Source organism: Semicossyphus pulcher, unplaced genomic scaffold, assembly GCF_022749685.1.
Source record: "Semicossyphus pulcher isolate SPU_LCO1_2020_fin unplaced genomic scaffold, fSemPul1.0.p SCAF_25, whole genome shotgun sequence".
NCBI classification, from domain to species: Eukaryota; Metazoa; Chordata; class Actinopteri; order Labriformes; family Labridae; genus Semicossyphus; species Semicossyphus pulcher.
The window spans coordinates 5601716-5672030 of NW_027211699.1; the positions used below are offsets into that span (position 1 = coordinate 5601716).

At 42.7% G+C, this 70315-nt stretch overlaps 4 protein-coding genes, 1 long non-coding RNA gene, 2 other non-coding genes and 1 pseudogene across 8 annotated transcripts; 4 read left to right on the top strand and 4 right to left on the bottom strand.

Moving 5' to 3' along the window:
• Positions 1–525: 525 nt before the first annotated feature.
• On the bottom strand, positions 526–9238 carry LOC138604282 (sphingosine kinase 1). The gene is made up of 5 exons (XM_069676173.1): positions 9118–9238; positions 5199–5293; positions 3180–3295; positions 1300–1606; positions 526–1101 (listed from the first exon to the last, which is right to left on the bottom strand). Exons 1-5 carry the CDS (start codon positions 9227–9229, stop codon positions 694–696), a joined length of 1038 nt encoding a protein of 345 aa, XP_069532274.1. The 5' UTR covers positions 9230–9238; the 3' UTR covers positions 526–693.
• Positions 9239–21900: 12662 nt separating this feature from the next.
• Positions 21901–23460, top strand: LOC138604160 (uncharacterized). Its single transcript, XR_011309277.1, has 5 exons — positions 21901–22004; positions 22368–22442; positions 22624–22687; positions 22879–22936; positions 23120–23460. It is a non-coding gene; the product is annotated as an uncharacterized lncRNA (long non-coding RNA).
• LOC138604508 (small nucleolar RNA SNORD49) lies at positions 22729–22802 on the top strand. Its single transcript, XR_011309294.1, has one exon. It is a non-coding gene; the product is annotated as a small nucleolar RNA SNORD49 (small nucleolar RNA).
• Positions 22965–23034, top strand: LOC138604507 (small nucleolar RNA R38). The gene has a single exon (XR_011309293.1). It is a non-coding gene; the product is annotated as a small nucleolar RNA R38 (small nucleolar RNA).
• Positions 23213–35702, bottom strand: LOC138604159 (fas-binding factor 1 homolog). Its single transcript, XM_069676022.1, has 30 exons — positions 35571–35702; positions 34516–34546; positions 34356–34403; positions 34202–34247; positions 34045–34114; positions 33904–33954; positions 33650–33788; positions 33483–33566; positions 33343–33390; positions 32115–32258; positions 31895–32027; positions 31599–31756; positions 31421–31514; positions 30854–31342; positions 30708–30773; positions 30541–30611; positions 29376–29572; positions 29162–29290; positions 28983–29083; positions 28678–28884; positions 28335–28442; positions 26376–26515; positions 26158–26276; positions 25565–25687; positions 25290–25466; positions 24564–24740; positions 24348–24485; positions 24161–24260; positions 23938–24068; positions 23213–23317 (listed from the first exon to the last, which is right to left on the bottom strand). The coding sequence occupies exons 1-30, from the start codon at positions 35571–35573 to the stop codon at positions 23258–23260; spliced, it is 3582 nt and encodes a 1193-aa protein (XP_069532123.1). The 5' UTR covers positions 35574–35702; the 3' UTR covers positions 23213–23257.
• A 5881-nt stretch (positions 35703–41583) lies between these two features.
• LOC138604261 (cytoglobin-1-like) lies at positions 41584–49472 on the bottom strand. Its single transcript, XM_069676149.1, has 3 exons — positions 49133–49472; positions 43742–43973; positions 41584–42247 (listed from the first exon to the last, which is right to left on the bottom strand). Exons 1-3 carry the CDS (start codon positions 49273–49275, stop codon positions 42083–42085), a joined length of 540 nt encoding a protein of 179 aa, XP_069532250.1. The 5' UTR covers positions 49276–49472; the 3' UTR covers positions 41584–42082.
• A 2774-nt stretch (positions 49473–52246) lies between these two features.
• On the top strand, positions 52247–62462 carry prpsap2 (phosphoribosyl pyrophosphate synthetase-associated protein 2). 2 transcript variants are annotated; one of them, XM_069675926.1, is made up of 11 exons: positions 52247–52631; positions 53027–53079; positions 53672–53738; positions 53822–53994; positions 54091–54206; positions 54304–54359; positions 54491–54636; positions 55479–55520; positions 58482–58552; positions 59083–59229; positions 60083–62462. In XM_069675926.1, the coding sequence occupies exons 1-11, from the start codon at positions 52549–52551 to the stop codon at positions 60239–60241; spliced, it is 1113 nt and encodes a 370-aa protein (XP_069532027.1). In that variant the 5' UTR covers positions 52247–52548; the 3' UTR covers positions 60242–62462. The 2 variants fall into 2 exon arrangements, with proteins under 2 accessions (XP_069532027.1, XP_069532028.1); XM_069675927.1 differs by lacking the exon at positions 55479–55520.
• A 2161-nt stretch (positions 62463–64623) lies between these two features.
• Positions 64624–66427, bottom strand: LOC138604157 (ras-related protein Rap-1b pseudogene; annotated as a pseudogene).
• Between the last annotated feature and the right edge of the window lie 3888 nt (positions 66428–70315).

The window sequence follows — 70315 nt, forward strand, 5'->3', positions numbered from 1 at the left end:
CCGACTACATCTGGGATTGTTCGATTTTTTTTTTTTTATATAAGCTATGCAAAGATTAAAGATTTTTCCACATCAAATCCCCGGGAGGATTTATATCTCCTCAGTAAGAAAGCTCCTCCACATCAGGCTGAGGGGGAGGCGGGCGCTGTCAGAGCGGGTGCCCGGGAGGGAGATTGTCGGCCGGGTGAAGTACAGTGGGACAAGGGGCGTGGCTACTTCAGGAGCCTCCCAGGACGGGGGGAAAATGTGCTTCTCTTCACGTGCGACATGCTTACGAGGTCAGACAGCAGAGTGCACGATGCACTCTTCAGCCACTGCACCGTGCCGCCGTGTGCCGAACCTCCGCATGCACAGTCGCACACATACACACAAACATGCATAAAGATCCCTCTATCTAAAGCACACACACACACACACACACACAGACACACAATCCCTCCCTATTTCTCTAAGCTGGGACCAGCCAGCAGCAAGGACGACCATCCATGGATTTGACCCTGAATCTAACAATGAGAGAAAGCGGGGGGGCATAAAAATAGGACGACTTGTTTGTGTAGAAAAATAGAGGAATTTCCAGAGGCTGATAAAATGTCTTTGGCACTTCTGAAAACACAGCATACACACAGACATTGACACTGAGTATAAAAGGCCAAACTAGAAAGCTCTACAGAGAAAGATTATGATAATCCAAGTTTATCCACATATGAGTCTGGCCAGGCCGGGGTGGATTTGCGCCTGAACAGGCCCGTATTCAACCATCTCGCCGTCCACAGTAATCATGCCTTGTGGAGAGATGGGCTCCAAACGCAGGGCCTTCACTCGCTCATACACCAGGTGGGGGCAGCCGCACGCCAAGTGGGCACCCTTCTCCATGGCGAGGAAAAGGCGCAGGAGGGCGGGACGGGAGATCCCTGCTGTCACATAGTAGAGATGAATCACCCCGTCGTCTGCCATTGCACCGGGGGCCGTCCAAAGGTCCTCAGCCAAGTGCGACTGGTAAATAGCCAGCACCAAGACAAAGTCCTCCTCCTTGACCACTGTCCAGCTCTCAGGGACCGGCTGATCCAGGCCGGGGAGCAGAGAGTCCACAGGTTCTCTGGTCTTGCCATCAATCTGAGCCTCTGGTCTCTTGGTGGTGATTGCGTTGTTGGAGGAGTTGGTGATGGTGTTGTGGTTGGAGTTTGTGCTAATGTGGTTGTGGAGAGAGTTCTGGTTTGGAGAGGTGTTGGGGAAGAGTCGACAGGGAAGGGAGGAGCAGAGTGAGGGCTGCTGAAGTGCTGAGGAGGGAGGATGGTTAACCTTGATGCTCCCTTTTGGAGGTTTAGGCGCCTCCCTCACAGGCAGGTACGCCAACCTGCCCTGATAGACTCTGAGGGTGGCCAGGCGCACCAGGGTGCCCATCAGGAAGCGGATTGCTCCAACGTGGCGGTACTTCTCGCTCTCGATGTCGACGTCGGCGACGAAGCCCCAGGCCAGGGAGAGGAAGGAGAAGAGGCGCTGCCGAGAGGCTAAGTGGATCGACACCAGGTCCATGGTGCCGACCAGACCTTTACACAGCATGAAACCACAGCTCAGGAGGAGCTCCTCATTCCACGCTGGAGACGACCTGAGAAGTTACACACAGTCACATTACACCCAAATATAGCATGAAACAACATCACATATCCTGGGTAATATCTGACTCACAAAAAATTTGAAGAATCTACACTGACACTAGCTAGCTGCTCTGTCAGGCTGTACTTTGAGCTAAATGCTAACGTCTGTGTGCTAACATTCCTACAATCCATGCTAACATGTTCATGTTGAGCAGGTACAATGTGCACTTTTTCCCTTAGCCTGCTAACATCTGCTAATCAGCACTAAAAGTAAAGTACAGGTGAGGCTGACGGGATGTTATTGGTGTCGAAGGTATTCAGTCATAAAACACAAATTAAAAATGTTGACCTGAAGGTGGCGCTACCTGGAGAGTCAGAGGATTGCCAAAATTTTTACAAACCATCCCGAGATGGAGATTAATGTCTGAACCAGTTCATTAGCAGTTCACACTATAGCTGACGAGACATGTCAGTCTCCACTACGGATGTCAACTTCTCTAAATGGCTTTGGCCATATTAGCGTTACATGTTAGCATGGCTAACGTAAACCTGTTCTTCATCTAGAAGTTATTCTTCTGTACAGCACTTTGGTCCTCTGTGGTTGTTTTAAAGTACTTTACAAATAAAGTTGGATTGGAATTTAGCAAGAGTAAGCTAGTGTTAGCGAGTATTGAAACGTAAAAAAATGCCAAACCCACTCCCCCAAAGACCAAACACGCACTGCCTTCTGACGACAAGTAAAGGACGAGTCATGACAGAGTGGTAGAGAGGAGAGTAAGCGCAACACTGACATTACTAACAATGTAATACTACCTGTTACTGCTGTGCAACTAGCTAGCTAGCTTTAGCTCGCCAGGTACATAGCTAGACAGGAAGTACAGCATTTTGTACAAATTAAGTTACTGGACAGACTGTACCGATGTATTGCAGGTCTGTTAGGTCCACAGAAACCAGATGTGTTGCTGCACAGATGTAAAAGGAATTTCAACAAATTTAAAAGTTTAAAATAAATTGCCTTCCCTGCTTTAACTTTGTGTTTGGCTCAGATTTGGTTTGTGAGGGTTGTGAGTGCAGCTCACCTTCTATAACTAATTACACATGTTCGTATAACTCTGTTATAACTTAATACAACTGTCTGTGGGGGGATCTCACGATTACTCTATGAACGAACAAGAGCTTATCCTGTTGCTGCCTGCAGCTCGTCCGAGAACGAGGGTAAAAACTATAATTCCTTTTTTAATGGATTTCTTTTATGCTGCGCCCACAGCCGTCCAGCAGATGGAGATAATACCTTGTTCATGGCTCTGCTGGTTCCGCAGCTGCACTGTGGACAATAATCACTCATAATGTGTGAGTTTCTAAACCCATTACATCATTCCTTTGAGAGTTATCAGCAGCCTGAAATGACCTCTGCCGCACAGCGAGGCCGCTCCAGTCTGCTCCGCTGTCCCTCCTGAGGACTGATGTGCCCAGTCAGCCTTTGCCATAATTACACCGAAAGAAGATAAACAGTTCATTTTTAGGTGCTCTTCCTGTCTACTGTTGGTCCATGCATTTAAATGACTCATTAATAGACTGACTCACTGTGAATAGTGGTGGACAGAGGCTGCCAGGGCGTTGCCTGAGCCACCTGGAAGAATACCCAGAGGGGTCTGGATGGCCTCTTGCCAGTCCTCGCGCTCCATCAGACCGTTTATCACCTGAGCAAAGAAGAACAAACACAGAAACTTAATCAGGTCAGCGTCCTGAGAGAAAGTAGTCCCTGCGTAGGGCTACGAGTGATTAAAAAGCTGTGAAAGATGTGAAACCACCCTGACTTTCATTCACAATTCATCACACATTTAAATATTTGCCCATCGTGATTTAAAGGTTAGAAAGAGTCTAAAGAACAAAAATAAGACTCATTGACGTTTAGGTGCTAGAAACACAGGCCCGGGGCTTTTTTGTTTTTTGTATGAGCACAAATTAAATTTTTACAGGCCTACGCTGAAAAGTGATAAAAATAGAAACATGGGTAAGAGGGTTTACATCATTTCCATCAGCGCTTGTTCCATTTATGCAACATTAAAAAGGCAAACTACAAACAAATTACAAAAAGAAAATCACGTTATTTGTTTGTCTTTCATACTTAAATATTAGTGCAACATGATTTTTTTTTTTTACACCACATTAAAATCACATCAGAGCACTGAACACAGAGGGAAGAGGTGTGATGAACTTCAGTGTTGTCCAGCAGAGAGCATCACACACCTGCGTCGAGCAGAGTTATTCGTTTTCACAAGGAGGTGCGAGGGAGAGAAGAGGGAGACGCATCAGCGTTACCAAAAGAAGAAGTCAGATCAAATGTCCAGTCACAGTTTGAAAGTAGAGCCGAGGGGACTTTTAGTTACATCTGTGATTGCCGTCAGTTGATTTTAGAAGCTACATAACTGTCCGATAAAAAGTGTAATAAGTTATATTTCAGGATTAAAACGAGAGTGTGTAATGTTTAGGGGACTTGTGTACCGACCACAGACTGTATAATTTATGGATGTAGCCACCGTGACGTCAACATTTATTTATTCTAATAAGGACATTAAGGTGTCCCTTGTTTCAAATGCCGTCGAGATTACAGACACATTAAAACACAAACAATAGATCAATAAATATCAATTGAAACATTTACAATTCGACACAGTGGCTAGAAATCAAAGTCCTTAACTCTGCAAGAGAGGGAACAACTTGACCGTATTTGGATGAGAGGGTGGTGCTGGAGAGGAGCGAGGGGTTGGCAAATGCCAAGTGATCAAAGCTAAACAGTCGGCGTCTGCGGCTGATCCATTAGCTCGTGAATGAGCTAGTTTAACTTCATGTTTCCCACAGAGGAGATTCTGTTTGTGGCAGTGACTGACTGCTGGTGTTTATTTATCAGACTAAAGAAGTAGCGGACTCGCTGCTTGCTCCCCCGGGCAGTCGATAACTATACCCCTTTCCCACCGAAATTAGCGCAGGTTTTTCATACCCGGGAAACCCGCTTATAGATACAGATTGTCTCTGTTCCCATTGCCAGTGAAGTATACTCCTGTCGGTCTCTTTTCTGCTGTGTCACCGTCTGACGTCACAAACGCGCCGAAACAGGGTTAGTAAACAGTGAAGATGTTACGGTGGTTTGGTCTTTATTGTATCTATCACTCATTCAGTCTGTGGATCAAACTTGGCGCCGACATATCTAGAACGATGTTCGAGCGCTGCTTGGACGGGGACGGGTTGAATTTGTAGCTGAGATGACAACCGGTCGCAGAACTTACGGAGCATAGCATCGCACCGGAAAGGGGGCGGGGATTAGCGTGTTGAAACGGATTTTGTGTTCCCATCATTGCTGATCGGAGCCGAGGCGATAATTACCCAGGTCTACTGCAGAGTCATGTGACCCGGGTCTGAATGCTGATTTTTGACCAGTGGGAAAGCGGCTTTAGTAGATAGTTCAAAGTGACATCGTCCAATCAGTCTACTATTATAAGACAATCAGTGCAGCGCACATGAAAAGGAACACACCTATAACCATCTGAAAGTATTTCACTTCATTTCTTCTTCTGTATTTAATTTAAATCCCTGTAAACGCACCTCAAACAGCAGCCCGTCTCCAGACATGATCACCAGGGCGTCCCACTGCGACAGGTCCAACTTCTTCACCACCTCCCGAGCGTGGTTCTGGTGCTCTGAAGGACAGAAAATTGAAAGAAGATGAAAGACAAGGCGACAGAGAAAGTTTGTAACCAACATGGCAAAATAAAAACAAAGGGCACGGGCAGATTTGTGGACAGCCTCGGGGGCAGGATCAGGGAGATTAGGGCAGAAGAGAGATTCAATTTCCCCATCACATTAGCCCATCCTGCGGCCACTCAACAGCTCCCGCAGCTCAAACATCTGGGACAAACAAATGCATGTGCGTTAAGCGCGTGTGTTGGTTAATGCACCGGTGGAGTTTTATTGGCAGCGTCCTTGAGTGGGTCTCTCTGCATGGGGTCTCTGTGGGCTCATACTGCGAGCATTAAAGCAGTCCTGCCAGTCCAGACTCCCCAGTGTGCTGTTTGTTTGTGTGTGTGTGGAAGAAACAGCTTTAAAGCGTGCGTATTGATGCGCTGCCATCATGGAGGAAATATTTCCCGCTTCAGCTAAAGTATTGATCAAGCACAGATCCCGACTAAACCTCCCCTGCACTTCCACTCTGCTCAACCTCCACCTGTCCCTCTCCTCTCTGTCTCTCCCTGCGGTGCTCCCCGTGTTGTTGTGCTGCTGTTTGTTTTGCTTGTGTGCCGGGGAGGCTCGAGGCGGTGATGCAGCGCCGTGTTGACGGACAGAGGCAGAGGGAGAGAGAGACGGCACTGCACGGCTGACTCAGCACTTTTAACCTTGGCCTGATGCTTCACTTCCCAGCCACTTCCTTATTTAAGGGGTCACTGCCAAGCGGAAACACACACACACACACACACACACACACACACACACACGCAGCCTTAAAACCTGAAGATGGGACGAGTTGAGGTTCATCCAGTTGTGGATTTGTTGATTCGTCTGTGAGCTGGGCGGGTATTTAGAGTCTGTTACGGCAGAAATCTTTGGTAAATTCCACTTGTTTCGCTTTCTTGTTTCGCCTTCCTCTGAGGTTAACCAGGGTAAGGATAAAGCTCGGTACACTGGATGCTTCATTCAGTATGTAAAAGGTACACACTGACACAAGAGGCGCATCCATTGGTACTTGTCCTTCCTCAGGCAAAGGCTGTGTGATACATCATCAAGGAGCTGTGTTAGGTAAATGAATTGTGCCAGTTAATCCTGACCGGCTCCCGAATCTGACCACATGTTCTCTCCCTCTCTCTGTTCTGCTCCGTTCGTCTTCGGCCTGCTTCAGCGTCAGTAATCACTCTGTCTTTTTTCATCAGCATCCAGCTGCCGGCCTTTCTTTAAGCCCCAGGAGTCTGCCTGCTCTTTTTTTTAATAAACATACGCACACATTCTCCCTTTTTTCTCTGCCTTTGCGATGAGATTTGAGCTGGATCAGAGGTTCAGCTGACGCACAGAGACGGCTTATATCACCCGTCAAATTGAGGGTGCGTTCAAACGCGGTTGGGGTCGGATTTGAGGTCGAGCTCAAAAGACTCTCTGTGCAGGTTTTCCTTGTTAGCATTCAGAAGGAAGTCACTTAGAGTTCAGAGCCTCTCATGCCAACACACAACACCGTTAAAGGTCACAAAAGGCCACCAGCAGCTCAAACTGAATGTGGAGGAGCTGCAGAGATTTAATGTGGATCAGAGAGTGCACGGGCTTGAATGCTAAACACGTGGCCGTGACCTGCTATTAACATGCGTCATTTAGTGTTTCTGTGAACTTCTCTGGTGTGTCTTTTAATATGTGTCTCTTGTTATTCCCAGCATTTGCAAATGTAGTGTGTGCTGTAGAGGAGCATTAGTTCTACGTTACGTCAACACTCCTGTCCATATTCACTGGCTCCCTCTCTCTCACTCGTCCGTGTACCGTAACACTTTAATCTGTAAACTCATTCTGCCTTTGTTAGGGACGAGCGGCTATGCGAGACGGGCCTTTCATTATTTTTGTACAAAACTCTTGGACAGCAAAAATGGAAAACTATTAACATGTCGATTTTAAACAGGAAAGAAGGTGCCGCACTGAGAGAGAGACGGGGAGCGAGGGAGAGACGTCAAATAATGTGACGTTAAATAATGTGACGTTAAATAATGACTGAGGAGCGTTACGCAGACATGTAGGTCTGTGAAGATGTCTCAGCACACCAGTATGTGCTTTGTTTGTTGGTTAAAGTGATAATCTTGGAGATTTTCATGTAAATAAATGTCTGTTAAGTCTCTATCTATCGCTGAATGAGGTAACACAATGGTGATTGAGCCTGTGGCCCACTGATGAAAGCCTTTGCATTTGCAGTATTACAGACTGGGTGTCTGTGGCGACTTTCACAGAAACAAATCACAAGCAGCGTCCAGTTAGTGACGCGTTTTCCATCAGCCAGCAGTGGTTGGTCTGCCAGAGAGGGTAGGCGGAGTTAAGCGGCTGCTTTTCCGCTCTCTGCAAGTGTTGTGAGTAAACAGTAATCTACTATGGCTGAACAAACAAAGAAAAGATGGATGACTACAGATACAACTTCAACAAGAAGTGAAAATCCAAAGAAAAAGAAACAAACTCGACGCTCAGATGAAGCAAACAGTCTGAAAAGGAAAGCGACCGCCAGCCAGGAAAATCAAGAGTTACAACCGGAGCCAACCGTGGACGCCACACATGCAGCACTGTCTGGATATCTGGGACGTGTCCACTCGGTCCGCAGAGTCCCTTTCCACCTTTAAGAAGAAGCTAAAGAGCTCTTTATGAACACATATGCACTTAGTGATATTGATGCTATTGATAATGAGGACACCGAGGATGTAGTTTATGCTGACTAGGATTTTCATGATGATGATGATGATGATGATGACTAAACTGATCTTGTTGATGTTGCTGATGATGATGATTATATAAAAAAAAAAAAAAAACGTCCTATAGGCTACACTGCCTGTTGGCACTAGTATCCGATCGCACTTGAAGCTGTTTGTTGGCACTTTCTGACTCGTCTGCTAAATGAAATTGTAACATTGTAACATTGTTAGTGTGCTCCTGCAATTACTGTTTATCGCCAAAGAGAACGAATCTTCGAGATTACCACTTTAATGCATACGGTATACCGTTTCCGCCTGAGAGACGGAGATAACGTTGGTTATCATCATTTTTATCAAACTTTATTAATATCCATAAAGCAAACATTAGCAGCAAAGTCCTTCCTGTCTGTCCTGTCACTCACTGTGGTGTAAATATCTTTATCCTTCATCCTGATCCACTGATGGCTTTGAGATGCTGTGCTCGCGTGCTGTGGTTCCACACGCGCATATTAGGCCTAGTGCTGATTGTTTACCTTACCGTCTTTTTTTAAACGTCTTTTTCTGACATGGGTTCAGCTTTACTTTTCCCCTCGCTCTCTTGGGATCACTGGAGAAGTGTCTCACGGCTGCTTCTCCTGATTTTTGCTCTGCAAAACCTGAAACCTGACAGCATTCGGGTGCAAAGGTTTTCTCCGTGCCGCCCGCAGCGACTGAGTTTGACGTGTGGCATTTGAGTGAAGGGAAAAAACCGCGCTTGTATACGGGCTTCTAATTGAGACCGGCGTTTTTTTGTCAAACTTGGCAACACCCGGCGAGTAAAACAGACTCGGCTTAAACTGTCTGCATCACCTACTTTTTGTATCTGTTGAATCTTTTTATAGGATAATAAAGGTGATCAAGGCTAACGCATGTTAAGTCCAGGTGTAAACAGGGCCGGTATAAGAGATAAAGCAGCAGGATGGCTCGCTCTTAGCATTACCGACCCACGCTGGTGTTGAAGGATTAATCCCCTCAACCCTATTCCATGTCAGGGTGACCTTAAGAGGAGCTCCAGCTGGATGCAGGGATAATAAAGGTGTATGCGTATAAATACTACTGACCTGTGATGACAAGCGTGTAAGGAACAGAGGCCTCTGTGAGCATGCCCTGTACGTGGCCCGTGAAGAGCTGCAGAGCCTGTCCGCGGCCGCTGTGAGGGTTCACCAGGATCATGACTCTGCACGGCCGGCACACCTCCGCGTACACCACACCTGAGACGGAGAGAGAGAGAGAGGTGGATGAGAGTGAAGGCGAGGACGGGGATGAAGCAGGAAGACCGGAGCAGGTCGTCTTATGCATGAACAAATATCTCAAAGAATGTATAAGGACAGGCTCGTCCCACGGGGGAGGAAAGAGCATGAAACAGTGAAGTCATAGGCCGTGACAGCATTCGGATAGACAGTGCTTAATGTTAATGTGACGTGCTGCTTTCTTCTGAGAGGGAGAGCTTACATGCTTCTTAGTCAGGATCAAACTGATTATTAATAGCAATTCTATTAAATTATATTAATCCCCGCAAGGAAATCCTCCTGTTGCTTGTGTGGCTCAGTGGAAGACAGAGTAATGGATTGATTAGACGCTCAAGGTTACTTGAAATCAAACTGAAGATATAAAGAGGGTCAAGTTCTTTATATGTCTGTTTTAGGAATAGTTTGTCATGTTGGGGATTATTAAACAGCTTCACCGCTTCTGTCCAAAGGTAACAAATCCACCTTTCAGCACCTCTTAATCCCACTATTTAGCATTTAATTACAATTAATCCTTCTTGTTTAATCCAGGAACAGCTGCCAGGCTAAAAAGTGGAGGCACCAGGAGGTAAGTTACCAACAGGTCTGGCACATGACCAGGTATATAACATGTTAAAGTTAGCATCCATGTGCTGGACACAGGCTCAATGCTTCCTAGAAGAGCAAATACATATCCAGCTAATTCTATGGGGGAAAGGGAAAGAGGCATATGAATGTTTTAACATGTATAAGTGGTTGAGTAAATGAGGTTGATGTTAAAGTTAGCATCAATGTGCTGGACAGAGGCTATCCCCTTGTTTCTCGCCTTTATGCTAGGCTAATCTAATGCTATCAGTGCAGGTGCATATTTACTATTAAAACACAAGGGTGATAAAAATCTTCTCATCTAACTCTTCCCTAAATATGTAGCTGTTGCTTTAAGGGGGAGAGAGAGAATAGCAGCTAGAAAAACCTGCTAAACGGTTGTAATGTAATTTTTGGAACACCACATTATCTCATTGCCTTTATAGCTTTAACACAGTATTATTTGTTTCACCTTATGAAATCCCCATTTATTCTGAATCCAATATTTATTTGTGACAATCCGCTTTAGCTAATTAATTCACAATATTCACACAGCGGCCATTTTTCTCTGACCTCACGCTCAGGGTGGGAAGCTCAAATGCTGTTGTAATGCCGTTTTAGTTTGCAAATGATTTAACCAAAAAATTCTCATTCCACAACTTTGGGAATAATGAGTAACAAAAAACACAACTGACAGTAAAAATTGGGTGATATTTCGAGGTAAAACATCACATTTTATAACTTATTAGCCACTGACAGCTTGCATTCAATCTGTTCCTAGCTAACCATTCTGTAAGCAATATTGTTAGCCAGCCCAGTATCGTTAGCTAGCAAACATTAGCGTTGACACCGATCCTATTGCATTGTGTTACACTATTAAACAGCATTGTTAGCTAAAAAGTGGTTGAATACTAATGTTAACTGTTCTCTAGAGGAAGCTAGCAGTACTGTTAGCTAGCTAACGTTACCATTAGCTAGGAATTTACACCTTTCCTATTGCATTGTGTTACACTATTAAACAGCAATGTTAGCTAAGAAGTGGTTAGATGCTAACGTTAGCTGTTCTCTAGAGGTAGCTAGCAGTACTGTTAGCTAGCTAACGTTACCATTAGCTAGGAATTTACACCTTTCCTATTGCATTGTGTTACACTATTAAACAGCATTGTTAGCTAAGAAGTGGTTAGATGCTAACGTTAGCTGTTCTCTAGAGGTAGCTAGCAGTACTGTTAGCTAGCTAACGTTACCATTAGCTAGGAATTTACACCTTTCCTATTGCATTGTGTTACACTATTAAACAGCATTGTTAGCTAAGAAGTGGTTAGATGCTAACATTAGCTGTTCTCTAGCGGAAGCTAGCAGTACTGTTAGCTAGCTAACATTACCGTTAGCTAGGAATTGACGCTTTTCCTATTGCATTGTGTTCCACCATTAAACAGCATTGCTAGCTAAGAAGTGGTTAAATGCTAACATTAGCTGTTCTCTAGAGGAAGGTAGCAGTACTGTTAGCTAGCAAACATTACCGCTAGCTAGGAATTGACTTCTTTCCTATTGCATTGTGTTCCACTATTATACAGCATTGTTAGCTAAGAAGTTGTTAAATGCTAACATTAGCTGTTCTCTAGAGGAAGCTAGCAGTACTGTTAGCTAGCCAACATTACCGCTAGCAAGGAGCTGCGGTAATGTGAAAAGAAAGCGATCTGTCAAATTCCCTATATTTATACAACTTGAAAACAGGAACACAACAGTTCAACATGAGCTCCACGTCAGAGGAAAATGGCAACCATATATAGTCTTTTGTAATACTGGAAGGCACTAAAAGGGTTAGGAGCAGTGAATTTGGAGTTGGACAGAAGCTTCCTCTAGAGGTGTTTTTTTCAGCAGATGCCCTTGACCTTTAAAGCAGACACAGACTCACCAGAGACCAGAGAGGACAGAAACTTGAAGATCTGTTTCCACCTCAGTTATTTGGCCGCTGGCGATGCTGACTTTTGGTAACAGGGTGACGAAACTACCAGAAGCACAAACTGTCTTGAATGCAACAAGACGGACAGAGTAAGAGACCTTGTTTTGCCTCAACAACAGCCTCTGTCTTGATATTTTGAAGCCTCTTTTCTTCAGCACTTTTCCTCTGCCTCATGTGGCCTGTGATGACAGGGCTCAGCAGAGGTATGGAAATATCCCAGAGAAAGAGGTGCGAACCCAGCCGGAAGCGTGAAGTGAGAGTGTGAAAACGCACAGGCACATGCCAAACTCTGCCTCTATTCACCCACGCACACACAGGTTACCATTGTATGTGAGGGCACAATGTGGCTTTCAGACACAAAGGGTCCTCTCACACTTCCAGAATATAGTGGAAACCAGCTTTCCGTACCCTTCATGGACCCGCAGTGACCCTCAGAAAGGTCAAACCAAAACAAACGAAGATCATCCTCGCCCAACTTTAACTGTGAAACTCATGACGCCTGAAGCTTAAATACTGTAGAGAAATGTTTGTCCGGCAACATAATTCTCCAGAGCTCTAAATCACTGCTCTCATCTCTGATTTTTGTCTGGATTTAAGCTGAATAATGAAGTGAAGAGAAATTATAATTCAGTGTGACTAGCTTTGGAGCCGTGCTGCTTTAATCTGAGCCTGCACTGAAATCACTTGTCATGCAACATGTTTATTATAAAGCTTAAAATAATGCAGAGGGTGGGAAATCTGTTCCAGTAGGTCCTCCTTCCATTAAACCATCTATCTATACCACTGATCCTGTTCGCGGAGGGTCTGGAGCCGATCCCAGCTGTCATTGGGCGAGAGGATTGCCAGTCAATCATAGGGCTGACACATAGAGACAGACCACCTTTTATGCTCACATTTACCATACATTTCGGTGTTTAAGACGCGCTTTTATTAGCATTTTTTTCATCTAAAAAGTGGGCTGTGTCCTATATCCCAGTGCGACCAATGTACCAGTATAAAGTGCAGTGAGAGGTATGTTATCGTGTTATGGTATTTTACCCAGACCATGCCGCTATAATCGAGCTAAAGCTGTCGGTTGTTGTCACTGTTTCGGGGTCCAAGCCGCTACACCCTCTCGCTACGCTACAACGTGCTGTTTTGTGTTTTCCTCGCTGTTGTAAGCGAGGAAAACGACCTTGGTTGTTGGTAATGCTTCGTCATGGACCCTCACAACAATCCATGTGACTGTAGGCTGCCAGCTACCAGTAGCTACTGCACTGGTAGCTAACAGGATGGCAAACTCGACATGTTGAAAACAGATGGTAGGCTGTAATTTGTGAGTTTAAAATGAAAATAATAGTGTTGATATAATTTGCATACCAGTTTTTATTAATTAATAGCTATAGAAAACCCTCTTTTCACCGGGAAAAACAGATTGCATTTTATATTCCGGTGCGACTTATATTCCAGATTTTACGGTACACCTACGGGCAATTTTAGAGCCACCAACGAGCATGACTGCTAGTTCCAACTAGGAACCTTCTAGCTGTGAGGCGACGGCGCTAACTACTGCACCACCAGGGTGTACCTCGCCTCTCGCCCAATGACAGCTGGGATAGGCTCCACCCCCGCGGCGACCCTGAGCATGATAAGCGGTATAGATAAAGGATAGATGGATCGTTAGCTCTGGATTGTTGGTCAGACAACACAAGAAACTTAAAGGCATCTTCTCAGTTACTGAATGATGTTGGTCAGTGATGTAAATAATAGTTGTAACACTAATGTAATGAGGATGAGTGAGTTTTTAATGTTCATCACTTCTAACGGAGAACTTCCACTCTGACTCGGGTTGTATTATATAAGTTTCATGGAGACGCTCTGACCCATTTATTCGATGGGGGATGGTGGATTATGAAACTTTGATTACATGCAATCAGTTGCTACTTTTAGTTACGTCTATCAACACAAACTGACAGCAAGAGGCTGCATAGGCTTTAGTTAGGCGCACTTTATAAAGGCGATCGATATGATTCATTTTGTTCACGACTTTTATCCTAAAATCTGCTCGTATTTTTTCCGTTTTATCAAGTGAACTATCGAATCGTCTTTGCAGTTTTCAACCAGAAGGATTTGTAAAGGCAGCTCAATGCTACGCTGATTAATTCATGACTGATTTGCCGTTATATTTCTATGCACTGCCCCCAACCTCTGTCTTTTAAATTATTTTTTTTCCAGACATTCCTCCAGAGCTGTGTCTGTGAAAATGTGTGTGACAGGCAGACAGATGCAGACTGTGTGTGTGTGTGTGTGTGTGTGTGTGTGTGTGTGTGTAACCCATCTGTGATGTGAATTCAGATACCTGCTGGCAGATCCTGCCCATCACACCGGCGAGCAAACTTTAAACCGCAGTGTGTGTATTTCACAGTTACAAGTGGATACACACACACACACACCACACACACACACACACACACACACACACACACACACACAGGGAGACAGGCGACAGGAGGCAGACTTGAGTGTGACGATGTGTCTGTGATCTGACAGAGGAGAGCTACCAACTTGTTTCCTCAGGTGTATCACTGCGCTGACTGTTAATCAGTTTTAAAAGAAGATGCAGTGTACCTTCAGTGTCTCCACAGGGGTGTCAGATTGCGGGGAAAGGCGGCCGAGTATTAAAGATGTTACAATAGCATTTGCAACGTGTCTGATAACAATCCATACCAGTAATTTACCCCTCAGGATGTGATATGATCGCTATAAAGTTTGTACTGCCCCGCTCAGAGAATGTGTCACAGAGAACTTATATTTATTTGGTGGTTTGACAGTCAGTAATAACTGAGAAAAATGTAAATAAATTCAGGAATAAATAACGATTCTTTTGTCTGCTTCAGAGCGTCGGAGAAACACTGATGAAGGTGCTTTAGGGCCGTTTTCAACCTCAATTTCAGAGCGCTTCTCGTCGGCGCTTACTGTTGCTATGTTACGAGAGTTGTCTGACGCACTTCCTGCTTCCCTGACCGTTAAGTCTGTTTTAAATCGCTCTGTGTGCTTAACATTTGCTTTCATTCTATTTAATTTTACAAAGAAAACATAAAAAAGATGGAGTCGTGTCCTGGCATCAGCAGCATCTCTACACCTGGAAATTCTACCCTCGAAAAAACGAAAGGATTAGCTTGTCCTCCGCCACTGCTGTTGACAAAGTTGATATCAGTAGCCCCGCCCCTTCTTGATTTTGATTGGTCGGTGAGGGAGAAGTGACACTGATGAGCATGGCGGTGTTCCAGAGGTTGGACTATTTTCAACAGAGAGCGCTGTGAGAGCAGCGACAGGATGCTGAAAACGCTGAGCTGAATTTGGTTTGTACAGAAAAAAAAGCGCTGCCAGCGCAGAAAACGCAGTTAGTGGACACAGGCCCTTATTCAGTGTTTTACCTCCTGACCTGAACTCCGCAATCAGTTCCTCCTTGCAGCTCTAAAAAAGTAGTTACCGTGGCAGCCTGGATACCTCCATAGAGGCAGTACAACACAGCTTATTGTGTAGGCTACTGTTTTAAATTACAGTATCAGACAGGGGCATAGATTGGAGTACTCAGCGACACCTGATCCTGCGTTTTAGGCAGAATCAAAGGCATTTCTACTGGCACTGGCTCCCAAAGAACTCCGCTGAGTATACAGGGCTATGAGGTTATTAAGGCCCCAAAAAGATACAAGAACTATAAGCCATAGATGCTGGGAGAATTTCTGCTATGCCTCTCTCTCTCAAGAAACAAATATTCACTGAAAGCAGTCTGGTTCAGAAGTTGCTCCATATCCAGACTGGACTGACGTGTCTGCAAACTAGCTGAATACCAAGGCTGGGGGGGGGGGGGGTGGAGGGTGTTTGCTGGAGAGGAGAGAAGGAGTCACAAAGAGTAAAAAAACACTACTGAGGCGTCACCAGGCTGGCAGGAGGGGGAGACGGCTGTTGACAGGCCATCACAGGCGCGTGTCACCGAGCAGAAGACAAAGACTCCCGAGAGACCGAGATGCTGGTCGGGGTGAGAGGTCGTCTGGTGACTCATTTTAGCTCCCCTTCACTGAGGAAGCTAGCAAAGCCTTGGGGAAGGGGGGATCACACACTGACAGACACACACCTGACCCTGCACAGACCGCAGCGCTTCCTTCATTTCCCACAAAACTGTGTTACGCAGTCGCTGCAAGTATCATGGTCACATCTGCACGGGGATAGCTTGCAGGGATTTGCAAATGTTACGGGTGCACGGGGTCACACTTACAAGATAGAATCAAAGCAACCTAAACACACGACACAGCGCTCTAAATTTTATCACACATCTTTCTCGCAGGGATGTAGATTTTCTAAAATCCACATGTGTACGTGTTGAATCTGTTCAATTGAAGCTGTTTGAAAAGCATAAAAGGATACAGCCTGTAGCGAAGAAGGCAGCTGCTGGTAGAAAAGTCAAAGTGAGTAACCATCATCTCATTCCTCTGCATGCAATCACACTGTGGATCTAAGCAGAACGCAGCAGACCATTAGCGTGTGCAGGACCGTATCATAGTGTATGCACTTCATTATTTACGCCTCATTCATTCCAATGAAACCGGCAGGGAAAATAAAAGATCTCAACAGACTTCAACACCCAAACTAAATGACAGTAAATTACCTCATTGTAAACTTTCAGATAACAGTGTGTCGCATTCTGACTTAATAGCAATGTGATGCAATTGCACTTTTAATCCAACCTCTCCATCTGCAAAGCCAGATGAGATGCCACGCAATTAACTTTGGGGGTAAATACTCTATAAGGGATTAGCGACTCACACTGACTTTCAAACACCCTCTATGAAGCTGCAATTGGGTTTGCATCTATTACCACAACATTACTCATTTAAATCCCATAATATATTCTGTTAAACACTGTATTATTGGCTGGCCTGGATGTGGAATGCTAAAACGGGCTTATAAATTAATGATACTTCATCGTCATCACTGAGACGCTGCGTTCAAACGGAGTGTAGAGGCAGAAACAAAATGTGAAAGCTAGTTCATTAGCATGTATGATCTGAACCCCCCCAAGCTGGAGCTCTTTGATGAGTCCGGTAAGAGGACAGTGACATGTGTGTGTGTAGAGAGGGGGGGTTAGCGCTCAGGTTACCATCTGCCAGGCCTGAAACCCAAACTCCTGCTGGCTGCAGACTAGAGGGAGGCTGTGGATCTTCTTCTTTATTCACCTCGTGGTGTTTGCAGTATACACCTGGAGACTGCTAACAAGAGGACAACCTCATATCTTTCCCCGCTAGGCTAACACAAACCGCCAACATTCCAAATTAGTCACCGTCAAGTCAAATATCCGCCTCTTCAAACCTGCGCTCAGGAGTGCCTGTTTTATATTTTAAACCTATTGAATATTTCTATGCAAGGGAAAAGGGGTATTACTAGAGTTGTTCTAATACAGATACCAGTGTCGATACGGCCTCTGATACTGCCTAAAATGGGGTATACGGTACATGCGAGTATGCAAGTCAATGCATCGATACTGTAAAAATTTGCAACAAAAATGTCCCCTGTTTTCAGTTAGATTAACTTGTGGCAATAACAAACGACAACATGTGTTGCTAGCAGCAAGTGTAATGTAACTAGCAAAATGTCAGCAATCAGCAATTATGTTTAAAAAAAGTGGTATCGGTACATCTCTAGTGTAGTGTAGACTGTTACCAGGAGGATAACCGATTATCTTAGCCTCCTATGCTAACACGAACCTCCATCTTTAGCAAACCAACATTCCAAGCTAGTACCGATACCGATACCAGTGTAGATATCGGCCTCCGATAATGCCTGAAATAAGGTATCTGCAGGTTTACCAGTTTTAATACCATGACCAATTAGCCACCAAAAATCAACTGGTTTCAGGTAAATTTTCGGCCTCCGATATCACAAAAATGTCACCTGGTTTCAGTTAAATTAACTTCTGACAATAACAAACAACAACATACATTGTTAGCAGCAAGTGTAATGTAAGTCAAAGCTAGCAAAACGTCAGCAATCAGTGTTTTCCACCAATATTATGTTGTATCGGTACCTCTTGTGTAGTGTAGACTGCTACCAGGAGGATAACCTCATTTCTTAGCTTGCTATGCTAACACGTACCTCCATCTTCAGCAACAAACATTCCAAATGAGTCACTGTCAAGTCAAATATCCGCCGTCTCTCAAACCTGCGCTCAGGACTGCATGCATGCCTGCTTTATATTTTAAACATATTGAATATTTCTAAATAAGGGAATGAGTATTAATAGAGTTGTTCTAATACCGATACCAGTATTGATATCGGCCTCCGATATCAGTGTTTTCCATCAATATTATGTCCAAAAAATGGTATCGGTACATGTCTCGATATGCTAACACAAACCTTCATCTTTAGCAACCAACATTCCAAATTATTACTGATACCGATACCAGTGTAGATATCGGCCTCTGATAATGCCTGAAATCAGGTTTTGGTGAGTATACCAGTCAATGCACCGATATAATACCATAACCAATTAGCCTTAAATAATAAACTGGTTTCAGGTTATCGTGTAACAATAACAACATAACTAACATAAATTGCGAGCTGACAGTGTGATGTTAGTCAAAGCTAGCAAAATGTAAGCAATCAGTGTTTTCCACCTATATTACATATATTTTGTCACACTAGTACCTGAGGGGTACTCAGTACTGACCAATAAGCAAGTCTAGGTATCGGAAAGGAAAAACTGGTGTCAGTACATTTTAGTGTAGTGGAGAAAGCTACCAGTAGCACAACCTATTTTCTTACCTCGCTATGCTAACACAAGAACACACTTGGCAAACCAACATTCCAAATTAGTCACTGTCAAGTCAAATATCCGCTTCCTTTCTCTCAGATTTGCTCTGGCTCCCGAGGACTGCATGCATGCCTGCTTTATATTTTAAACATGTTGAATATTTTTTGTCTTTCTGTCTAGGTTTATTTTGGGTATTTCCCCCCCTGAATTCTTTATCTTTGTCGGACAGAAGGGACACTTATAACACAGAGGACATTACAACTGACTTGGCAGAAGTGGTGAAGTCTGTCTGTCTTGTCTCATTGTTGAGATTAGGAGTCTTTTTTTGTCTTTGGTTGTTGGTGTTGGAAGTGTATATTTTATATATAAGAAATCAAGATAAAACATTTTAAGAGTTTTATGAGGGAGAAGGATATTATTGGAGATGTTCAGACACCGATAACAGTATCGATATCAACCTCTGATAATGCCTAGAATGCTCTATCAAGGATCGGGTACCTGGTATCGGCATATATGCCAATCAATACACAGATCTGATCATTTAAGGAGGGTTTGGAGGGGTACTCGATATCGGCCAATCGCCAAATCTAGGTATCTGTATCATTACTGGAAAGGAGCATCTCTAGATATTCCCCAACCTGACATAACAGAATACAAAACCTCATGTTGGGACCAAAAACAGCTTTGTCTCATCATCGCTGCTTCCTCCCAGATGACTGATAGAGGAGTAATCAGCTGCATAAACACGCCTCATCTTGTATTCATGTTAATGACTCTGGTTGTGTACCAGGAAGCAGCACAGAGAAGCTAATGAGACTGGAAGACAAAGGAACCTGAGGACAGTGTGCGTTTTAAACAGAGCGAGACATGATGAGGCCTAATTAGACGTGGCTGCTGGATGAAAAACAGACATCTTTGTCTTGTTTTGTTTTTTTTTTCACCCATCCACAATAATTTCTCAGTGGGAATTTAACCAAGCGAGAATAACGAAGCCTGAGCAGCAGCTACACACTCTGCGCTGACAGAGGATGAGTAGAAAATCTCATTACTTAAGTCATCAGTTTGGTGAGTTTGTGTGTGTGTGTGTGTGTGTGTGTGTGTGTGTTTAGGCTCCAGATCAAGAATCACCCCTCTCATGTGGGCTGAATGAATGAGGCTACTGTAATTGCTGCTTGGCAGGTGGATCACCTTTCAGTGCAGGTAGAGCAGGTTTCTGGGAGCAGAAGGAATGTGCACCCTCTCTGACAAACCTGTTTTGAGAGCAGGAAGGGGCACTATGGATGTGGTATCATGTTAGTGAGATCAGCGTAGATACAGGTTATTAGCTTGTGTCCATTAAGCTCACTTTACAGGACTTTTGGCATAAAAAAACTAACGTGAAATCATTGTTTTGATCATCAGAATGCTGACATTACCGCCCTAATTGTACGCTTCATGGTATTTAAACATATAAGCCTTCTCTTTATACAGGCCTGTAGGTACAAAGTTGTATGTTAACCAGTTTTCACCCATGATTCCCATGATGCTCACCGTCTCTCCGGGGAGCCTGCAACACGGACGCTTCTCGGATGGCGCGAGCCCACCTCTCAGCCTCCTGGAGGTTCGCGAGCGGGTCCTGGACCAGCGCGACCCGAAAGCACTGCTCCACTCTCTGCCGGGCCACTCCGGCGCTCATCCAGCGCCTCTTGAACGGGTAGAAATACGCCGTAAAGTAGGCGCCAACGTCCGCGCTGTCTGGCCCTCTGTACGCCCGGCAGCCGACACAGTCGGTTAAGTTAAAAACCACCTTAGTCCGGCCGGGGGAGGAGGAGATCATCTGGATGTTCAGGGCGCTCTCCGTTAAGCTCACGGAGTACCGGACCCTGTCGTTGAGCGTGTCCGTGAACTCCCCGTACAGCACGCCCACGACCCCGTTCCGCTGGCGGGATGGGTCCAGTTCAGAGGCGTCTTTCTCCATCCCGGACGGAGAGAGCGACGCGTCCCGCAGGCCGGTGTGCGGATGGCGGAGCGGTGCAGACTCTGGTCCTGCCTGCCAGCCTGCTGTCTGTGGGACCCTTTGAGTGCGATACAAGCAGCTTTCCTAGTTCAGAGTCTCTCCCTAGTGACTGAAAGGAGGTACAGCAGTGGAGGAGCAGGAGGAGAGCACAGCCGGCTGTCCTGAGGAAACACTGTGCTTTCTCTGAAAACTGTCTCTGAGGGAAACAAGCCCCAGAGAGCAAATTTAATCCGGCTGACTCAGGCCACATGTGTTTCTTCTGCCCTAATATACGCCCAGCTCCAAGGCCAAAGTTTGGCCAATTTAGTGCAGGATTGAAACATAAATATTCCCGAAGCTGTGGTCCAGCTCTTCCCATACCGTCATTTTAAGAGTAAAGTTATATCCATATCCGAATAAAAATGTACAGCTGGTCCAAGTCTGGCCCAAGTACTTCCTGTAAGGTAGTGAAGTTAATTTAAGTTGGATATTCGTCAGACATTCTCGGCTTCCCTCAAAGTTAGAAGAGGGAGGACGGTTAGCTGAACTCCGACCCCTCACACTTAACAGACAGACCCTGACTTAGGGACCATCAATAAACTACTGCTCAATGAACACAACTGATGTTTTTGTAACATGTCCATGACTTGGCCATATAATATATATATATATATATATTATACAGCTAAATTGGGTACATGTTGACCACTAATTTTAAATGCTTAAGTGTTATCCATATATTTTCAATAAATTTTTTTTTTTTTTAAAGAATACGTTTTTTTGTGCCAATATCTTTGAGGTCATGTAGGACAAACAGGTCGCGCCCCTTTAATTTGGATATTATTGCTTTTTCTATTTTCAATTAATATTTTCTCAAAAAAACAATCATGTTTTTTTCAGTAGTTTCCATGTCATGTGTCACAGTTTCCTCAAATCAATGTCAGATGTTAATACTGACTCGGAAAAATAAGACACACCTCATTATATTGGATTTTCATGCTTTATCTATTTTATATTAATATTTCAATGAAAAATGTATGATAATACTCACTTTGACAAATAAGACACACCTCATTCCATTACTTTTTATGGCTTTTTCTATTGAAATGTTTAAATAAAAAGGGAAGATATACTATGAAGTCGTTCAGAAGGAAACTCAAGTTTTTTTCCCCCTCCCTAATATCTTGTTCTACACCCCAGACCAGTTGGTGGCAGTAATGCACCTCCAAGCTGGTTTGCCAACCGCCTATTAATAAAAAGGACGAAGAAGAAAGTTTCCAGTCTCTCTTTCACTGGCAGCGTGCTGAAGGGCAGCTGGAAAGGCTCTCACTCCAACATGCGTCTTTCACAAGTCGTGATGTATTTATGTCCAAATATGAGATTTGCTGACGATGAGCCGCCGTGAGCAGGTAATTACTTTATAAATATTTAACGAGAGTTGAGTGTGTGGAGGTTTGAATGCGGATTTATTTGAACTGTGTAACACTGCTAGCTTGTGAGTTAGCTACCTTGAGGTTAAGCTAACACGTGTAAGAAGACTGTAGGGGGAAAAGTTAACTTTTTTAAATGGGTGATTTTGAGTGATCAGAGAACATATTTCATAATGAGTACGTAAAGTTGCATGCATTCATGTATAACCGTGAATTTGCATTGTATAACCTAGCTTAAAGGAGGGACCGGCAGGCACGTGGTCTTTCTTTGCTGACCGGTTTGCTTCCTGATGTCTTTGATCAGATATCTAATGTGTTTTATTCAATCTATTAACTTGACAGGCAGCTATGGATGTTGTGGGATGAAGCTCATCTTATTGCCAACAAAGGCTGACCGGATTTTCGTCAAAATGAAAGGTAAACCAACTGATAAATGGTGTGCTAGATTGTATTCCTAAATCTATGCAGTACTTGTGATGAGTTTGTTATCCCTGTCTGAAAATCGGTGTGGAAATCAATGGTATCTGACATGCTGCAGACTCGTGTGAGGCATCACAGACTGCTGGTGAATTACCACTAATGAAATGTTCTTTCACAGGGCCGTGGTTCTCCTGTCCGGCATGATATTGGCTGCTGAAGGGAGACGGATCATGGTTGAAAAGGTGTGTAGACGCATGTTGCATGATATCCAGGTTTCAACTGATTCAGTGATGAAAACTGCTGCATAGGAAGTGCCGTCTGATGCGATAACTGACGATGGAAATAGCTGTTCTGAGAAATATTTTCTAGTCTTGTTGCTTATGGTGTGCATAAACCAAACATGGTCATTTAGATGTAAAATTTCTCCCTGCAGGATCTAATGTCCACAAAGCAAGACTGAGGGGGCATAATGTTGCTGAGAAGTTAAGCAGGTAAATGCTTTTAGACTGACACTCCATGTCAAGCCAGTGATGATACAAGTTATCCCTGTCTGAACCCATGTGTGGACTCATGGTAACCTGAGGCTTGACTGGAAATACAAGATCAGTATATCTTTGCTCGACTGAAGTTGTGGTAAATGCCGTAAGTCTTAATTTCCCTTTTTTGTCTTGCAGATGAAGCCACTGGGGAAGCAGACATAACAGCTTCAGATTGATCTGAATGCAGTAGCTTTGATGGAATGCAAATTAAAAACAAATGTTTGCTCTAAAACATGTTTTAATAAAATTGTTGTATAAAATTCAAGTATTCATTCAATATTTCTTCTTCAAATTGTCCAAGAAGATCTGCTCCTGCTTGAGGTATTCATGGTCCTGTGTGCAGGAAAAAAGAAGGAATTGGGAACGGAAATGTTTGAAAGCTGTTGTGGTAGCAACTTAATGTGTTGAGGCAGATGTCTGATGGCGTGTGAGCCACACCAAGCTGTTGTAATCGGTCTGTTTTATCATTAAAAGCCTCTTCAGTGACGCCTACTTGTGTTCGTTTTAATGAAATCTGAAGTCGTGTAATCGTTTCTTGTGCACTTGTTACAGGGGGTTTCATAGCCTTGTATATTGTGCAATACATACAGTCCTGGAATATAAGGGACGTTATAGCTACATGTCTAATACAGCTTGGTGAAAGGACTACACCTTCAGTTTAAGGTTATACCCCTACTAAACATATCATGACCACTTGCAAAAACCAGAATGGAAACAAGTGGTTTAAAATTTTAACTTGTTTACCCATTAGGCCTGCACAATATGAGGAAAATGTGTATAGAATAGTTCAATATCAATGAGTTGGCTAATATGCAGGTCGACACAAACCCGGCTGAGGCATCATCTGATCGACCGAAATGGTGCGAGTGCATGGCCCATATATCCAAGACTGTGATGCATTCAATGACGAAGCCCTACTTAATTTAAATGTATAATTAAAGCGCAAAGGTTACCTTTTCTGCAGTGTACTTCCACAGAGCCAGACTAGCCTGAAGAGCTGTAGCCTGGGAGTTGGCATATGAAGGAGAAAGGAGAATATCCATGGTCGATGTCGGATCGGGGTTTGGCAACACTGAACCTGCATCTGCACAAACAAAACCTTGTTATTAACTAAATAATTAAACAAAGATTTTCTTAAGGGTTTATGAACTATAGAACAGCCAGAGTTGACCTCACCTGGTAGAACGGGTTGAATAATTTGTGGTACAAAGGTTACATGACGGTCTTGCCCCAGCTTCTCTGTGTCCTTCTGCAGACTACTTAACCTTATTCGTTCCTATAACGAGACGTGTACAGGTATGACCACATGGTCACCATTAACGGGTTTGTTAATATTTTTTAGAGAGCTGTATGAGTAACAAACCTGAAGGATTCGTTGTTCTTGCTGCCTCAGCCGCTCTGTCTGCGAGTGGATATTCCTCAGCCTTGCCCCGTCCTCAGCCTCGATGCATTTTGCCTTCTGCAGCGCTCGCTCTCCTTCCTCGTGCTTCTCTGCTGCGAGCTGCGGAAATCAAAGTGGCTAAAGCTTCAGTATTACACGTCTTTACTGCATTTAAGCGTCTGTGTGACGTGAATTTACCTTGCTGAAGGCCTCCACCTCTTGGGCTCGTGACTGGAGTCTCAAGGCTGTGCTGCTGATTTTCTCTTTCTCTCTGTCCAGTTCCTCTCGTAGACTCTCCAGAGTCTCTTTCTCCTTTGTCACAACCATCTCCTTTTGTTTCAGCTCTGCCGTGTGGAGCTTTAGATCGGCGTGTTCCTGTAACAGAAAGATAGTGAAATTACTGCGTCTCATAGAACTAAACAAACTGACTTTATAAATATATATCATTATATGTAGTGCTTTAAACAGAGCCGCGCTATCATTTAAAGAGGGGGGATTATGCTGTTTCACATTTTAAGACATATATAATGTTACAATGTTGGATGTCCGTACTAAACATGGGTTTCAAATCAGTAGGTAAAAGTATGTTGCAGTTATCCGCGGGCCTCTCAGCTCATTTTAGGCTGCTGTGAACGCCAGGTTTCAAACAGTTTTGTCTACACGCTGCACTTTGTGATGTCATAAAGTGCAGCTTCAGCAGGCTTCGGAGTGCTGGCCAATCAGAAGAAAGTGGGCTTGTAGGGGCGGGGTTTCTTAAAGGGACAGAGCTGAATGAGGACTAATCATGTACACCTTTATTAGTCTTTGTCTAAACGCCTCTGTTCTCTCCTTTCACTGATAGTTCTGTAAAGCCCTCATTTGTTGGATGTTCATATAAAACAGAACAAAAAAAGACACCCCTTTGTCCTCGACTGTGAATCCCACCTGTGCCAGACTGAGGATGGAGCCCTCCCTCTTCTCCAGCAGGCTGCTGGCCTCCCGTTCGGCCCTCTCATGCCTCTGCTTCTCCAGCGTGTGGAAGTGGGCCCACTCAGCTGCCAGCATCCTCCTCTCGTCTGCACACTGCTGCATCACCGACTTCTGCTCCTCCAGTAGGGCGCTCTGACAGGAACAGAGACAGGCGGGAGAGGTTAAGGAGGGAGCTCGTGGAATCAACAAAGAGTGCAGCCTGCACTGATGTGCATGATAATCAGCCTCACCTTAGCTCGTTCCAGCTCCTCTCTCTCCATGTTGATCTGCATGCTGAGGGCACGCCGCTCCTCCTCCAGGCCTCTTTGGGTGGACTCTGCTTTTGCCTGCTCTGCTGTCATCTTCCAGCGATCCTGAGATAGACAAAAAAAGAAAAAAGTTTCTTTGAGGGGAACATTTTCAGGATTTTGTATGTTTAGACTATATATAGAAAGTGGATCTAGCCATCGTGACAGCACCCATTAGTACGTGGACAAGAGATGCTTTGTCCTGTCTCTATCCTGGTTAAAAGGACGTCTCGGGAGCATCCTGTCAATCACAGGTAGCCACGCCCTTAGGCATACCCTGCTTTTTCCTTGATTTGACTCTAATTTGGACCCTAATTCACAAACTAATCATCGTGCTGTGTGAAAACAGACTTGAACAAGAGATTAAGACCCTTAACCCAACAGGAAAAAGTTCTGACAAGCTGACAACTGCAGAGAAAGCCAGCTCCACATTTGATTCACTTTCAAACCAAGAGGTTACGTCCACTTCCTGTAAAGTCTATGGTATGTATCTCAAAGCAATGCAGTCTGTTTTTGAAGACTACTATCACCCCGACCTTCTCCAGCTGTCTCTGCTGCTCATTGAGCTGAGTGTCCATCCTGGATATGATTTCCTTCAGGTACGCTCTCTCGTCCTCAAAGGTTTTCTGCTTCTGGGCCAGACGGTCCTGCATCACTGTGAAGCACATTTACAGAGCGACCTTAACCCACTTGTAATGCGACACCAACGACAGCGTGCTGTTACACAAAGTGTGTGCATGTGTGTCTGAGGTACGTCGAAGCTGCTCGTCTCTGTGCCGCGCCCCCTGCTCCAGGCAGTGAGCCGTGTGTTCGTGCGTGCTCTCCACCCGAGAAGAAAGATCTCCGAGCCGAGAGGAGAACTGCTCCATCTGCTCCACCACCACCGTGAGAGACCTGGACACAAGCCACAGACATGCTCGTGGATATTACAAGAGGCTCTGAGATCAGGAGAGAAATCATAGAGAAAAACTACTATCGTGTTATGGGTGGGGGACAAATCAATACAGCATAAAACTACAATACTTTTGAGTGTATGGATACACAAATCAAGTTTAAATATTATATAATATTACGTAATATTTGAAATACAAATTAAACCTTTTGGCACTAGAATGACAAAATAAAATTGTGCTGTTTTGTTCCACTAAAAGGATGCTAGAAGGGCATTTCTTTTTACTGGTGAAGTCAACATGGTCATGGGCAGCGGGATGAGGGAGGGAGTTGGTTAAAACAAATCATTCAAATGATTCTAACATTTCTATTTAGCAGTAATTTTTTTGTCAAATATTTTTATAGATTTTTTTCCATTTATGGGATGGGTACAGAGGAGACAAGGACAATAGATGCACAACTAAGGTCATCTCTTAGTGTGTTAAGCTTGACACCGTTGAAAATAAAAATAATAATAATGTCTCTTTAACAACCAAAGTGCATTAGAGAGTAAGTACCCCTTCCCTATCCGAACACCACATTCAATCACACTCATTCACACCACAGGTAACAGAACAGACAAGACAATTAACTGTTAGAAGTATCCACGAGTGGAGAAATAATATAGCGGAGAAAAAAAATACAAAAATACAAAAAAAATATTGTTAAAAAAAACAATTAAAAAAAAAGGAAAAGAAGGAGAAATAAAATAAATAATAAACAGAATCAGCAACTCAGCAGTTCATTGGTTGTCAGCTTCAATATGTAAGGTATCTATATGAAGTAGAAAAGGCTGCCAGGTTTTATGAAAGGACTGTAGGGAACCCTTTAGGGAGAATCTGATTTTCTCAAGTCGCTATTTAGCAGTAATTTAACTTAAACTTAACTGTACTGTACTTTATTAATGGATGAGGGGAAATATAATTTACTATTATTACAAACATGCGACACACACACAGGCCCAAAATACACACATGTATGGACAAAATGGACCCAGACAAACATGCATTAATGGAGGGTGTGAAGGAAATGTTGATGTTAACCTGTTTGATTTTATGTTTTAACTTCTATAATATTAAATATTCAGTCATCATGGTATAATCAGCTAAGGTTCACTGCAAGGATATGTATTGTCTACTCCTCTCCAGGGTCTTCACAGATTCACTGTTGCTCCTTCTGTCTGAGAGATAGTTAGTGGCCTTGTCTGGGGTGAAGCGCTCCAGGACAAGGGGTAAACTCTAGGCGCCTCAGCTAAAGTCATAACAATAACACCTTGCTTTGTCTCTGCGAGAGGTAGTTCTTTCTGTAATGTATAACATACACTGTGAACCTTGAGTCTGTGTCAGTCAGCTAGACAGCTGCGTTCTGTGTAGTACGGGTGTGACCCAGCTCGAGTTGTAAACAGCTTACACTCATCTTCTATTATTCTTCAATTATAGACATCGAAGAACCTTATTGGTCTCGCCATTGCAAATTGCCAACACAGAGGGATGTCAGGCTCAGGGGGCTGCACTGTGCAGGAGTCCACACATATTAGTATTTGGTTTAGCTGGACTATTTAGACTGTAACAACAGTAAGGAGCGTGCAACACTGTAGCAGGTTTTTAAGAAAGTATTGGTCTGTCTGTCTGCATGCAAATCCCATTTTACTGAAGAAAAGATTGTTGATAAAATCACAATGACAATCACAATATACACAGTATTGTCAGGCCTCTGATAATTCCCACCAGCAGTAAAGGAGTTTCATTATTAGAGTAATTGTGGCCTTTAAAAAACATCCTACCTGGTCTGAGATGTCGCACTTGTCACTGCATCGATCTCCTCGTCCTTTAACTTCTTCAGTCTCTTGACCTGGTCCTCGTGGTCTTTCTTCATCTCCAAGACAGATTTCCTTTACCACAAAGTAGGACAAATATATGTTGCTGCATTTATTATAAATATAATATACTTATTTTGGGACTTGCTGCATAGTTTTATTAAGTTATCTGACTTATTTCTTAAAGTAAAGCGCAATCAATTCTTTAAATACCTGTTTTGTTCAGAGAAACTTTAATAATGCCGTAGAATAATAACTGTTAATGTATCGTCATAATAAACATTATTACTACAGAAAAGGACTTGTTTACCTCTGAAGGTCTCTGAGCCTCTGCACCTCCTGGTCCCGCTCCTGCTGGGCCTGGGTCAGCTTGCGCTGGTACTGAGCCTGCAGCTCTGAGCGCTCCTGCTCTGCCGATCGAGTCGCAGCGGCCAGGCGCTCCATCAGGTCTTCACACTCCTGCCGCGCTTGTGTCTCCCTCTGTGCCGCCGATTCCTCGAGCAGCTTCGCGCAAGCCCTAGCGAGGCAGGGCAAAAACTCAGGGTACGTCTTTAGCATACAGGCACACATAAGCTGCTGGAAGTGGAGGAAATTATGCATGAAATGTGTATGTACTTGTGTGTATTGTCCATGAGCTCCATGTCCTGTTTATGCCGCTTCTGGACGTTCTCCAGCAGCAGTTGGCTCTGTTCTCGCTCTAGCTGCAGGGTCTTGACCTGGACAACAACACAAATGAGCTTCAGGCTATGGCAGGTTATTATTCCTACAGTTCTTGTGCATTAGCATTAACATACCTGTCCCTCCAGCTGGACGATGCGAGCCTGTAAAGCTTGATAATCTAGAGGCGTCTCTCTCTCTCTGGCTCTCTGCAGGACACTTGCATCCATAACCCCTCCTAGTCCCAGGAACTGAGACTGCATCATCTTCAAAAGCCAAGAACAAACCAGGTCACAACTTTGTTCTTATATTGTTAATTTATCTGCAAGTAGAGACTTTAATGTTCCTGACCTGCTGTTGTAAAAACAGCTGCTGCAGGCTGTCTGTCAGTAAAGCAGACACAGGTGTGAGCGACGGTGGCTGTGTGGAGGTTTCATCCAGAGCCTGACGAGGCGCCGCGGGTCCTTTATGAGACGCTGAATGTTGGGGTCGGGACTGAGGCTGAGGTTCAGGGTGGCTAAAGCTACTAGCAGCCTGAGGAGGGAAATCTGAGGGGTGAGAGGAAGTCAGAGTTTGTACAGGGTCGACCTCAGCGTGGAGAGGAGTCGGTGAGGAGGGTGTGAGGGTGGAGAGCGGGTGAGGCTGGATGGTGGGTGTTTGCTCTGTAACTATAGAGGGGGGTTGTGGTGAAGGTGAGGGGTGAGTGGAAATGGTTTCTGCATGAGGAGGAGTAAAGGTGACTTGATTATTCACCAGGATTTCACTATGATTATGATTTTTGACCCTACTAGTTAACTCATCATGGTGACAATATTTACTAGTTAACTAGTAACTATTAAGGGCCACAATTCAGACTAGAAATACTAGTTGGTTTTTAACAACCAGTAAGCCAAAATGTCCATTAGTTATACTAGTGAGTGACGTTTTGACCCTACTAGTTAAGTAGTCATGATGAAAATATTTACTAGTTAACTATTAAGGGCCACAATTCCCACTAGTAATACTAGTTGGGGTCTTTTTGACAACTAGTAAGAGGCAAAATGTCCATTAGTTATACTAGTTAGGGTCTGTTTGACCTTAAAAGTATACTAGTGAGGCTTAACAGGGTTACTAGTTAACTAGTAAGAGCCAAAACATCCACTAGTATTGCTAGTGACGGCATTTTTGACCCTACTAGTTAACTAGTCATGATGAAAATATTTACTAGTTAACTATTAAGGGCCACAATTCCCACTTGTAATACTAGTTGGGGTCTTTTAGACAACTAGTAAAAGCCAAAATGTTCATTAGTTGCACTAGTGAAGGCATCGTTGCTCTTACTAGTAAACTAGTGAGGTAAAAGCATTTACTAGTTGAACTAGTGAAAGCCAGAATGGTGCAGAAGATCTCTCGGCATTCCAGCTCAAAAAGTCACTTTATCGGCCCCCATATTGGTCGTCGTTGACTTTATTGGTCTCATATCTTCTAGTACAGAGAAGGTATTTGGATGGATGGATGGTGCAACAGAACTATATACCTTGCTTGGTCCTCCTCTCGCTGACAGGAGTGGAGTGAGCAGCGGGGCTGGACTGTCTGTGAAAAGTGTCGCTGCGCAACAGAAAGGGAAAATTGCAAAAAAACAACCACAAAATATTGTTGCTTACAGTCGCTGACTTTGATGGATTCACACGACAGATATGTTACCTCGTTTCTTTCACGGATGTTGCAGTGTCCTCTCTGATCATGGGCGCTTGAGAAGTGGCTTGTTTACTGAAACAAAGAGCAGGATATCATTCAGTGATCACAAGCAGGCTTCTTCTGTTGTGTATTTTCTTCGTTCCTCACTGTACCTTACAACCGCCTCCTGCTCCTCTTCCTCCTCCTGGCTTACAGAGTCTTCCTTCCTGGTAGCTTTCCCCTCAGAGCGAGACCCTGACGGAGTCTTCTTCCTGCTCAGCGCTCCTGCTAACCAGTCATCCTCCTCCTCCTCCTCCTCCTCCTCCTCCGCCTCCTCCTTCCCTCTCTCCTGGCTTTTAGAAGCGTCTGGCTTGGTTTGTTTGGGGACTTCATCAGTCAGGGGTGGGGGGTCTGCGGCCATTTTTGCAGCAGGTGTGGCAGGACTACCGCTCAATGAGGGTCTGCTCTTTATTACAGGAGAGGAAGGGGCTTTTGGTGTCTCCGCTGTGGTCTCTTTGGCATCGTCTTCTAAAAAGGTGTGGTCGTCGTTTGCCTTGAGGCCTAGCCAGTCTGCTGAGTTGCGATGTCTAATGGAGGGGGTGGGGGTGGTGGGTTTTGGTTTCTTCTCAGGGGTAGACAAGCTGACATCCTCTGTGGAAAATCTGATGATAGGAGAAAAAACAGTTAATCACAGCAGGTAAAAAGCCTCCTATAAAACACCTAGATTTGATCTCACACACCTGACAGACTGCCTGCGGGACTGGCGTCCTTCAGGCGTGGACACCAGAGTGGGCTGATAGGAGCCGAACGTGAGGTCATCTTCTAAAAGTGGCTCTGAGAAACAGGAACAAATTCTCCAATAAATATTTAATTGTCTTTAAACAGTTATGCAAAGTGAACCACAAGGTGCTCTCCTACCTTTCCCACCAGCGGGCTTCTCTTGTTGCTGCTCCTCTTGAGAGGAGAGGAGGTGCTCCTTCCTCTCACCGGTTGGAGGTCGCTCCAGAAGATGAGGTGAAGTCAAACTCTGCAGGATCTCGTCTAGTCTCGTACGAGCTCTCGGCGACGGCTCGGTCCTGAGAAAGTTATTGCATTAACAGACAAAGTGAAGAGGCGCACCCTAAAGCACTAAAGCAGTAATTATTTATCATTGAGCACTAAAAATAAAGACCACAATAAGAGTAAGACGAGGGGAGTGAAAACAGAGCTGTTACCTGTCCTTGTTGGACCAAAGCGCCGTCTCTTTTTTCTTAGGATGCTTTTTCTCACTTTCAAATCCGAGTACATCCATCAGGTCGTCCTTATCGTCATCAAACGTCAGATCACCACGTTTCTTTGCTGCCTTAGCTGAACAAACGCAAACATATTCAGTTCTTAACGTTTTTTTAAGTTGTAAGTTGGAAACCTAAAAAAAACAGGACATTTAAGGCTCACATGCTTCAGTGTCCAGGAGTCGGGATGCTGAGGGAGACGGTGCAGACTGTTCGGGTTTGGACAGCTGAATGCTGGGTTTAGATTTCGGCTCTGTTTCCTCTGGAAGCAAGTCATCGCGCAGATCAGCCAGGGGGTCGTCCACGTCTGCAGAGGAACATGGATTCGTTACTCTTTGTATAAGGTTTTATTGATAGAGTATGATACATATTTTGTATGTTTACATACCCAGTTGCCATTTTATTAGGTACATGATTTTAATCCAATATAACTCAATAATAATAGTGTTTTGCAGTGATTTCCTAAGTGTGTGTGCCGCATATAGACTGTATAAAAAGATGGATGACATGACAGCCCCCTAAAAGTGAAGCCAAACCCTCTCTATCGCCCCCTGCTGACTGGCTGCAGTATAGGTCATAAGCCCCGCCTCCTCCATGTTAACAGATGGGACATGAGTCAAACTATAAAATCTAAATACACATCAAATACATTTTTCTCAAACATGGTTTCTGTCATTATAGTTAGTTCTTATCATGCTGATATACATCCAAGTGTTCATTTTTCTGACAAGTTTAGTTTTAATTAGTTATTTGATGATATAAAAAAGGATGATTGACAGCTCTGTTGACTAATCCGGCTAATGATGTAACTAAAACAATCACTACAGTCATTGAAGTTTCCAAACCTGTGAAGGTCGGCTTCAGACCAACAAAAGAAGCTGTTCTGTTGTTAAATAAGCCGGAGTGCGGGATCTTTGCTGCTTGTTCACTAAGTTAAGTGTGTGTTTTGGTTAGCAGAAGTGGCTACGGCGGCTCCACTTGGCGATCTCTACTGCGTAGACTCTGGCTCCAAATGATGTCACCATCGCAAGATGGCAGCGCCTATCACGGGGGCTATTTTGGCTTCAATTTTGTACAATGAGAGCAGACTGAGACGTGTAGTCCATCTCTATATATACAGTCATTGTTGCTGCAGCCCCCTGGTGGGCTGTGAAGGTAATGCAGGTGGACCTCATGGTCATTTACAAGAAGAAATATATGGTTTTTGTTTCTCAATTTTACTATTTGCACTTACTTTTTGCTTTTTATTTGCACTGTATTGCCATAGATCCTCTTTCATATAGAGCTTATAGAACTTTTCTGAAATTGGAATATATGGGGAAATACATCATCCCCATATATCAATCAATCAAATAAAAGACCAAACACATTTACTAAATGTACTAATGTACCTTTAGTGTGAGGTGTCTGACCAAGACCGTCATCATCACCTCCAGAGTCTAAACGAATGCAGCAGTTTAAAGAAAACAAAACAAAGCTATCAGGAAACTTTCTGCTCAGCTTCGAAGAATAATGTAAAAAGGAGGCACACCTAAAGAGAAGTTGAACTTCCTGTAGTTTTGTGAGGTAGATGAAGGCGCGGAGTTTGGCTTCTTCCTCTCTTTGGTGGGTTCATCTGAGTGGAGAGGAAGGAGGCACGGACTATTGAGGTCAACTTCAAAGCAAGCGATAATTCAAAGCTAATGTTGTGAAATTTACCTGCTCCCTCTGCTTTTCCATTTGTCTCCAATGTAGAAGAGTCTTTCTTCCCTTCATTAGCATGCTGCGTTGTTTGTGCAGGAGCAGAACTGGGCTTTTTCTTTGGTGCAAAAAGCTCTGCATCCATATCATCCATGTCCTGCACAGGGAAAGACAGATAATAAGAGAGGCAGACATGTGAGTAGACCGTATTCCATGTACAGACTTTATAGCTGAACTTGGCCTCTGCATTTGCACAGTTCATAACGTCCTACCTTCATGTTCTTCAGTATGTCACTGGGATCTGCAGCTGAGACATCAGAGTCCTCGGATGGAAAAGAGAACATTAACAACAATTTATGCAAAAAATGTTACGATGTATAAGTGTGCCCCTTTTTGCATACTTCTCTGCATACCTCAGTGTCTCCTCCATCCCTCTTCACCTCCTCTGCTAGCATACTGAAGATGTTATCAGTCGCAGAAGAGCTGCAGACACACAGCACACAACATATATCCTATAAACAGGATATGTCATATTTAGAGGTATTAAACTGTTAAACTCCTCCAACTTACCGAACCAGTGGTCCACTGCGTGCTTCTCTACTTCTTACTGGGTGCTCTGGGGAATAAATGTATGATAGAACCTATTATAACACATAAAACGTTTAAGGTTAAAATGTCATAACTATAAAAATAACCCAGTGTGGTTAAAAAGTGCATCACTTACTTTTATCATCAAATAAGCTGTCGAGCAAATCATCACCTCCAAATGAACCTTAGGAAAACGTGAGGGGACACTTTAACACAGGGGGACTCAAGCTTGTTGATTTTCAGGTATGTAGGTATAGTTTAATATATTTATATCAAATAACACTTGACGAACTTACTTTTGGATGGTTTACCCTTTGACTTTGAAGCCTATGAAAACAGGTTAACATCATTTTTTATTCTACAGCTGAAATATATCATACTCGTGTAACCATCTATAGCTGCGTTTCCACCGCCAGAACTTTCCACAGGGACTTTTAGAGGCACTCAGTACATTTCCAATGTAGGGAATCATTAGGGGAGATTGCATGGGATAAAAAAAGGAAAAGTTTTTGATGCTGAATTGCAGGTTAAGTGTTAATAAGTTAAAATACAGTTACCTCAATACAGCCACTACTCAATGTTGCAGTGTATCTTTTTAATTTTAATAGCCTTCATTCTTATTTTATTTTGTCTTAAGGGGATGCACGACAACACACATTATTGGTATCTTCCGATTATGGCTTGAAAATGACATATTGGCATCGTCATATATGTCATTTTTCTGCTGATAAAACGCTTTAATTCTGCCTAAATGCTTGATGACCCCCCCCCCCCCCAAAAAAGAAAAGAAAATACAAATAAATATGGCATTTTGTACATAACCTAAGTTTAAGTACTTTTCTTATACTGCCCAATGAATGTGTACATTTTAAAAAGCACTGTATTATGTTATTTCTGCACCCGCCATTTGGCCACTACAATAAGAATAGCATGTTATCAATTCCACTACAGGGGAGACTTGATGTTCTCTGCATTTAGGTGGAAAAAAAACATGTGCCTAATATATCTATCTAAACAGACAATCTGCAAAAAGGCTCGGAAAATATTGGCATATTGGATATCAGCAAAAAATCCAATATCGTGCATCCCTAATTTTTACTGATTAAAATAATGGCACGTGTACAAGAAGATAATAATAGGCTGGAGAACCCTTTTAGTCCCTTGAAAAGAAGCACCTAGTGGAAACGTAGCTTATAAGTGAAACTAGTGTTGAGTAACTTCTACAAATTGCTAATCAAATGTTAGATGTAATTGAATACATGCGTTTTACTTTTTCTAAAAGCTTATACGCATGTAAATATAAATTCATATCATTATTTATCAGGAAAATGTTGATACCAATTTGTCTCACCATGTTGAATATCTCCTGGTAGCTTTGGAGAGTAGATAGCTAGTTAGCTAGCTAGCTAAATCTGGTTAAGCGTCTCCTGTCTCCATTGGTAACCACGCTTCTGTTAGGTCGGTAAGCAAGCATAATAATGACACAATATACTATTATGATCTGTTAATGTGGCTTCAGGTTGTGTTGCTTAATGCGTTAATACTGTCGTGTGTAGTCGAAACGTTCAGCTTTATAAAACAGCCAGTTTACTTTAGGTAATTAAAACGAATCACGCCGCCGCTAATGCTACATCACATACATAGATAAGGCTGTGAGCCTTATACACGCCTCTGCTAAGTCAGTTTTTTTTATGGTAACGTTAATAATAAAGTCCCAGCTTTAAAGACACTTGAAACAAAAGGGAAATCATAAGTATTTATCTTTTAGAGGTTTACTGCAGTAGTAACATTAGCAAAACCGTACCAACCGGCGCGAGACGGATATTTCCTGTTTACAGTCCGCAGTGAATTGTGGGCGCTGTAGTTTTTGAATTGGGAAAGGCCGAGAAACTTTTTGGTACCCGACTTGACAGACTTTTATGTCATACGCTTATAAACGGCGAACAAATATATATATATATTTTTTCTCTTTAATTATTATCATTTCTATTTTGTATGCATGTCTGTTGGATTTTAGTTTTTTTAATCTTTTATTTTGCCGGTTATATGGCTGTCTTGCTTGTTTGTTCTAAAAAGAAAACCAATAAAATATGTTTTTAAAAAATCTGCGAACAAAACAAAACGTTGGGTTGATTGGGGAGAAATGTTGATTTAACTTATTGAAAATGAACCTTTTGGCTCATTAGTGAATTATGTTGTAGTGTAAGGGTTTAACCGTTTGCTGCTTTTCTCCAGTCTATGTTTTCACCTTGAGTTACCTAGCTTAGTTTAGAATCAGAGGAGCACGTGAATGCAGGGTTCAGGCTGCGTCTACAGTGTGGCCGTGCTATTTCTGGACAGACTTTGGCATCTTTACCTGCTTGCTTTTAAAGTGAAATCAACCAAACGGCTTAACCACCAGGTGGCGTCAGAGGTTAGAAAATTAGCCAAAGCAAATCAGTTACAACCAAATTGAAGAGCTGAATAATTTATCTTCTTAAGCCTATGTTTAATTCAGTGAGGTCTAGGCCTTATGTTGCACTTCCAATCAGCACTATTACAACTCCAGTAAGCACATGGCTCAAAGTTGGGCTTATAACACTATTCATTCTGCACCCATCCAACTTAGTCATATGCTGATATCAAATTAAACCCCCAATCTTTGTCAGATTTGTTGCATATGTAAAATGTAAAATCAAGGAGAACCCATTATTGATCAACACATCCAACTGTACTCCTATGTGCCTTATAGTTTGAGATAACATTCAGATCAGTTCCTGTCATTTAAGTTGAGGAGCACTTCGGGTATCCTCATGAGCTCTTTAAATGATCTCATTATCTTGAGGAATGTTTTCTTGGGATAATAAGATAAATTAACCCATTATTCGGAGAAAACAAGCTTTGTTAACCTTGAGTAAACTATATAATTAACTGGGGATCTGAAGGTAACAGTATTAAGAGAACAACTGCAAGCATGGCTGCCCTCAGCTTCCGGATGTAGGCTACCTGCTCAGTGATGTGAAAACCTTCGCGCAAGTGATAATTGGCAGCCATTCTCCTGTGATAAGTATGCATGTCTGAAAGTCAATCGCATTTTATTTTAAAGCAAACAGCGTTCTTATTGCATTTCAGAAAAGCTCTTTGTTTTGCATCCAGACACACACACACACGAATGCATTTTAATGCTTTATTTAATCCCTGTAACAACAACATAAACCTTTAATTGTGTCAGAGAATGACTCTACCTTCCACGCGCAGTACAATACATGACTTAAGCCTCTATTACAGTAATGTGGTCACTTATCCGTCCAAAGCTCATCCTGTCCTCATACACACACATTTAACACATTAGTTACAGTTTACGTCAAAGAAAGCAAAACATAAAGACAGAAAAATAGAGGCACAGAACATGTCTTTTTCACTTCAAACTCCGAGCAAATTTCTGAAACAGGAAACAAAACAGTGAATTCAGTTTTCATAGTGAGGAAATCGCATTAGGAAGTGTGGCTTTAGTTTCCCGAGCTGAGATTCACTCAGTTGCTGTTTCCTGTTTTAGTCATACGAGCGTCTGCAGGACGGATAGATGAATCAAAAACAGGCCTCATTGTTTTTCTAGCCCACTTTTTTTCCAAATCCTGGTGGGAGTCTTGGCATGAGCTGTCAAATGCAGATGAATCAGAATCTGATCAGTGAGAGACAACAACAAGAAGATAACAGGAAATCTCTCCTGTAGTATCCAGGGGAAAGAAGTCTTGATAGCAGAGGCCACTGAAAAAAACAGACAATACAAATCAGAGTTGAACATTTTTAAACTTTTTCAGTTGGAAATGGACGACTCCGGTTTGAGTTCTGCACGGGAGAGCCAGCTGAAGTCAAAGTTGGCATAGAAGTCTTAAGTGATGTTATGAAATAATCATTCATCAAATAATAGATCAACCTGACTCAGCTGAATACACATCCTCCATAAACGTGTTGTTTTTACCTCCCACATCTGTTTTTGATTGGCTCCTTCTACTGTTTTGATTTTGCCCCCTTGCCTTATTTAGCTCCCTCACTTGTATGTTTTTCTTTTTGCCCCCGTGCCTTATTTTGCTTCCTTGTATTTTTGATTTTGTGCCCTCATCTGTTTTGCGTCCTTGTTTTATTTAGCTCCCTCTCCTGTATTTGTTTTTGCCCCCTTGCCTTATTTTGCTCCCTCATTTGTTTTGGTCCCTTGTATTTTTTTGTTCTCGCTCCCTTACTTGATTTTGCTCCCTTGTCTGCTTTGGTTTTTGCCCCCTTGCCTTAATTTGCTCACTCATCTGTTTTGCTCCCTCTTCTGTATTTGTTTTTGCTCCCTTGTCTGTTTTGCCCTCTGGCCAGTTTTTAATTTTGTTCCCTCTTCTTTCTATAAACTACTTTAACTACATTATTCAGTGGAGTAGATTATAAAAAAAAGATTAGGGATAATTTGACCACTGAATGCACAAACCTCTATGCAGCGGTCAGGATCTTTCAATGCTGCACTAACCGTTGGGTTGCAGCGATGTAGCCTAATGTATTCATAATAACCCTCTGAAGAGACGATGGATTGTTGTTCTACCTCTGAATGATTTAGTATTAGCAGTGTCGTAGTGAATACTCATAGCTAAATGTGGGGCAGGCATGTTAGCTCTTTATGCATCTGTGCCTCTCTAACATGCGCCACTGCTCCACTTTCTCCCCTTCTCTGTAGCCCCCTCTGTAAACCTCTCTTAACACGGTGACACACAAACACACATACGTAACACTTCAATATAACTGTCCATGTCTCTTTGGATGTTTCCTTTCTCTTTTTCTTCTTCTGTGATTCTCAGTTTTGTGTTTGGAAGCACTTTTTTCTTTTGTATTTATAACCAACAATTTAATTTATACAGTGCTGTTTGTCAAAACTGGTTTGATTATATTTAACATTAACCCACATTCTTGCTCAAATACTGCCAAAACACACACAGTGCTATCATCAAAAATGTTTAAGTTTATATGCTCAAAGGTATACCACTGATTTTCCACTAATAGTTATTTCCCATTTTTGCTATGCTCCTATTTACTTACCATTTCACCATTTCCAGTTAAATGAGCTACTGAAAACTTGATAGTGATAATCTGGAGGGAAATCTGGCAATATTAGTAAAAAGTAAAACAACCTGTTTGATCAACCATGAGCTTTCTTTAGACAATAGATATTGCAAAGCACTTTCTACATTACATAAGCACTTTAGCTAGTGTACGTTAACAATTCTTTTGCTACAAGCTAACGTAATTAAATTTTTAATTTAACTTTCCTTTTATTGTGTAAACCTGCCTATGTGTAAACATAAATATTAGCTTTCAGCCACTTTCTAGATAACTGTATGTTAGCTAATATTACTTTAGCTAGTAGGTATGTTAACTAGTAAGTTGCTACAAGCTAATGTTATGTTAGCTAGGAATTTAAGCCTTTCCTATTTTATTGTGTAAAATTACCCAACAGAAATCTGAACTTTCAGCCACTTCCTAGATAATTTTCACGTCAGCTAATATTCCTTTAGCTAGTAGGTACGTTAACTAGTTATTTTCTACAAGCTAACGTTAGAGGAATTTAAGCCTTTCCTATTTCATTGTGTAAAACTACCAAACGGAAATATTAGCTTTCAGCCACTTCCTAGCTAACAGTTATCTAGTAAGTGTTTTGATGCTAACGTTAGCTGTTGTCTGACTGTCCCTAATGAGTATCAAATATGTTGAGTTATCCAGTAATAGGTCCAGCTTTCCTCTTCATATTTTCACTGTTAATTGTCTTTTTAGTTGTAATGTATATAACAAACAACAACATTATTACAGCAGTTGAGCTTCCCATGCTGAATATGACTTAAGTAATGATCTGCCCTTGCTGCTTGTAAGGAAGTTAAAACATCTTGTGAGATACTTCCTTTACCCCTGTGCCCGTATCGTGCATCTTCCACGACTGTTTTCAGTGACTTTATTGACTGTGTGTCCTTACCCTGTGATGCTCACTGTTGTCATTGTTGGTTGCTTGCTGCTCCATTGCTCTTCATGTATGGCACCTCATTTTCTACAGGCTCTTTCTGCCTGTAATGTTAGATACAGAACAATGGCATTCTTAATCTGTACAATACAAATCTACACTGTTTGGCAAAGGAGGTGAACTCATTAAAATAACTGGGGTTTATTTGTTTGCTAGCGCGTGATTGTGTAAGCTAGCTGTTACCATGCTCCTCAAGGTATTGTTTGCAATAGCTGTGTAAGTGGCTAACCAGGGCTGGGGGTTGGGGGGTTGGGAGGTGGGGAGGTCTTAGAAGATTGCACTTTAGGCCAATTTGCAGCCATGAGCTGAAGAGCTCCGACGCTTTCCCCTACATTCATCTCTCCATTAAAAAAGCTGGAATACACTGTTGTTATGTATCGAGCCACTTAATGCACACACTGCTGCCTGAGGCAAACCCTAAAATAATCACGAGTGATTTTCAAATCAAAGGCGCAGATAAGACTCACACTACCTCCCTCACTCTCCCACACATGAAACAGACGTGCACTTGTTTGTACGTGTTGATATTTGTGGAATAGCTGGAAAGTATTTTATGGGTATTTAATTCTTTTCACACAAGCCTAAAGCGGTTAAAACTTCTGAATCCAAATGAAAAGCAGAGTTTAATTTCCGTTTCATATTTGAGAAAATTAATTCTTCTAAAGGACAGGAGTTCATGATGAGTACTCACGGTTTGATTTTGTTGGAGAATCTCTGCCGCAGGATGAGAGCGATGGTGGTGAGGACCACCATCGTGGTGCACATGGTCCTCCTACCCACCCAAGGATCTCCGGCCTTGGGGTCTGATGGTGTTTCAGAGCGCTGACGCTTCTCCTCCCATTGAAAGGCTTGAATGGTAAAATGCAGTGCGTGTGTGGTGTAAGAATCTGACTATTCCTGTATTTCCTCTTCGCTGTCACTCATGATTGGGGAGATTAGCTCAGAGGATTAGCTTGGATCAAGGATTGGGTTGGATCTCGCGGGGCAGGACTAGGAGGTAAACAGAGCCTGCTGTGTGCTTCTGTTCGGAAAACAACCCAACTAGCGATATGACGACAGCACAGCAACCTTGGTTTAGTGTTTTTCAGAAGAAAGAGGCATTATTTTGTTAAAAGTCCTGATAATAGATCAACACGACTACAATATAGTATGCGAGCATGGTGGAATAAACGGGCCTATAAATAGGTACTTCTAGCGTGAGCCACTTACTTGGCACCGCTGACTCAAGCAGACAATCGTGGGGCAGTAGGCCAAGAACCAGATTAGAGCAGTTATACGTTTAAAATGATTCAACGTCGTGGCAGGATTTTCTTTGTATTTTTTATTTAAAAATGCCGTTAAATGTAGGTACAAAGGTGAGTCATGATGAGAAAGTAAAATCATGTCGGTTAACTGTTAAAAATGTAAAAATGATTCGGACACACGAGGACTGATTAACGGAAACCTCAGAAAACATCACATGATATTTACATGGCAGTTTTTAGGTATACACATTCATCAGAAGGCACATCCAAGTCAAATGTGACCTCTTGAACTCTGTCGGGGTTTATGATTGCATTTCCTTTTTGCTCGATCCTTTAAATGGTTCGGTCCTTTACAAGAATTTACACAATGAGTCATCAAAAGTGCCTGTTCTAATGCATGTTCTGTAGCCCATGATTATCTAAGATTACATTAAACTGTATTCCCAGTGTTATCAGATAACCTCTGTAAAGATACATTGCTTCCTTTTAAAAGGTCAGTACACTCAATCATCCCTCATGAGGCTGTAGCCCCGAAAAATAGAAGTCTCTGGTTGTTCATGGTCCGAGAAAACAAAAGAAGCCAGATTGAAAGATTCACCCTGTTGAAGTTGGGAGCTTAGTCCAGCCCACTTCCTCGTAGACGGCTGTGATGCCGCAGCAGACCGTAGCCAAGAATTTGGTCCACGCCGCCGCCACCTCTGGCGTCACGACCTCTGGAAACTCTTCTCCCAGGACTTCCAGGATCACTCCACTGAGGATCTGGGCGAGGCACAAGAAAATACAGTTCAGACACTTTAAAGGGAGTAAGAGAGTAAACTGTGAAGATTCATACTTCTCTCCGATCTGTACAGTATACATGTAGCTTTTGGCAGTGATCGTTAGCTTAGCATTGGGACTGAAAACAGGGAAACAACTAGCCTAGCTCTCAACAAATCTGCCAACCAGGATATCAATCTATTGCCGCCAACAACTATCCCAAATGCACTTTGTTGCTCTTCATTCTGACTTCTGCCTTTGCTCCCATCATAATTATTATCCAAATCTTTTTCATTTACTTTATGATGCTCCAGTAAAGCGACCTTTCACCTCCGTGTGTTTTGCAATTTGATTGGGGGGTCTGCATTGTTGCAAATGTGATTGAATGTGTGGCACAACATAAACGTACTTTACGCTAACAGTTTCTAATCCAGGAGTAACTACAGATGACTCGGGGAAATACAATATGTTCGTGCTAATCAGCTGAATAAGGGCTGCTTTTTTAGCGCAAAAAATCAAGAGAGTGTACGATGTTGGTGGCAAAGATCACAGCATGCTAACTCCAGCAGTAAAGATGCTAACTGCTAACTTGGTAGAGGACTTGAGCCGATGGTCCTCTGATGAAAGCCTTTGTATTTGCAGTATTACAGACTGGGTGTCTTGTGCGACTTTCACAGAAAAAATCACAAGCGGCGCCCAGTTAGTGACGCGTTTCCCATCACCCAGCAGTGGTTGGTCTGCCAGAGAGGGTAGGCGGAGCTAAGCGGCTGCTTTTCCGGTCTCTGCAAGTGTTGCGAATAAACAGTAATCTACTATGGCTGAACAAACAAAGAAAAGATGGATGACTACAGATACAACTTCAACAATAAGTGAGAATCCAAAGAAAAAGAAACAAACTCGACGCTCAGATGAAGCAAACAGTCTGAAAAGGAAAGCGACCGTCAGCGAGGAAAATCAAGTTACAACCGGAGTCAACCGTGGACGTCACACATGCAGCACTGTCTGGATATCTGGGAAGTGTGCTCCCGCAATTACTGTATTTTACCATAGGCGCCAAAGACAACAAAACTTACTGTACATCTTCGAGATTATAACTTTAATACAGTAAGTTAGCCTTGTGGGCTAAATGTAAGCTACCTCTGTCATGTGCCGTGTGCCTCCGGCTAACGTTAGCTAGATCTGGCTGGCAGCTGCTAGCTAGATGACTCTGCATTAGGTATGTAAGTCTAGTAGTGCTTCAGATGATTTGCGAGTATTAGTATATTTAGATATTTAGTATCCACAAAATATTCTGTTGTAAAAGTTTTCGTATTTGTTTGTTTTTCAAAATAATCAGCAACTGCTTCAAACAATCCAGCCCCCCGATTGCTCCCCCAAATCACGATACCCTGCTGCCCTCTAGTGGTCAAAAATACCTTTAATTAGTTGCTTTTTTTAGTAATTTAAACACAAATTTCTTTAACCTTTTTGATAAATGTGTGACTTCTTTTTGTTTACCTTGAAGTACACAGGCTCCACCTTGTGCCGGAGCGCGTGGGCCTTCCCCACCAGCTTCAGCACCGAGGCCACCTTGTCTGAGTTGTCCAGGCTCTCCACCAGAGTATTGATGGCGTTCATGACCCTGTGAGCGTGCTTCCTCAGCTGGGCGCTGCGCTCCAGCTCCTCCGGCTCCTTGACGTGCTTGAACTGGCTGAAGTACTGCTTGGATGAGGGGAAGTTCACAAACAGCCTGAGAGTGGAGGAGAAAGAAAACGGGGAGAATATGAGTGCGAGCAGCTGCTGTGAAGCTCGGCTAATCTCGACGCCCTTCAGCCTGTACCAGCCCGATCCTGCTGAAACCCACGTTCACTTTTCTTCTGGCTGGCAAGATACCATGAGTAAACAAGCGCGCTGACATGAGAGTGCTGCATATTTTCCTTTTAAATGTTTGCTTTAAACTTTTATCTTGGTGCAGCGAGGTATGTCGTCCATATATCTAAAGAAAAACCTGACGAAATGTGGAGACATTTTGACACTAAATGGCTGAATAACTTTGTTATAATAGCGAGAAGAGATTGTGAGTGATTCTACCCTTGTTAACGTCTCAATTCCTCTGCATATACAAGATCAAGCATGCTCCGCCTTTGCTAAGAAAGTGCCAAAGTCATGTGTTGAGTTTGTTTATGTTTGCTTCTTGCAGCATCAGATAAAAGAATCCATACCAGATGTTTCTGCTGGGTGGGTCGATCTCACTCTGATAGTGTCCGGGGGGGAAATAACTTTGGCTTTGAGAAGCACGTGTTAGTTTATTCAGTGTTATCTCAGTGTTTGTATGCTGATAACAGTTGGTCAAAAGCAGATGTGGAAGAAATAAAATCCTCTGCTTTCTCTGTAAACATGAACAGGGTTTATACCAGTCCGTTTAATCCCACTGTGATGGTCCGCTAGAATTCTGCAGGAGCATTTATTGTTCATTAATCATACCTATCCATCCATCATCTATACTGCTTATCCTGTTTAGGGTCGCGGGGGTGCTGGAGCCTATCCCAGCTGTCATTGGGCGAAAGGCGGACCCTGGAATGATCGCCTGTCAATCACAGGGCTGACACACACAGACAGACAACCTTTCACACCTACGGGCAATTTAGAGTCACCAATGGACCTGACGCATGTCCATGTGCAGCCGCCCTCATTCTGACATCGCTCCATTACTGCATGTGTGTTTGTGCATGTCTGTATTTCTGGGCTTGCGTGTAGCATGTTTGTAAAAATAGAGTGAAAACATCGACTTCTCCCTCTGGGATTAATAATGTATGTCTTCTTCTTCTTTGGAATGTGGGAGGAAAGCGGGGTACACAGGGACATATGCAAACTCCACACAGAAAGGCCCCCTACGTCCGAACCAGGATTCAAACTGTTGCCTCACAACCGTCTCGCTGTGAGGCAACAGCGCGAACCATTGCACCACCGTGCAGCCGCCTATCCAGTTATCTATGCTGGGATTTATTCGCCTTAAAGGGGCCGTATCTTCTGAGTGGATATTCTCATAAATTGTGTATTCATTGTTCACAGTGAAAAAGTGAAAACTGCATAATTCCTTGTTTTTCCAGAATCACATATTTATAAAGGTCGCCTCTGAAATGGGCCGTTCAGAACGGCTGCAGGTTTCTACGTAGAACCTTGCTTTCGCTGAAATCAACCAATCGTCATTCACCGTCATTCACCTCAGGCGGCCCGCTTGCAGTCGAGACGTTGTCAAGATTTCAACTCACCATTCCGATACTTCCTCCTGATTCTGGCTCGTACACATAAGGCCGAATAACCGATCCTAGAGCAGCCATGTTTTCTACATCTTTGGAGTGATGGTGCAGTGCGGCCGTTGCAAAGGTCTAACCTTTGAACAGCTTGTTGGCTCCAGGAGGATGGAGAGGCTCCGAAAAATAATTACCTTAAAATATGTACAAAAGGGGGCGCTGTTTAGCTCAATTGGTAGAGCAGGCACCCCATATTCCGAGGCTACAGTCCTCGTCGCACTGATCGCAGGTTTGACTCCCGGTCTGCCGATCTTTTGTGCATGTCATCCCCCACTCTCTACTCCCAACATTTCCTGTCTATGTTTAGCTGTCCTATAAATATAGCCAAAGGCAAAAAAAAATTTTCTTTAAAAATATGTACAAAACAAACTTTACCAACGTGATTCAAAAACACATTAGAATATTACAAAATTGATTGCGTAGCTAAAATATGTCACCTTGAACTTGTAGCAGAGATTTGGCCTCTGCATTCATGCACACAGTCTTTGTGTTACTGTACTGTGAACCTGTATGCTCAGGTGTTTGTGATTCTGTCCTGCGGTTTCTTTCATGCCTCAGAACAGAAAGAAAAAGAAGTTCAGGATCCTGCACGAATTGGAACAAAAGGTGAAATGTGTAATTACAGAGGGCGAGAGAAAGAAAGGGAATGTCACTTCCTGCCTGTCGGGCGACCACGTCGAACACCTGATGCCTTTGTATTTCTTAATGCTTCGAAATGCAGTTTTTATTGCTGCTGCAGGCTGCTAAATGTGTCTGCATTCACATTCTTGTTCAAGTTCCAGGTCTGACAGTTTTCTGACTCACACTGTGTCACTCCAACAACGCTTTCTTTCAAGTTTTGTATCCCTGTTTGACCCCCAGAGGTGTCATAGAGAATTAGCAAAGAGGAACCTAAAAACTCCCCCCTCCCACAGTCTGGGAAGACGGCCAATGCATCTGGTTGCTGCCTATCTAATCCCGATGTCTCATCTCCCGCGGCCTCGGCTACAGCTAACACAAAAAGGAAGCAAATATTTCTCTGTTGGCTCTCAAACATATGGCTGGATATCGGAGGTTTCACTTGGAATTCAAACATTTGGAGAGGAAGAGGAGAGAGGATGAGGAGGGGTCTTAATCTCCCAGCACAGGGTGGGGCAAAGTGTTCCTAGTTTCACTGCAAACTAATGAGGAACGGAGCAGTTTAATCTCTCCGTCGTGTAATTGCATGACCTGTGGTTGCATATAAATAGCCTCATTAGTATTTGATATGGTCATTGGACTCTTAATCCGTTCTTATCTATTCTTCGAGACTTATTGAGGAGCAGAATCCGGGGAAAGTTTCTCATTTCAGAGCTGTCATTTGCCACTTTGGGTGTTATCTGCTACAGTTATAGCTTGACAGATTCGAGGGGCTAAAAGGAGAATTTACCGCGGTCACGCTTATCGATCCATCCCCATTCCTCAAATTCCTCAAGGTTACGGGGTCTTTGTGAAGGAATTTGGAGGAAGAACTAAAGAGGACGTGTTTATCAAAGAAAAAAGAGGAGAGTAGGATTCAGATCTGTTGCATAATGTTACAAATAGTCAGTCATTCGTGAGACTAAACATTATTCTACTGATGTTCGCTGTGCAAGTAGCGAGTCAGCTCTGCGTTTTTTCTGCTACCCTCCCTCTCAACTTTCACCTCCTGCAATCATACAGGATTATAAAGGCATGCAGTGTCATGCAGTGATTCTCATCACTTGTAAAAGACAGCAAAAGCCTTCAGAATCACCTGACTCCCAGAGGAGTGTTGTTTTAAGAAAGCAGTTTCTCTTTGTTGGTTTTAGTGCTTACAACAGACATTGGCTATAACTACTGTATAACATATGCTGAAATGACAAGTCAAAAACACCTCCAGTGATAGACATTGTGCTATAAAGACCAGCTCCAGTCATGTTTTAAAGTGATAATCTGGAAGATTTTCATGTAAATAAATGTCTGTTAATGAGGTAACACGATGGTGATTGAGTCTATGGCCCACTGATGAAAGCCTTAGCATTTGCAGTATTACCGACGGGTGTCTGTGGCGACTTTCACGGAAAAAATTAAATCGATCAAACAAGTGGCGCCCAGTTAGTGACGCGTTTTCCATCACCCAGCAGTGGTTGGTCTGCCAGAGAGGGTAGGCGGAGCTAAGCGGCTGCTTTTCCGCTCTCTGCAAGTGTTGCGAGTAAACAGTAATCTACTATGGCTGAACAAACAAAGAAAAGATGGATGACTACAGATACAACTTCAAAAATAAGTGAAAATCCAAAGAAAAAGAAACAAACTCAACGCTCAGATGAAGGAAAACAGTCTAAAAAGGAAAGTGACAAAGGGAGCCATCCGTAAACGTGAAATCCTCAAGACATAAAATGCTCTGCTTGAAATAATAAATTGTGTCTGATATGTTTTTTCTGCAAAATACACTTAATTACCTTCTAAAAAATCCTCCCAAGGCATATCCTCCTTCTCTCTCATTAAAAATTCCCAAATCTGCATAGGCCCCGCCCACTATGCAGATTTCAAACCGCCCCCTCTGTCGCTAAAACAAAACACGTCTCTGCCAACGTTTGGTGGCAACTTGTTGAAACTAGTTGAAATGTAGTAATTAGTAGCAGTAACGTTAACGTTAGTAGTCAGAAGTCAGTAGTGACTTATGATGACGGTTACAGCTGGTTGCCATAGGTTACACATAATGATATGTATAGCGTCACCCCGTCTGTTAACGGGATTGGCACCTTAGGTTTGTGACATCACAAACCTGCCAATCTGATAATGTGTTGTTCAGCCTGTCCTTGGTACACTGCAGTTTAAAAGCAGACAGGCCCAGCCATGGAGATGACTGCTTGTGTTGTCCCTGATATGTCTTGTAGCACATGAAGAACACCACATGGAGATGTTTACAAGGTTAAACACTTTTCACTGGAGGGGGGCTTTAACTCTTTAATCCCTTTGGTTTCAGAGAGAAGAAGCGACGGAGGCACGCTGCTGTAGGTAACCTGGCATTCAAAACATGACCTCCTCCAGGGGAGGGAGCCCTGCGAGTGCCAAAGATGTCGAGCTGATGGATTATAATGTTTATCCTCTGTCTCTGCTACATGATAAATTGGATTAAGGAAAAAGGGAGAGGTGAGAATATCACACGAGAATATACGACTTTAGACAAACTGAAAACTTGTGAAGTCTATGAGATAATTAAAATATAACATCGACTGTATTCTGAGGGGTATGATCCACACTTTGAACTCTAACGAAAGTTTATTTAGTTGAATATCTTTGCTTAGTTTTTAGGCCTGTTGAGCAGCAGCAGGTGTGGTTATGTTACTATGGAGAGAAGAGACGAATGCTAATATGACCTTATCAGTTGTGAACTAATTAAAGTGGCAGAAATTAGGAGAATGATAATGAAAAAGTCCTAAAATTTGGATTATGCATGTTGTTTTGTTCGACGTGCAACTCCTGAAAGTAAGAACAAGCTGTGTGTGAAGCTCAAACTAAAGTACTTGCTTCTGTTTTTCCGTCCAGATCCTTTAAATGTTTTCCTAACTGTGTGCTCAACCTGCATTTGAGTGAAACTAAGAAAAAGAAATACCTGACGAGTATGGCCACTCCAGCGTCATCACAGTTCTGGTAGACTTTGGCCCAGGAGTCCTGGATCATCACCCGCTCCTTCTCCGTCAGTGGGCTTGGTCGCTCCAGGTGGTCCACCTCTCCCTCTCCCTGCATCCTCTCCATCTGGGAACACAGCTTTCCCTTACTGAGCACGTGCAGAAGGCAGGGCTGATTGAAGTAACCCCCCCCCCCCGCCTTTAAAAATAACACTATTTCTACCCTTTTTTCCTTGTTTATGTGTCTTTCTTGTTGAGGAAGCGGATCTGTTTCCCTTCCCCCCTTTATTCCCAGTGAGAATATTTGCTCTCCACCTCTGAATCTCTGCTGAGCGAGAGTGTGAGTGAAGAACAGGCGGAAAAAACACAAGAAACACACGCAGCGAGCGAGGAGGAGCCTCTGTACTCTCTCTTTTTACACTCTCTCTTCCCCCCCTTCTCTCTCTCCTTCTTCCCACCTCACCTTTGTAGGTGGTGTTTGATGAAAACATGCAGAGAAACGAAACAAATCCTTATTAAATAGGCGAGTCAGATATGTAATACATGCAGTGGATGAAATGTAAGATTATGACGTTAAAATAAGATCAAGGAGCACATCAGTCTGACCTTTCTCCTCCATCGTCACCATTCCAGACTATCAAGGAGATTAACCTGTAATGATATTGAATTTCTCACAAAGCCTTGCCGACGTACACGTAAAAACACTTTACCCACCGCAAATGAAACAGCATGACGTCCATCAGAAATAGGGCAGGCGTCATTTGGGTTTGATCTGTGCGTCTGACAAGATAAAGGTCACATCAGAGTGTTTTAAGTCCATTTTGCGTTACTTCGCCTGTTTTATAACATGCAGGAACTCAGATAAAGTGCACGCTGCACTGTTTGAAAAGCATGCATTTCACTGTTTTGCACTTGCAGACGTTATCAGTGGAATTTTACCTCTTAGAAGGCAGGAAAAAACAGGAGCAATTAGCCAAGAATCTGGGCGGTAAACCTGTCAAAGGAGAGCAAACATGGGAGCAGTCGTCACATCGTTATAAAACCTAAGACTGAGGTGATATTTATTGCTTTTGTGCAGAGGTACAATGTACAGTAGGTGCCAATAACATGCAGACTGGTGTTAAACATTGACAGAGTCCTTGGGAGTGATCAGGATGGTGAAAAAACTAGGTAGACACTTCTATCCAGGATTGCTGTGACTCAACATTCACCTTTGTGCAGACCTTTAATTAAACCAGCTGATCAACATTTTAACTTAAAGGTGAAACTATTCCAACGCACACACTCTCAGATCACGCAAGCAACCAAGGTCACAGTTTTCTTTTTTAGCTCCTCACTGCACAGGTTCATATTAAAACCTGTTTGTCAAGGAGCAGATAAGGTTGCCGTGGATCAGACAAACAAGAATCAGTCAATGATTGTAGATCATCCCGCTCTGCTTATATTGATTGATGTTGCCATGATTTGTGGCTATTTCTCCTAACCACACCCTCTTTAGTATATTCAAACTCAGTTTCATTTGAGTCATGTTACACCTTTAACTAATTCTCCTCCTCAGATCATGACCTCAGTATGTTTCATCCAAAGGCATTAAGGGTAGCTCTACTATAGATCCAGGGCTAATCAGTCATGACATCTAGTGGATGTCTGGAGGAATGCTGCTTTCAGGTCAACAATGTCATTTGTGTGATGAATGAAATGTAGGCAGTTAATGCAAAATATCACGAGTAAAAGCAGTTACAAATATCAATAGAAAGCCTAAACTGAATGCATCATTTTGCATGATTAACTAATACATGAATGTGGATGAGTTACTATCCGTATGATTAAAACTTTTAAAGCTACTTAAATTATACTTTATATGATTAATAATTACAAAAATATTATTATTTGTATAACAAATACCATATTCACATGGAGGCCATTTTCCTTTAAACGTCACGCTCAGGGTAGGACGCTAAAATCCTGTCATAATGTTGTACTGCTTTGTTCCAGTTTGCACGTGTAATACATAATGTAAACTGACAAATTGTTATAAATTTAAAGCTCTATTACTCTCTATTACAGTGCTATTAGTTAGACATATCTGTGAAAAATCTGGAGGGAAACTAGGCCACAATTCAAGCTAAAACAACATATTTTACAAGCAACGAGCTACCATTAGAGAACAGCTAACGTTAGCATTCAGCCACTTACTCGCTAATATTGCTGTTAGCTTTGGAAAAGGCTGAAAGATAATTTTACCGTTTGCTAGTGTTACATGAAACTATAGGAAAGCTACATTAGCTAACGTTATGTTAGCGAGGCATTCACTTGCTGTCAGTTGTATTGTTAGCAAGGATGTGGTTGAACGCTAGCATAATTTGCTGTCTGATTGGTAGCTAATGGGTTGTCAAATGTGTTGTTTTAGCTTGAAATATGGCCTCATTTTTCTCCAAATTCATTAATTGTATTTTAGAAGCTACTTTAAAACCGTGGTCAGTTTCCCTACATGTATGACTTACAACATGGAAAGCAGCAGCATGACTTCTAGCATTTTTCCTTCCACTCTAGCTGGACATCGGGCAAAAAGGGTCGCCATGATAAATTGGTGAATATTTTTATGTTTATTTGTAAAGGGACAAGCATGAAGCAAGTAAACCTATGCCACACACTACAGCATTTATAGCCGTGGCTAATTTGCAATGCCCGTCCCCTGATGGGCCTTTAAAATACATGAAAACAAATACACATGAGACAAAACAGACTCAACAGCAATAAAACAGATATGACAATACAGGATACAAAATATCCTACAATAAAACGAACTGTAAAACAGGAGGCACAAAAGGAAACATGACTACATAACTGAGCCCTCTTCAAAAACTACAAGAGATGGAGTCATATAAACATTATTAGACCATTTATCAGTTTATATCACTGAGAAATAAATGGCCGATCTTCATTTCGAAAAGATATTCCTGTTTATTTACAAAGTATTTCCTAATCTCTTCTTCCACATTGCCGTCCAGTTGGTGGCGGTAATGCACCTCTAAGCTGGTTTGCCAACCGCCAAAATACACCAACGAAGAAGAAGAAAGAAAGCCTGTAGTGTGGACGGTTGTTCGGTTGCTTTCCTACCTAACTGACAGGTGCCACCCGTTATTCCGTGAATAGTCCGATTAAAAAATCAGTGGAATTAATACTGTAATTAATATATGTTTCCTAACTATGCTCTAGCTAAGTTAAAGTAGCACACTGAATATATTTACGTGTTACTAGCTCACATAGCAGGCTAGTTTACTGAGGTAGCTAGCTAGTTAACTAACAGCAGCGTCACGAGCGGAAAATCGGCAACAAACGCGGATAAAAGGTGCCGCTCCTGTCAGTGTGAAAGAAATAAACCAGCAGCAGTGCCAGGATGAACGTCGCTAAAAGTGGTTACCGCGTCTTCTCCGCAAACTCCTCCGCAGCATGCACAGAATTGGCCAAGAAGATAACAGAGTAAGTACAATGTTGCGTTTGTCATATATTACGACAAACCGACTGCTAGTTAGCAAGCTGGTGTTGGTTAGTTAAACAAAAAAAGCGTTGTTTTAATTCATAGGGCCAACCACCAGGACACGAACGCTTTTGAATGACATCCAGCGACAGCCAAAGCTTATTAGAGTATCAATGACAAGCAACTTTTTGACATTTAGTATTGAGAACTGCGTCAAAAAACATATGGTACTTTGTGTAACACACCTAATCTTGTGCTGTTGTCTGCAGCGAGGACTGCTTACAGCTGGTTTTAAAGGAATGAATGAATGAAGGATGTGCTAAATTTGTCATAATGTGTTCGAGATACAGCAGTAATATCTCACACTTGGTGGTCATTTTGTGCTCTTGTTTCACAGGCGGCTGGGAGTTGAATTAGGGAAGTCTGTGGTCTTTCAGGAATCTAACAGAGGTGAGGAGACTTTCTAGAAGAAATTGTCTTTGATTACCAACAACAGAAGCTGGTATTTGTTACTCTGGGCTAGCTGGATTTTGTGTCTAAATTGAGGCTGCACAATATATTGCAATTTTATCACACACACGCAATAAAATCACAATAAAGCAGAAAAAAACATTGACTTCCACACACCATGTATTTACTCACATTCAAACATTCAGCCAAACAAATGGAGCTAGCATTCGGCTACCCTTAGATAAGTTTGTTTCAATTTGTGGCAACTGATCGGTTAGCTAGCATGTTTGAGAAAGGAGAAAAGAGAGAGAACATGTGGTTAACAAAGACCAGCACGTATGGTAAGGAGATGAATTGATGTTCTGCGGATGAATCTATCGAATACAACAGGAATATTCTCCATTGAATAAGGGATCCTGCCATATTATTGTCTAAACTGTTTATCATACTTCATCAATGGCAGTATTTGATGTGTGCACTGTGAAGCTGAATAGTTATTAATAATGTGTGAATAGTCATTAGAATAAGAGTGGAAATAAGTTGCAACTTTGCTAAATTAACAGTTTGCATACTTATTGTTTTTTTTATTTAGAAACAAGAGTGGATGTGAAAGAATCAGTTCGTGGACAAACCATCTTCATCATACAGACCATACCACGGTGAGTACAGAATATCAGGTCATATTCATTGCGACAGGAATTAGAAAAAAACATCTCTTTGTTTTCTTTTGTTACACAACCAGAGATGTCAACACAGCCATCATGGAGCTGCTGGTTATGGCCTACGCCCTCAAGACCTCCTGTGCAAAGAACATCATTGGAGTCATTCCCTACTTTCCCTACAGCAAACAGTGCAAGATGAGGAAGAGGGGCTCCATTGTGAGCAAGCTGTTAGCTTCGATGCTAGCTAAAGCAGGTAAAGAGAACAAACCTGTGATTTTGCAACAGTGGTGTTGCGTTTGCTCGGATTTAATGTCACCACCTTACCACTCGTCTGTCTTTTACCCCAAAGGATTGACACACATCATCACCATGGACCTGCATCAGAAGGAGATCCAGGGCTTCTTCAGCTTTCCTGTGGACAACTTGCGTGCCTCCCCCTTTTTGATTCAGTACATCCAGGAAGAGGTGATAGTTCTGTTCTAATGTTTAACCCCACCTGAGATCCAAACCCATCAATCAACCTGACGGAGTCATTAACATTTGTTTTCCTTTGTCCTGTCAGATTCCTGATTACAGAAATGCCATCATTGTGTCAAAGTCCCCGTCAGCAGCTAAGAGGTAACTGCTGGATAAACATCCAGGATCTCTACATAAAAACATCATATTTTGCCAGAACTGCTTAAATATTTTACATAAAAGATGCGACTTAATCTGAATACATGAAATCTTTTTTCCTTCCTCTCTTCCAGGGCTCAGTCGTATGCAGAGCGCCTGCGTTTGGGCCTAGCTGTGATTCACGGCGAGGCTCAGTGTTCAGAGTCAGACATGGCCGACGGACGGCACTCCCCACCTTGTGTACGCAACACCACAGGACACACCGGCTTGGAGCTCCCTTGTAAGAAAGAACACACATCGTTTGTTGGTGTTTTTCACATTTTCTTTGTAGATTTGTAGGTCCAGATTTAGCCTCTACAGAAAACATATCTGTTGCTCTTTTTAATATCACATCATGGTCAAAATAAGCAAGAAAATCCCTTATCATTTCTGCCAGGCTAACGACTTCACTGCACTCATAATATAAATCCTGCCCACAGCCTAACACAGCTCTTATTCGTGCTAACCCTTTTTGGATTTGAGGACTCTGCTGTTTCTCACTCATGCCATCACCCATCCTCCGAGAAGTTGATTTTTGTGTCACTGCATGTTTTAATTCCACAGATACGTCTACTCTTGCTGCATCCTCCTCCAGCTGCAACCCCTCACTTACAAAGAGTGGCGTGCTTTAGTAGTCATAGAATCACAGTCCCTGCCTATTTGTTGACACTTATTTTGATTTTCAAATATTCTTTTGCTGATGGAGACTAACGTGACTCTGGCATCTAGTTCCAACATATTGTCAGTGTTAAATCCTGGTAAGGCCATTCTAATGAGATGATATCAAATGACTGTGTCATTGGCAAATGACTCCAACGTATTTGCGTCCAGTATTCACTTTATTATTTAGTCAATATATTTCTATTCTTACATGTGTTTGATTCTCACCCTTGACTTAAAAAATCCTCATTTAAAATCACAAATTTCCAAGAATAGGAAAACCTTATTAAAGATCTAATGAGCCTGATTTGTTGTTATGTAAGTCTAACTGGCGAGAGGATTTTCCAAGTCTTGGCATCATGTGTTTGTCATGTCAAATATTTGTGCATTTGTGTTAACGTGGTGTTTATTTGTTGGTAATAGCAGGCAAACAACAAGCTCCGTTCCCTGGCATAGAGCTCCCAAGTACGACCGTAAACTTAACTCACACCTGACTATCAAATGATTCCTCTTCAAATGGCTCCTCAATTCGTGCATGTGAAGAAAAAAGGGTTTGTGTTGCATCTTGTGAAAATACAGTCTGGATTCAGGAGAGGAAGTGGATGAAAAAAGCACCAGCTGCACTGATAGTTTCCAGACAATTTGCGATGAGTTATTAGGCCACAGTGCGCTCCAAATTCTATTATTTGCATGGCATGTTTGTCTTTACTGCACCTTTCTAAGAGTCCAGACAGGTAGTTCTACAAGATGACCAAACCGCTCTTTGTTTTGTTGTGTTCTGATTTTATTTTGAAATCCATAAATCAAACCAGAACCATGCCAGACATGTTTTACTTTTCAGTTCAATATCTGGACTCATCTTGCCAATCAACACGTGGTGCACCCATATTAAACCCGCTCTTTAAAACCTGATTAACATTTGGTCATAACTGCATGTGATGAGAACTATAAACGGCATGCTTGTGAAATCTAACATGTAATGATGTGAAGAAGAAACATTACGAATGGAATGATTGGTACGTTTCAGTTTAATTCAAACGGCCTGAATCAAAGGTTTAGTTTGCTACTTCAGAGCTTTTAAGCAGAACTTATTTTAGCACAATATTTAGCTGAATGTGATGCCAACCTGTTGTTAAAGTTTGCTGATTAGGTCCTTTAAAGGGGGGTATTATGCTAATTTTAAACTACATATTTCACTCTGTGATACCAGGGATTAGCTTAGCATAATTTACAGTTAAAAACTCCTCATTTTTCTCACACTGGTGCTCTGTACAGGCCCTCATACAGCCTCTGCCTGAAACGACTCAGTCAGCTCTGTCCCTTTAAGAAACCCCGCCCCTACAAGCCCACTTTCTTCTGATTGGCCAGCTCTGTGCACTTTGTGACTTCACAAAGTGTGTAGAAAAAACTGTGTGAAACCTGGCGTTCACAGCAGCCTGCAGACTGAGCTGAGAAGCCTGGGGATTACTCCAACATACTTTTACCTACAGATTTGAAACTTCACCCACATTTAATCGGGATAGGGATGGCTACCGAAACCCGGTGTTAAACGGGCCCCGGAAGTGTGGTTACACTTCACCAGAGTCGATGCCGACGATGCTCGTTGCAACAAACAATACTTTTGCTTGATAGGGCGGAAACACGAGCAATCTGTCTAAAGTGCCTCACATACAGGCAGAGACATGCGCCACACTTCTCACTGGACGCTGTCAACCAGCAAGCTTAGTACACGTGACACACCGGGTTAATTGATAAGCCCCGCCCTCTACCAGCCAGCCAAAGTTGTTTTATATTTCCATCATCACAACACTGGAGTCTATAATAGTGATCTGTCCTAAACATTGCTGTTTCTTTTGCTATCAATTATAGTTTATTTAACATTGCAGGAAATAAAGCAATCTTAATTCTGTTCTTAATTTCTTTCGATAAGAACACCGTTAAAGTACCAGATCGTTAAGCAGTATCGATAATAGTAGTAACGTTAAAACCCATCCCCAAGTATGGCCATCCAACATTGTAACACCATATGTCTTAAAATGTGAAACAGCATTATACCCCCTCTTTAAATACATTAAATCCACCACAGGATCATGTTGATCATTTGGGTCTTAAATTAACTTTAAGATATCTGACCAAACATTTCTCAGGCGGCTTGTTGCAGTTTGAAGTTGTTAAACCAGAACAACACGTTTAAGAAGAGTTTGTACTGCTAACAACATGGCTTTTTGCTGTTTGTTTTTTTTGGTTAAAAGCGATAAAAGTCTGAATGTGACCCTCCCAGGTGTTCTGATGCCGTGGGACTCACGGTATTCAGCACAGTGATCTGCAAGGCATGCTCCTCCTTTTTCTCTGCTTCGTTCTACTTTTTTCCTTCACAATCGGCTTCGCTGGCTGATTGTTTACCAGTTGATTGTTTCCTTCAACCCTTTGATTGACTACATTTACATGCACGGCAATACTGAAAATGCAGCTGTGTTTTTTTTTTAATTGGTTAAATACCAAAGAAATTTGATTGCAGTCTAGTTTTGATGCAGTGATTCACACCACGGTGCGTTGGCTGATTGATTTTAATTCTGAAAACGCCCTTATATCATATTATTAACAAGATTTAGTGCTAGTTATGTTGTCTTCAGCATGTTATATATTTGTTGTTACAGTTTATACTCCTGAAGGGATTTAAAAGTTGCACCGTGTTATTTAAGCAACAGAAATCACATTGATGTTGCAGCTTGTAGCGCCATAATTTCACCGACACCTGGCTCACATGACACATAAAGCCGCCCAGATCGGATGAATTAAAATACATTTACTTTGATACTGTCCGGAAAAACTGCAGCTGTCTATCACATTATTGCATGCATGTAAAAGTAGTCCTCGGCAGCAGTGATGTTCGACTGAGGACTGACCCCAGAACATTGGCAAGTGTGTATGAAGAAACCCTCATCAGTGCTTGTCGGCCACTGTTGTCCCGTGTGAAACCCGATCGTTCTGGTGCATATTGGTTCATATGCAGACTGCTGCCACGTTGCCTGAGGGCCTGAGGTCGTGTGTGTCCAGGCAGTGTTCATTCTGATTGGGTATCCTGGGCAGAAAAACCCTGTCGTTTGATTTTGCATGGCATGTGCTCTACTACGTTTGGCATTTCAGTTAAAATCTTCCAGGGGGTAGGTGGGGTACAATGGGGGGAATTTTTTTCAACTTTTGATCGCATTTTAAATTCTGCATCATTTTAATCCAACACAATGTCTTCAAATCATTTACACAAACCTGTAACGAGCCTTTAATTCGATTTGCAGATTTGCCGAAATTGCGGAACATTTTCTCAACCCATTTTACCCAATCTACTATTCTTAATTAGTGTAAATGCAGCACACATAACCTCCTCAGAAGGCTCTCACGGGTAACCACTTCTGCTTTCCTTTGCAGTGATGATGGCCAAGGAGAAACCGCCCATCACTGTCGTCGGAGACGTGGGAGGGAGAATTGCCATCATTGTGGTGAGATTTTGTGAATGCACTCTTACAGCTGCTCTGCTGTCTGCACATTATATCTCTCTCTCTAAGTGTTTGAAAGCATTTCAAGTGGTTTGCACTGTAAGTCAGAATTTTGTGCTTTGAACACAACTTTTCAGACTTTTCCAGTTTATTTTTTTAAAGGAAAAGTGACACTTTCTTTGTCTTAAATATAAAAACTTCAATTGAAAGCAATGCAAACACAAATGCTTGATTCAGGGAACACACAGGTGTTGCTGCTACAGCCTGACATGGCCTGATATCACCTGTAGCTTACGGTAGCTTAAGTCACTTTAATTAATGTAGATTTCACAATTCAATAACTTGATGACTCTTCTCTGTGTCTGCTGCTCTTACACTATGTTTTTGCATATCTAGTTATCCCAGAATTCGTATTTGTAACAATATAGTGTAGCTCAAAATGTTCTGCCCTAATCCTGGGCTAAGGGTGCACGATTGTAGAATTGTGAAGTCTTCTGTACACATTGTATTTTTCCTATTTCTTTCCCTCCCAGGATGACATTATAGATGACGTAGGAGACTTTGTCGCAGCTGCAGAGATCCTGAAAGAGAGAGGAGCCTATAAGATTTATATCATGGCGACACACGGCCTCCTGTCTGCCGACGCTCCACGTCTCATAGAGGAATCTGCCATCGATGAGGTGAGGACACGTCAAGTTTAATACGTTTGAATTTAAACTTCATTAAGGGAGCTAAAGGAGGAGTTAAAAGGGAGGAAACATTTGTCATCTGTTTTTATTGAACACAGTGTATCAGACAGCACTTCCTCTTAGTGTGCAGTTTTCAACTGAATTTTGAGGTCATGAATGCATCGTAACCAGAATAGGGAACGGATCCTGTTACCTGGTTGCATTTCTGTAAACTACTCATTTACATTTTCAGTTCCTCCTGACTATCTAGGATTCAGATATCAAGTTGTTCATACAGTTGGTTGATCATTTAGTTACAGCTGCAGCTAACGATTCTTTTTTTTATCGATTAATCAAACGATTAATTTGTCGATTTATCCTAAAAAAAAAAATGTCATAGTCTCCAATTTCCCTACCACTGTGATGATATTAATAATAATAATAATAGACTATTTGTCAGATGATCAGAAACTGGACCCCTAATTCAAAAGGATTGCTGTGACACACAGAGCGATTGAATCGCGACGCATCGACGCACAAATCGACATATTTCTGTAATCAATTACGCCGACGAGTCGCCCCGGCCTACATTTAGTCAAACTGTATATATTTTTCTTTTATTATTAGTAGTTTAGAACAGATTACTTGCAATCCCAGTAAGCTTTTTTGGTCTTGTTACATTTAGAGACTTTTAAATCATCATAATTTAGTATGCAATGCGTCAAGTATGTTGCAGCATCAGTCATCAGTGCAATACAAGCTTTCCATTAAATCCGCCTGAGAAGAAAATCAGGTGGTAAATAGCTTTTATTAAAACTCCAGAATGTCTCTTTAAATCTAAACGCTGTCTTTGTTCGCCCCTCAGGTGGTGGTGACAAACACCGTCCCGCATGAAGTCCAGAAGCTCCAGTGCCCAAAAATCAAGACCGTGGACGTCAGCATGATTTTAGCCGAGGCAATCCGCCGCATCCACAACGGAGAGTCCATGGCTTACCTGTTCCGCAACATCACCACAGACGACTAGACAGAGAGAGAGAGAGAGAGAGAGAGTGAGGGCTGAGGTGGGTCTGGTTGTGGCTGAGGGCAGGTGCACTTCTTCCCGGTGCTGTAAAAACATGCTAACGTCATGGTCAACGTGTTGTGTATGTGGGGATTACATGTCTCCTCATTCCGTTAAAGACATTCAGAAATTTACCCACAGCTGGAAAAGTGTTTCCCCTTTTCTTGCATCTTGTTCTTGCTGAGGAAAGATGATAAAATAGCAAACAGGTGAGCCACATTTCAAAGCCTTCCCTTGTTTCGCTGCCTCCCTGATTTCCCAACTTGAACAAGACATGATCTGTATTTAAGAAGTTGTTTCGTCAAACACTACCGTACCTCGTACCTACGGTCTTGAGCCTCAACTGCAAAAGTGAAGAGAAAAATGTCTCGAGAAACAACCGTGTGTTTAACCAACCCTGTCTCACGCTCTGGCTGGCCTTCGTGTTCAGGGCCGCTCTGTACTGTGATTTCTGACTGAGAAAACTCCTGCTTGTTCGTGCCCAAATTACGTTTTTATGCAGCTTTTTCTTTTCGCACCATTTGTGGGAAAGTTCTGTGCGACAACATCTGCAGAAATAAGTGGATCTTCAATTCATATTGTTGGTCTTAGCGGATCAATTCGACTACATTAAAGCAACAGATGTGTTCCTTCTTAGCTGCTGTAGTTTGGAGAAATCTGCCTTTGAGATTCCTGCTGTAACTCCACTCCATCCATCTGCTCTCACTGTGCAAAATTAAAGCCAAATTTCCCCCCCACCGTGACGGGCGCTGACATCCCGTGCTCGTGACGTCATTCATCAAAACACACTTAAATTACTGCAAAACAGCAGCATAGATCCTGCAAAGATCCAGCTTCTTGTGATGGTCTGAAGCAGACGTTCACAGATATGCAAACTTTAATGACTGTAGTGATTGTTTTAGTTTCCTCTCGCCGATCCTCCTCTACTCTGCTAATCCAGAACAGTTCGGCTGCAGGAGCCGGATTAGTCAACAGAGCTGTCAATCATCCTTTTGACAGCATCAAATAACTAATTTAAAATAAACTTGGATGTAAATCAGCATGATAACTATAATGATAGAAACCATGTTGGAGAGAAATGCATCTGTTAGCATGGAGGAGGCGGCTTTAAGACCCATACTGCAGCCAGTCAGCAGGGGGCGATAGAGAGGGTTTGGCTTCTCTTTTCGGGAGCTGTCATGTCGTCCATCTTTTTATACTGTCTATGTTTAATACACTACATCTCTCTGGCAGTAGATTGAACATAACCGGTCCAGTCTATTGATGGTCATAGTGACATCACTAACCAGTAATGCTGACTGAACCTCCTTTTCCTTTTGGTCCGTTACAGTGCTGTTACTGTTTGAGATCTCCTGATGTGCTACTAAACCTCTATGTCGGAAAGTAAAGAAATCAATATTACAAAAGTTTTTTTAAATGCAAGCAGCCAAGTTCTCAATGTGCGTTCAAAGTTTGTGCCCCTCTGAGTTCGACTTTAACAGCATTGCTGACTGTGCTTTACAGCCACACCTGAGCGGTATAGCAGCACTTGAATGCACCGGGTTATTGCACTCTTATGGATCTGTGCTTTACGCTTTCTTTAACGACAACTCTGATAGACTCCAATACGGCGGGCTGCTGGAGATGCTTGTTTTGAACTGAAGCCTGCCTGGAAGAAAAAGGCTGCATATGCTAAAACATTAAATATGATTTATTTTAGTTATTTGGTAGAAAAGAAAATGCAAAACTCCCTGTATGTTGTCCATGTTTGGCTATGATAAGTAGGCCCTCTTGCGCACCTTTCTCTGCTCTCTGAGTAACAGCAAAGCGACGCTCTGTGAGAGAGTGTTCTTCTCTGCTGATTGAGCCTTTTGCTCAGGGATATATGCTCACTAAATAAGCCAATGCACACTTATTTGTTTTATGTTTTCCTTCCTGTTTCAGATGTTGACAAATGTTTGTTGAGAATGTCTTCCACACATCAGCAGATCTTTGCTTTCTACGGTTTAGTTTCCTTATTGTTCCCGCTGGTCGTCTCGGCACAGAGTTAGAAGTTCAAACTGTATCCGCCATTAGTGTATTTCCTCTCTGTATTCACGGTTCCCCTCTCTTGTCTCTTTGTGGAGGATGTAGAGTTTAGACTTTTGCACCCTTCTGTCTCGGCGTTTGTGTGTAAATGTGTCTGAAAATAAAACAGTTGCCTCTTTTTGTGCTTTATGTGATATCTAAGAGCATCATCGGCTAATGTCTTTGTGTAAAGACAGATATTTTGCATTAAAGTGACAGAAAACAACAGAAAATGTTAACATACTAAGCGGATATGCACTGTACTATGTAATCAGATTTATGATCTTGACACTTGAATGCATCATGAAAAAGAAACAAGCAATAATAGCAGAGTAAAGATCTTTTCCTCTTCGTGTCTGCTGCTCTTACCCAGTTTAAGCAACCTTTATGTAGACGTGTATCCGCAGATATCTGACGAATACAAAAAGGTAATAAACTACTGCTGTGACTGTCCGAGATCCTACACTTGTTCAAAACTTCTCAGGCCTCGAAACAACACTGAGGAGCTTTGACCAAGTCCAGGAGCAAAGACGAACACTTCTTTAAAGCAACCTGAAAGGCAAGTTTAGTTCCCACCTGAGCTCCAGAACAGGAATGTCCTTCTTCCCTCGTCCGTCGCTGCAATGGAATCACAACCCTGCCGTGGAGACAGCTGTGAGTTTTAATGGGACACAAAGAGGAACAAGAGATCTGATAATCACAGGTCACTTCCTCCTCGCGTTCTGGGGAAAACAATGCACCTTGTCTCTGAGCATTTTTGGAAAGAGGAAGCAAACCTTTTTCTCTCCCACTCTGACTTTTGGCAGCTAGAGCACATATGAAGCGTCTGAGAGAGACGGACAGAATCTAACAATCATTAATGGATTCAGATTCTTAAATACTATGCCACAGGAGGAAACACTGAGAAGCTCACTGCATGTACAGTATTCATCCTAATGCATACTACAATGGAGTCCTGTCCGGGATACCCAGAAAATCCCTGGAGCAGCTCCAGTCGGTGCAGAACACATCACCCCCACCCTCATCCACCTTCACCGGCTCCAGGTCAGGTCCTGCATCTCCTCTAAAATCCTCCTTCTCACCTACAAATCCCTCCGTGCCCTGGCCCCACAGCACCTTCATGACCTCCTCCATCCCTATACCCCGTCCCCTGGAATCTGCGGTCCTCAGACACGGGCCTGCTCACCATTCCCCACACCTGCCTGCGAACTGTTGGGGAGAGAGCCTTCAGTGTGGCAGCACCCCACCCTCTGGAGCTCCCTCCCTGTTGCGATCGATGTGGGTTTCTTGAAAGGCGCTATATAAATCTAAGGTATTATTATTATTATTATTATTATTATTATTACTGAATCTGAATAGGGATTTATTGCAAAGTAGGTTCGCACAAAGTGCTTAAAGGAGCAGTTCGCCCCTGGAAAAAGCCGCTGTCAGTCAAAGCTGGTGTTCTCTGTAATCGATAGAAGCAATAATATTTGAAATTGGCGCCATAACTGTGGAGAAAGTTGTACAAACAGCTTGCGGTTTCACCCAAATTTAAATTCCTACAACACCCAGCATGCATTGCGCCCCTCCCCCTGAAAGGAACGGCCCAGCGAGAGACGCTGGAGTGAAATACAAACGTTTCTCTGCAGACAACGGGTCAGAGCGGTAGAGAATCCAAAATACGACGAGAACATACCGGTGGATCGTCTAAAATAATCTTCAGGTGCAGTCTACATTTCAAACCTGACGATTTTGAACGAGACATGACGTCAGAGGCGGGCGTCCTAGAGTGAGGATGTGTAGTTCCGCCAGACTTCCGGCGTCATCTGCCGGGGGTTTTCCAGGGTCCATTGAAGAAGCGGATAGCGTCCTCCAAAGGCACAGAGTGAAACCATAATACCATAATGACATTAGCTCCCTGTAATAGCGTGATAGGACTGAGGTTGAAAATCGGCGAACTGGCCCTTTAACATGAAAGATAACAAATATAACAACAGGAACTAAACAGCAGAACTCCTACTGTTGAGTAACTTCAATAGAATAAAATACAAATATAAATTTCATCTATACAATCTATCTTTAAAGTGTATGAAAAGAGCTGTACATGAATGTGCAAAGATAATGATTGACGAATGAATAATGACTTTTGATCAGTTTGTTCCCTCATAATCACATTGATTTACTGCTTAACCTGCCCGTGTTTGAAAAGCACCTGCTTCCTCATGTGCAACTCACCAGAGCAGTAATGCGTCACTTGTTTCAGAGTAATCACCACCAGGGGGCAACGCAACACAAAACAAAGACATCACTGCATTGACTGAAGTCTGCAACTTGCTTTATTTCACCGGGAAAAATCCACTCAACATCAATGCTGCTCTCAGAGTCTTTAGTACACACGTTATTATCAAACACCATTTTAAATACAAACAGGTTGTTCATGTGAGGCTGCAGATGTTTTTAAAACTTCTGGTTGGACCACTTCCCAAGAAAAGATGATGAACATATTTTCACACGGTACAACGTGGAGTTGAATTACAGTCATTTTATGTGGTGAGAGAATGACACAGAAACACCACCAGCCGAATGCATTTGCGATTAAAGCCACATGTAACAGTCCGATTAATTCAGAGGAGACTTTAAAATGTGTTGTCTTCTTTAGGCTTTATTTAACTTTTATTATATGATGTGATAGCAGCAGAATTTTCTTATGGCTACACATTTCTTTTGTGTGTTCTGCCACATTAAAGGAAGTCATATCAGTAAAAAAAAAAAAAGGCTGTTTATTTATCATAAAATAAGACGGGATAAAGAACATCAATGGCAAAAAGTAAAAAACAGTTAAATTCTCAATAACAGAAAGCAGGAAGTTACATATTTGAATGAAACAAAGACGGAAAGAAAACCCACCTGTACGTATGCATTGTAACATAATGGTTCACATGGTAACGCCAGCGTCTCTGTTTGTGCAGAACAGGCTGCACAAACATTCACAACATTTGATGAGTTGCTTTTAAAAATATACAACTTGTTTTTTATTTCACTTCCTCGTCTGTTCTCTTTTTTCTTAAAACTATCTCATGTAAACGCACTTTTGCATAAAAGCCCATCACATCGCAGTTATTGCACTTTTTTTTTTGAACACCATAAACAACTTAAAACGTCACATTTACACACGAGGAAACTGAGCTTCTAATATGTAAAGCTGCAGAACTTATCATGGTGTTCACTGTTTCTCTGTTCGCACGGTTGTTCCGTCTTCTCCGCAGCATCTCCGTGCCTCTGATGCTGCTGTGGGATGAGATGAGGACTTCTCTACCTCAACATATTTAACACTGTCTCTTGGTTTCTTTCTCCCCACCAACCACGCCCGTTCAGTCTCTGTCTATGTCAGTCTCTCTTCTCCGCATCATTACGAGATGGCGCAGCTGTTGGTCTTGTTCATAATCGGTCGTTTGTTGCCCTCTTTGGGAAAAGTTTCCCGTCTCCGGCACAGCGCGGGACTGAGCCAGCTGGGCAGGTTGGCCTGCTGGAGAAGCTCCCTGAACGCCTCCAGCACGTTCACGTTGTCTTTGGCGGACGACTCCAGGAAGCTGTTGTTCCAGTCGAGCTCCACCCGGGACAGCACGTCCTTGCTGGACACCTGTCGCTCATCGTGGCGGTCGATCTTGTTGCCTATCACTACGATAGGCGTGTACTTGTCCTCTTTGACCTCCAGGATCTCCTCCCGCAGAGTCTTCACCGCCTCCAGGGACTCAGGATCGTCCACGGCATAGACCAGGGCGAAGGCGTCGCTGTTCTGAATGGAGAGCTTCCGCATGGCGGGGAAGGAGTAGCTGCCACTGGTGTCCATGATGTTGATGGTGACTTTGACGCCCCCCACCTCGAACTCCTTCCTGTGGAGCTCCTCCACTGTGCGCCGGTGCTTGGGCTCAAAAGTGTCTTTGAGGAAGCGCTGGATGAGGGCTGTCTTCCCCACTCCAGCTGCTCCTAAAAACACCAGACGCACCTCCGTCTTCTCCTTCACTTCAAAAGACATGCTGTTGCTCCTTTTCCCTCTTTTCTCTTTCTTCTCTTTGCCGGTGTTTTCTCCTCCAAGCTGACCCGCTGATGTCAGTTACAGAGCTGGTATGTGAGCATGCCTGTCAGGCTGCACTCTGTATTTATCTACACATGCAGTGTCTGCCCCCTTTTGCGCCCAGCCAATCAGGCAAGAGCATTTTTCCCCCTCTGTCTTTGGATTTGCAGCAGCCAATCACACAAACTCAAACAAATCAAGAAGAGTCAGAGAAAGAAAAAGGTGACAGAAGTGCGGTGCAGAAAAAACTTCCATCCAGGACTCTTCAGACTCTTCTGTGTGCAGAACGAACTCCTGGCTGAGAATTGAATATGTTTACTGAACAAACAAATGTTCTAACACATGTTGCTTTATCGTTGATTCTTCAGATCCTTAAAGAAGCTTGGATAAAAGATTTAATCATAAAACGAGTAGCAAACCACATTACATGGTACTTTTTTATATATATAATAAATCAACATTTCAGCCTTGCAAATATCTGTTCACTGTAAAAACAACAACAACAAAAACTGTGGTTAGGTCACTGGTTCAAACCCCGGTTTTCTGTGTGGAGTTGGCATGTTCTCTCCATGCATGTGCGGGTTCTCTCCGGGGTCTCCGGCTTCCCGCAGTCCAAAGACACGCTCGTTAGGTTCATTGGTGACTCGTGCGAAAGGTTGTCTGTCTCTGTGTGTCAGCCCTGTGATTGACTAGCGACCAGTCCAAGGTGTACCCTGTCTTTCCCCTAATAACAGCTGGGACAGGCTCCAGCCCTCTGCAACCCTGAACAGGATAAGCAGTATAGATAATGGATGGATGGATTAGGAATATTCTTTCTATAATTTTAGTAGCATTTAGTAGGAATGGACAACCATTGGTGACGCCTGGCCTGAGAATAACAGAGAGTGACACAGAGTCACAAGGCACATGCGACCACAGAGGGCTCTTTAGAGGTGGAGGACGTCTCCCCTCCAGATTCCCCTGAAGAGCACTCTAATGTGGTGGAGGACCGTGGTGGCTCCAGCCCCACTGATGCCTGAAGCCGGATCCGAGGCAATGCAAGGGCAAGAGGGAATAGGCGCAGTCTCTGAGTGGTAACGTAATGTTAGCTAGAAGGCTAATGTACAATGTGCTAGCAAAATTAGAGTAAACTCTATTGACTCCCACACAAATCACCTCTGATTGACAGACATGAATGTTCTTTTCATAACGTCGTTTTGTCCCAAACGGTCGGCTCTACGTCACCATCGGCTGGCAAGCTCCAGGGCTGACTTAAAACGGTAGCTGGCGTGTTTGAGCCATTTCCAACCCATGACATCCCGATTTTTATAAATTTGGTAAGAACTGTTAATATTAACAGCAGCACTGATGTGTTTCATCACCTTTAAGCGTGCAGTTACTCTCGGTGAGATTTTATTTCCCATCACAGGCTCTTGTATTTTGTGTCTCAGATTTAAAAGACTATAACGTTGAAAAACGAAATAATGACTAATGGCAACAGCAGTCGACCAGCAGTTCTGGATGTAATCTGCTGTATTTTAAAGTGCGAGGTAATCATTGCTTCTCGCAGCACAGATGAGCTCAGTCATTTGAACGACGCTTGTGTGACAGTAAAAGCTTTTGCTGTCATTTCAACAGTAATCATTAAAAGGTCATAGATTTAAAGACGTCCTCAGTGCACTGCTCGGACAACATTAATACGCCAGTCATTTCCTGCTTAGGGACGATTTAGTTGAATAAAATCAACACACTCACAAATCTAATTCCTGATACATTAGAAACCTTATTTGCGTTGTATAACTTTTACAAAGTTTCTTGCTGGCCTAGTTGCAACCTCTGTTTTATTTCAGGATAGATGTAATCTCAGTGCGCACTCACATAACAACAAAGGAGGCGGCTTCATTGTCACTGCATGAAACTCTGCTCACATGTCAGAGGCTGAGGAGGCAGGGACGCATGTTCTGTTCCTGCTGTCCTAACTGTCATGCGGCTGTTTTGACGCAGTTGTCTCATCACAAAGGATTAATTAAAACCTCTTCTTACATAAAACACTGTAACAAATCCTCTAATGTGATATAACGCGACTTCCTGCTAGGATTTAGACGTCGACTCTGAGGAGAGGTGAATGATCTGCACGCAGTCGATTCATTCAAAGCAGAAAAATAATATATTTGAGTTATCTCTCGCATGGCTCGTGTGCTCAGACTCTGTCACTTGTTGCTATGATACCACCGAATCCATTACCTGAGCTGAAAGGGACTCATGAGTAGAAATGTGCTCCTTATTAGAGCCGTCATTCATTACCGAGTCCAGCTGTTCACACTGGAGAATGCTAATGGCCAGTAATGGGGTTTATTGGCTAATTAGGCAAATTGAAGTGCATTTCATGTCAGCGTGTTTCATTGATCTAACTGTGTGACTTAGAAGAATGGGCACGTTTGTCCTCTGGTGTATATAATTTGATAATGGAACTGCAGGAGGTTATTCTCTTGGTTTGATCAGTTTACATTGGACCAATCTGTGTCAGATTCACGTGTGTGTGCCTGTGTTTGTTATTCGATTCTGGAAGTGTATAAATGTTGTTGTCCACCAAGAAAGCCAACCTTCTCTTGCAGTAACGCAGCTGATTTTGAAAGACATGTCGGGTTGAATTCCAACAGAAAACAATCTCCTGATGTTTCTGTTTCGGCCTGCGTTTCTCTCAGGAGAATCTTAACTCCGGACTTTCTGATCTCTGCTTCCCATTCTCTCTCTGGAGACGAAACCGGTATAAAACGAAAGCTCGAGGCCCCCAAGCAATTCGACTCTCTCGCTCAGGTTGTTCACTTCATTAAACCCGGGAGCAAACAGTGCCAGCAGTGCGGTTTCCTTACAGGTCAGGACATTCAACTAGAGTGATGTGAAAGCGGCATAAAAAGGCCGAAAAGATTTCAACTCTGGGGAAAAAACAGCAGCTGAATTCAATTATTTTTTTAAAAGCTACTGTAATTGATTTGTTTTGGCCACTTGGGGCTAACAGGACAATCTGTTAAAGTCGAGGTGAAATGAAAAATGTCATTTTAATCCTTTTAGATCACATCCCCGGTAATATTGTGCATCTATTTGACAATATAGGCCAAAAAAAAAAATACAGAAAATCCATTTCTTCGTATTCTTGGTAATAAAATAATGTCCTAAAAATCCAGTTCTAATCACGTCATTCAAAATACCTTTCCCACCTGTCTTCCAAGGTCCATCTTTCCTCTCCTCGGCTGCCTCTGACTTGTTGGCGCTGTGGTTGTAATCTGATACTAAATCAGCCCTATCATCAGGCATCGCTTACAAGTTGTTGTTTTTTTAAAGATAATTTTTTGGGGCTTTTTGCCTTTAATCGACAGGACAGCTGAACATAGACAGGAAGTGTGGGGGGGAGAGAGTGGGGGACGACGTGCACCAAATGATCGGCAGACCGGGAGTCGAGCCTGCGATCAGTGCGACGAGGACTGTGGCCTCTGTATATGGAGCGCCTGCTCTACCAACTGAGCTAAACCAGCACCCCGCTTACAAGTTTCTCTTGTAATCAACGCAGATATCAGGTATTCTCGTGTATTTTACGTTATGATAAACGAGGTAATAGAAGTCCAAACGTGGGCAGGGTCTGAGGTCCTCGGGTTCAGGAATCTGTGTGGGGTTCCAGAAGGGGGCTGTAAAACCAAAACAATCGAGCTGAACGACACCAAATTGCTATCAGTATCCGCAGTAGGTTGCTTGTGTGTCTTTGGATTCTTCATGACCAACATTGGATCTATTGTTTATAGAAACGCATTATCTTAAGTGCAGTTTTAAATTCTAGTTCCGTGGGAAGTTTCTAACCCCCCGATGTGACCTACAAAAGCAAACCAGACCATCAGGAAGAGCAGGAAGTTTTTCAACGAAGCGATTAATAACATCCAGCAGAAAGAGCCTTTGTTTTAATT

Excerpts from the sequence above, each read along its gene's own strand:
- LOC138604282 (XM_069676173.1), bottom strand. The coding sequence starts at position 9,229 with ATGATCCTGGTGAACCCTCACAGCGGCCGCGGACAGGCTCTGCAGCTC. Across the intron at positions 1,607-3,179 it reads TCTGTCCACCACTATTCACA|GTCGTCTCCAGCGTGGAATG; the intron begins GTGAGTCAGTCT and ends GTAACTTCTCAG. Across the intron at positions 1,102-1,299 it reads CTCCAAAAGGGAGCATCAAG|ACCAGAGAACCTGTGGACTC; the intron begins GTTAACCATCCT and ends ATTGATGGCAAG.
- LOC138604159 (XM_069676022.1), bottom strand. Across the intron at positions 33,391-33,482 it reads GAAGTTCAACTTCTCTTTAG|ACTCTGGAGGTGATGATGAC; the intron begins GTGTGCCTCCTT and ends GCATTCGTTTAG. Across the intron at positions 31,343-31,420 it reads TCCCGCAGGCAGTCTGTCAG|ATTTTCCACAGAGGATGTCA; the intron begins GTGTGTGAGATC and ends TCCTATCATCAG.
- LOC138604261 (XM_069676149.1), bottom strand. The coding sequence starts at position 49,275 with ATGGAGAGGATGCAGGGAGAGGGAGAGGTGGACCACCTGGAGCGACCA. Across the intron at positions 43,974-49,132 it reads GGAGTGGCCATACTCGTCAG|GCTGTTTGTGAACTTCCCCT; the intron begins GTATTTCTTTTT and ends CTCCACTCTCAG. Across the intron at positions 42,248-43,741 it reads TGGAGCCTGTGTACTTCAAG|ATCCTCAGTGGAGTGATCCT; the intron begins GTAAACAAAAAG and ends TGCCTCGCCCAG.
- prpsap2 (XM_069675926.1), top strand. The coding sequence starts at position 52,549 with ATGAACGTCGCTAAAAGTGGTTACCGCGTCTTCTCCGCAAACTCCTCC. Across the intron at positions 54,207-54,303 it reads TTCAGTACATCCAGGAAGAG|ATTCCTGATTACAGAAATGC; the intron begins GTGATAGTTCTG and ends TTGTCCTGTCAG. Across the intron at positions 54,360-54,490 it reads TCCCCGTCAGCAGCTAAGAG|GGCTCAGTCGTATGCAGAGC; the intron begins GTAACTGCTGGA and ends CCTCTCTTCCAG.